Source organism: Haemaphysalis longicornis, unplaced genomic scaffold (genome assembly GCF_048455015.1).
Source record: "Haemaphysalis longicornis isolate Haplotype H1 unplaced genomic scaffold, Haemaphysalis longicornis Haplotype H1 scaffold_10, whole genome shotgun sequence".
Classification (NCBI taxonomy): Eukaryota; Metazoa; Arthropoda; class Arachnida; order Ixodida; family Ixodidae; genus Haemaphysalis; species Haemaphysalis longicornis.
The window spans coordinates 87,071,196-87,143,284 of record NW_027526204.1 but is presented as its reverse complement, the minus strand read 5'-3'; the positions used below and the strand labels follow the sequence as shown (position 1 = coordinate 87,143,284).

The following is a 72,089-nucleotide window of genomic DNA, read 5'->3' as shown; positions in this document are numbered from 1 at the left end:
ACGGTCGTCCGCGCTACGCTTGCTCTCTCGCTCTCTCTCTCTCTCTCTCTCTCTCTCTCTCTCTCGCATTACCCGACGACTGCTCACGCAATTCGAGTAATCGACCCAACGGAAACGCACAATGGAACCCCCTTCAGCGTCGTATCACACCAGGGTCCCCGCGAGGGGAGGTGGGCGTAATTTTTTTTTGTTTCTGTCGTGTTTGGAGCCACTCGAGCCCGACATCTTTCGTTTTAGTGTTTGCTTTTATCTCGCTCTTTTCAGTACCTTCAATAACGTTTTCACGCGTCAGTTAAGATCCGTGAGGCTCAAAAACATAGTTGTGAGGTAGATAAAGTCGCACAGAAAATCGGAGCGCACGCCGTAAAAGGAAAACAGCCCTGCCGGAGGAAGGTTCTGAGATAGGGCGTCGGGCCGTATTACGCTCTGGACGCGCCTAGGACACATCGCCGGGTGGGCTCAGAGTTTCATTCCAGACAAGTGTGGGTGAGGACGCACCGGACCCTAGTCGCGAACGGCGAAGGGCGAGGAAGTACGCCGCAGCGGAAGAGGCTAGGTGAGCAGCTCTAAATGCGGCTCATCGCAAGTGCCGTCCGGAGGAAGCGGCTACGGATGAAGCTGCGGCAGCGGCCCGACGGCAGCGGCAGCGGTTGAACATGAAAGTTCAACAGCATATCAACAGAAGGTCCAACTAGGCTTTCGCCTTCACATTGTTCGTATGTTACAAGTATCCTCCAAATTTTTTAGGTGCGGAGCACCTTAGGACCGCACCATGTCCATCCACATCCGTGCGCATAGCATTTACAATCGCGAAAAAATCACACAGGCACCGGCAGGATTCGAGACAGAGTTACTATCGGTCGTCTTACCCATTGGGCTATGACCGTTAGTTAGTACCCGAGAGTCAAGCGGCTTACTCCCTCGCCTGTAACGGTGCGAAGTACCTTAGGACCTCCTCCCAATGTCCGTCCACGTCCATCCGTGCGCACACCACCAACAAGCGAAAACCAAGCGAAATTCGATTTGAGCCGTGAGTTTCAGTTTCACTTCGAGAATAATCAAGGCGCAACTCACGGCTCAAATCGAATGACGGTCGGGGCGCGAATCGGATGTCACTTGGGGCGCAACTTGGATGTCATTTCGATTCACCGTACTCCGCATCCTCGCCATCATCCACGGAGTGGAGATGCTACCGTTTTTTGCCTCAATTCTTCCTCATCTATCCCTGAGGTTTCCTTTGCAGTGAATAATGCGGACATAAGTGAGCCAAGCCAATTTTGTTAGTTTTGAGCGGTTTGCTTATATTGCAGCGAACCATGCCCTTTCTTATGTTTACATTTGTGTACCTGGCCGCGATCAGCTGTCTTATCTGTTTTCGAAACGAAGCGCGTGGTTACTGCTCTTTCTTCGGTATGCCACACAGGCTATCTCATTGGATAGGAAAAGTGTTTCGCCCTGTCGTCACTAGACTAGAATGTTCGTATTTTATCGCTAGTATTCTGGATCTAATTCGACGGCTCCAGAAATAATCACACGAAAAGATAAATGCTCCTAGGGCAAACGACGCAGCATTCGATTCGCCGACATTCGCCTATGCGCGTCACTTTGTTGACTTCTCCTTTGCCGCTTGTGTATTCGTTGAGTTCTTACCGGAGCACAAGTTTTCTCCAATAAATTTTGCTCCTCTCGTCCCCGGCTAAGTGACGATATATAATTCGTGCTCAAGCATTCCTTCCCCAGCTGTTTAAAATTGAGTTCCAGCCATGCCAGGCATCGCTCAAAAATGGGCGCGGCAGAGTGGAGAGGAGCAAAATTCTAGGCCAAAAACTTCGAAGGAAAGTGGCGAGGAGGCAAGGAGCCGACGAGCAGGCGTGGGGAGTGCGCGTCGCGGCGCTGATGCTCGGGTGGGGAGGCGTGCGTGGGGGATTGGCCGCGCCTAGCGATGACGTAAGCTCTGACGTACAGGTGTTCTCTAGGTTGAGAGAGGCGGCGTGCGCTCGGAAGCATCAGGGTCCGATCTTCCGATAAGATGGGCGCACCTAAGACAAGCCAAGTTAAAGCCAGTGAAGTCTACCAGCTCCGCTCTTTCCCCAGTCTTCGCATCTCAATTGCGATTTTTTTCTTCGGTTGGGTGGTTGGATCGACACCGACCCACCGATACCAAAATTTTCGTATTAAAGTAGCCGAAAGAAGACTACGGTCTTTGAAACAAAACACAATTGTCGTGGGAACCCATAAAAAGGCACTAACTAATATCTTGTCTCAAGATTTCCCTACAGCTCAATATTATAACCGCATGAACCTCAAGCTTTCGTGTTGCAAAACACGACCAGCCCACGACGGAGGACGCTTCGATGCGTCTAAAGCCTCCCACGATCACGGTAAGGCAAGGTACGCAGGCAGGTGTTGCCGAAGGTGAGTTATCACCTCTTCTCACTCCGACGTATACGCTAAAATGTTAATCCGGCGTCGGCGGACACGGAAGACGAAAGGTGCCGACCCCGTAACGAGAACAACTCCCACGCAACAAGACGAGAGCACAAACAAGCAAAAATGCACATCCCTCCGAGCAGCGAAGTCTGCAGACACACAAACACACAAACAACGACAAGAAATGAGAAACAGTATCGTGCCAGGAAAAAAACAAGCTGTCCGCAGGAGTGCGAGGGAAGGAACGAGAAATCGTGGCTCGTTCTTCTCGCGCTTTCAATCCCGTTGCCTCACGCGTCCGCTTCTCGATCAAAGTCGTGACAGGCCGGCCTCTCACCGCGTATGCACGGCTGCTCCGCGGCCTGAATGTATAACGCGCATAAGAGGAAGCCACGCACTCGTACGACATACTCTACATATAAGGCAGCGGCTTCGGCTTCGGCTTCAAACGGTGCGTGCAGGAGTCAGGCTAGCCAGACGGCGCGCGTTGGCGCGAGCGTCACGAGAATCACTGTATATTCCGAATGCCGGTGAACCCCGCCCTCACGGTCAATACACGCAACGTGCCAATCGATGCCCTCGCGTGTGCAAGGTTCTCCTATGCGCGCATGACATTTGCTCGTGTCCGTACAACTGTCGTGCGCGCTTCGTCTGCGACGCCCGGCCGTTGGTTGGTTGCGTCACACCAGAGTTCTGCTTCTACTTGTTTGATATTGTTTTTTGTGCCTGCTTCTGCCTTTTTTTGTTTTTTCGGTGCGGTTTCTCTGCGCTCGCTACTCTGCCGTGGCTAAAGTTCGGTTCAGGGAGAGTCCCTCAAAGCACTGAGGGAGTCTGGTGCAGGTTACTGCAGAAAAGAACGAAGTGTTGCGAGAGGGCTTGGACAAAAGCGTGCGACTTACTCTTTTGTAGGCGCTTCGACGCGAACGATTCGTAAATGCGCAACAAAAGGGGGCAGCGATGTCAAGAGAAGATTGCTAAGGCCGAATACTAAAATGACAAAATGGACGTGAAGGGCACGACGCGGCTGTGTGAGCTGATTGCCTCATGGAACGTCGTGGTGTGACAGACGGTTTCTCAAGGGTTCACACGTGTCTACATGCCTTGGGAACCGTCTTTTTTTTTTCGGGGCTGTTAAGCGAATCGAAGGCCCTTTCGAAATTTGCGTTGCGCTGATACAAAAAAGCATAACTTATTTTTCGAAATCGATTTGAAGCATCGAAGTACATGCTTTTTCTGGCCTTTCTTTCAATTTGTTATTGGCTAATTCGTCACTTTTGGCTATAGCGATGCTAATTTGTGCATTGTGTTAAATAATGTTTCATATGAGTCAATATGCTAATTTTGTGTTCGCGCGCTATCAGGCGCAGATATGTAATAAAAGAAATGTTGTAGTCATCATTTGGTGTTATAACGCAGCGTGCCTAACACTATGTGTACAGTGTTCTTTCGTGTTTTTTCTTTCATTTCAAAAAAAAAGGCTGTTTTATTGCTCTGTTTGTGTATCATGCCATTTTTATGTATCATGCCCATGTATGCCAATTTTATATATCATGCCATCGCGAATTTTATGTATCATGCCAATGAAGGGGGCCTGCGGCCTTGTCAGCTTTTTCCGCAGGTCTCCTGCATCATGCAAATGATGTGAAATAAAGTTCTATTCTTATACTAATTTATACAGTTTAAGCGGTTCTAGACACATTGTTCTCGGTGCCTGTGCAGATTCCTAGAAAGAAGACAAAAACCGGTGAATTCCGTCGACCGTCTAGGGACCATAAGAGGCGAATACTTTTAAGTGAAGAACTGACAGAAATTATAGGGTCTACGTGGACGGAACAAATTCTAGGACCTTAAATGAAAAAAATCAAGTTGCCGCAAAGAGTTTTCTAATGTCCAGTGTATGCAATGACCGGAGTCCCAGAAAAAATTGGGCCCATCTCCCCGCGAGGGGGACTCGAATAAATGCGTGGCATAGGGGGTGGGTGTATTGCGTTAACGTTTAGTGTTTGGGGAGTTGGTGGTAGTGAATGCGTTGTATCAGCAGCTTCTTGACGTAGTTTGAATGAGTCAAGGATATAAGGCGCGTCCGTAGCCTCCCATTCGGTGTCGGCTTTGTGGCGCAGTGGGTAGAGCACCATGTACATTGCGTTCCGCCCGCAGGGTCGAGGGATCGAAACCAGGCGCCGGATAGTATTTTTTTATATAGTGTAGGGGGATGGGTGCGGACTACGACTACGCGGGTGACATCGCGGGTGACAACGCGGGTTACATCGTGAGTTACTGAAATGCTCTGCATTTAAAAGTGCTTTGACTGAAACAGGTAATGGGCGTGGACCATCATTCCACACTTCCCGCTTGTCCAGGCACTTAGAACGTCACTTATATAAGTAACCGGTACACTAAGAGAATACTAGGCAAAAACGTAGGTGTTGGTAATTTCTGTTTTGCCTCTGGAAAGTGTCCCTGGCTAAATGAAGGAGCTTCTCTGGCTCACTCTAATGGCACACGATTCCGCTGTTTGCTTAACTAACCAGGGGTGCTTGACCTGGACATTTTGTAACTTTCGATATCATTTGCCGGCTGATAACAGAAGAGGGAATGTAGCCGTCTCACATGCGAAGGTGACTCATTTGCTGCTCCTTGAAAGCTCTGAGCGACACCACTCGCAAGTGTCCGTTCTTCAACCAGGGGAAGTCATGGCGCGCGTTTTTAAACTGCGTGACCAAACGGCAGCGGTCCTAGAGTTTCGTAGCATGTCCCATAAGCTTGCGAGTCTTCATGTGGCAGGAATTACATGGGATTCAATGTGAACAGCCTAGATCGGCGCAGAAGCAAGCTGTGTTCTGTGTACTCTAGGCCCGCTCTCTCCAGCGAATTCCATTCGAGCAACTTGTGGCTTAACTGGTATACTTTCATGGCCAAGCAGACAGATGTGGACATGATAAAGTTTTAGATTGGCTCGCAAGCCTTCGTGACATCAGTTGGAATGACTATGCCGACAAATTAAGCGACCGATTGTGAGGCTCATAAAAGGGCCCAATCGACCTACGTTCTACTATAGCGTCATGGCGTTGCGAGGTGATTAAGCTTTATCGCTCTCAAGATCGCAATTCACTCAGCAGAATACGGCAGCTTTCTCGGCATCTCGCCGCCATTTTTTCGACGCCCCGTTACAGCGACCTCTTCATAGGGGCATGGGCCGCTCAGACGTCCCCCGAGATGGTCACCTGTGACTTGGAGTTGCCTTCGCCACTGCTTATTGTGCCACCATTGGCACGGCTAACAGCCTCCGCGTAAGACGTAAGCGTCACCGATGAGACAATTTAAAATACCTTTACGAATACGTTTGGTTCACTTTGAAGAAGCAGGAGTTCTTCGCGTCATTCGGGGGGACTCCACAACCGCCAGTTTACGGTGCGTATTATCTACAGACGCTGGCGTTTCACCTCCACATTGCTAAAATAGTGTAAAAGCACTGCTTAACTTTAAAAAGACCCAGACTTGTGTGAACTATTGCAGGAAAATCGCAGGCGCGTAGCGCCTGAAGCATTGCTTACATTTCATTCTTCCCTTTGTTATCGTTACGTCATATATTCTTTTTATTTGCTTATTTTTTCTGTTCTTTTCTATTTTTCACCGCCTTGAGCCCTTCAGCATGTGTCCGGTAGCCAACCTGACGCTCAGCTGGTTATCCTCCCGTCCTATCCTATGCTGTTTATCCACAATTCCTTAGTAACGCGCTTTATCTGCAAATAAAAATCGTTATCTACATTGAATTTTTTTTTCGAACGCAGTTGGTGAGATGGATCTAGGGCCACGCTGTGAGCCTGGTCGGCTATAAAATCACTTCTTTTCACATTTCCAGTGATCACTGGTCCGACGGGACAGAAGAGCCATGGAACTGTAAACCATTAGGTGCGCTGTGGTGAAGGACGGCGGGCTGATTTAACCCGCCTATGGTGCTTCACGGTCGCGCTACATGCGATCACTATAGGCCGTTTCACAATTGTTTCTCGGTCAGCAATGCCGCTCTACCAAACCCGTGACGTTGAAATAGCATCTTGGCGACTTCAAGAACACGAACTGTGAGGCTCCCTTTTACTTGAGACTCGGCACCAAACCCGTCCACTGGAATAAATAGAGGTTGGACGTCATCGAAAGTTCCTAATGTCACAAGCATGTCCATTTCATTAATAACGCAAATAGCAATGTTCACGAACCATGCTTGCTGCTTGTGTACCGAAAGATGGGTAAGAAGGATCTCCTTGTGTGGAGCATTCTTAATGTGCTCGTGTGCTCGACTAGAAGCAGCTCAGAGTTCGCTGCGTGTGGGAGTGACCTCTCTCTCCCGCATATAGTGACTCGTTCGTCGAGGAACGTAAACGAACGACCATTTTCAGAACTTGGTGATGGCTTTTGAATGGTTCGTTAGTTGTTCGTTAGTCAGCGTTCTGTTTGAGTAGACCGTTCAGATCGACGAACCAGAGCAACGTTTTTCCATCGAGGTATAAATTATCAGACGGCTTCGAATTAGTTTTAACCCCCCCGGTGTTAACCAGCGTACACCTACCGGAGTGTAATCGGGATATATTATTTTACCACCACGATGAAAAAATGGCTCACTGCTTATTACTGAGTAGTGTCAACTACAAATATCGAGCGTGTGGGAACCCCGTATTCGGCGATGGTGCATCATCACTTCTATCTCGTCTCTTGCGATATCTCCCGACTCGTGCGGCATTGTCCCCGCTGGAGACTAGTGCAACGAACCAGCGCACCGATTACACGTGTGAAAAAACTATCAATTCATAATTATATTTATCAAAACTGTTTTGCTCTGTACGTTGAAAAAGACTTCGACGATACCCAGAAAAATCTTGCCACAAGGTTGCATCGAACCAAGTTTTCCTTCCAAGAACTCGAGTCGCACCAAGGTTTGTTTTTTTTGTGCGATGCATTTGTTTCAGGCCGTGTTGCTGGTACAGTCCAACCTCGTTACAAAGTAGTAACGGGACAGCAAATTAGTTCGTTATATCCGATATTCGTCATAACAGTACAGGTAAAAATCGGCTATAACAAATCGACAGTCTGGCTCGCGCGAAAATACTTGATACATAAATGCATTTTTTCGGCTTCCAAACAACTATAAACAAGGTAACCCTTACCTTTCTCCTTGTTGCATTTCAAGCTGAATGAGCCGGAACATAAGTACGTAAAACTACAACGAAACACGGTTCACCTGGCAAAACAGGCCTGAGTCTTTATTTATTTGATGAAGGATGTGACCTTCGCCTGGTGGCTACTCACAGCACTGAGCAGGATGGAGTTTTTTACAATGTGCACGAACAAAAGGGCCTTTATACTTCTACAGTTTCGGATGCAGGAGGGTTTTGTCAAGTAGCTGCACAGCCTCCTGGTTAAATATTTCTTCGTTATATCCGATATCGCGCGTGGCTCATGTTTGCAGTTTCGTTATGAAAGAATAAGTGCCAGTGAAATAAAGCGTGACGAACCAAAGATCGTATTTAATTCACTATAGCCGATAATTCGCTATATCAGTGTTTGTTATAACGATGTTCAACTGTATACGGACAAGTTCACGCATGGCAAAATAATAAAAGCACCGGCAGGGTCAAATTGAATCTGGGCAGCTGACGTAAGCAACAGCAACAAAGCACCAACAACTAGACGAAGTGTCCGGTGGTTTGCTTCTTGTGAAAGTTTTTGTTCAAGGTGGGAAGTTGTAGTTGACCCACACTGGCCCGGTTATATTTTCGCCGCACTTGCAAAGAAAGTGGCATTGTTGATGCAAGTATGAGATTAAGAAATAAAAGGGCGTCACGTAACACACCAGAGAAATGCTCGCACTAAAAACGGCAAGCAAGAGGCCGCGTCAATTTAAAAGTTAGTCATGAGCGTATCAGAAATAAATCTATCAGCACGTACACGTCGGTTAGCAAAAATGAAAATAGGGCGGGCTGATTCAACACGCAGAACCAGAAACGAGGATATAAAAATACTTTAAACAGTTGTACAAAAAAAAAGCAAAGGGAGCGAGAGGGCGACCAAGAACCATCCCTGAGGCCAAGCTATAGGTTACACTAATCGGCACACCGAAAGGTCGGTCTGACATTTTATAACCCCCTGCAGGGCTAGAATTAGGACGTTTCATTTAGATGACTAATTATACTTCAGTGGAAAGATTACGTGGCCACTTCTGTGTAACCAGTTAATTAGGGTCCAGAGCGCCTGCAGCAGTAAACGCACCGTATACGCGTACCAAACCTGGGCAATTAGTTCCTGCTGTCAGAAGCAGGACTAGCGCGTACTTAGAGAAGAATAATGGGGAACGCTAGTTGAACAATGATGGTTAAGGGGGCCACCTTAGGGGATTGGAAACCTGGTGAATTTTGTGCAGCTGCCCAGAGGCATCAAGCGCATATGCGCTGCGTTGTTCCTGGACGTTAATGGAGCATCTGACAACGTTGAGCACGATGCCATTCTTAAAGCACTACATGCAGTGGGGCTTGGCGGCAGTGTCTGCCAGTGGGTGCGGAGTTACCTTTCGGGAAGGTCATTCTTTGTAATGACCCAAGATGGCCCTACTTCAGTGTACTGTACCCACTGCGGTGTCCCACAAGGAGGCGTCTTGAGCCCCACGTTTTTTAACCTAACACTCCCCGGCCTGGCAACCTCCTCCCTTACAAGAACGGTTCATTTGTCGATTTGCGCGGATAATATTTGCATTTGGGTACATGAAGTGACACGACTGCACGTGTGCGCACGCCTGCAAAAGGCTGCAGCCTTAACCAATTCCTATCTGACCTAAAAAGGGGTTGGAAGTGTCTACCAGCAAATGCGCAGTGCTTGCGTTTTCACGGAAGCCTATGGAGGTATACACTTTGTAAATTAGTGGCGACAGGGTCTCTTATGTGAAATGTCACAAGTTTATCGGCGTGGTTGTCGAGAGAGACCTTTTTCGGAGCCTCCACGTACGTTGCATGAGAAGAGGCGGTCTGCAGTAACCCATATTCTCCAGTTCACTGGCGGCAAGAGGTGGGGAATGTCCATGAAATCAATGTTGCAGCTGTATAATGCACTATTCTTGCACTACAGCCTGCCTGTACTTTGAGGTACATGCCACACAAATATTGAGGAACTGCAAGGAATAGAAGCGCAGACCCTCGAGATCCGAACTCGCCTTGGCCTACCACGGTGCAGGTCAAAAGCTGCAATCATTGCTGTGGCTAGTGATCACCCTTTATCCACCTACATGACATGACAATCGATACACTCCGGGCGCATTTAAGGCACTTAACCAGGCTGTCGGATCATCACCTTGCGAGTATGCCATCAGAACGCCCCCATGCATCTTTCGAAAAGGTTGTATGTGCCCACATGCCTAGCTTGCCTTCCAACTATATGCCTGCGACGAGGCCGCTGCTCCCACTTTGGTGTACCATGCAGCCACTAGCATGCCTTACTATTCCAGGCTTAACGAAGAAGCGAGATTGTCCAACGCTAGCCCTACAGCAGCTGCTAACTCTCATCTATCTACACGAGCGATACAGTGACCGCACCCATATTTACACCGATAGCTCGCTAACAACTTCTGGTTCTGCCGGCGCTGTTGTTATACCACGATTTCCGATGTCCACAGAATTAAAGATAGCCCATCCCACCACTTCCCCGGCTACAGAACTTACCGCCATCCGTTGCTCACACCATTGAGCAGGCCTCATGCCGAAGATGGGCGATCTTCTGTGGCTCCAAGCCTGCGCTCCAATCGCTCCAGTCGGCCCTGTGCCGTGGACCTGATGAACACCTGGTGACCGAGATAAGACTACTGTATGACCATGCTGCTCAAGCGGGTCATGAGACTGCCTTCCAGTGGCTTTCCAGCCCCTGCGGCATTGTCGGCAATGAATGTGCGGACGCTGCCGCCCGCTTGGCACAGCAGAAAACGGAGACCACATACCATTACCATTATCAAGGACGTACCATTACCATTATCAAGGACGCACACCGCTAGGGCTCTCCGCAGACTTGTCCTGGAGACCACGATAGCCAAATGGACTACCCAAGAGTTCACAGCTCTCGAATTCATGCCCCGGACCCGCATCTTCAGCGTCCCCTTCCATTAGGCTTCCATGGGCTGATGCAACTGTTCTTTGCCGTATCTGGCTGGGAGTCGCCTTCACAAATGCTTACTCCCATTTGATTGGAATGGCAGACAGCGAGGGGTGTGAATTCTGTGACACATCGGAGGCCATACGCCATTCTGTATGCGAGTGTCCGCGTTTTTCATCGCAAGAGGGCAACTCTCCTCAACCTTACGGAAGCTGGATTCTCGGCGACCGTTCTCTGAACAGAAAATCCTGGACCACTGGCCCTCTCCTCATATGCACAAGGTGACAGAAGCGCCCCTGTGCTTCCTAAAAACAACGAACTTGCACAGAAGACTGTAGCACAAAAAGGCTATTCTTTATGAAGTCAGTGAACTGTAGCGTCGATAGTGTCGTAACGCTGGCCGCACCTCTTTACGCTGTCCTTACCTTCCTCTTCTTTTACTGTTTTCATTTTTTTTCTCACTGTTCCCCTTCCCCACGTGTAGGATAGCAAACAAGGCCACAGCCTGGTTGACATTCATGCCTTTCTTTTACCTTTATTCCTTCCTTATTACTGTGCGCCTTCACATAATTTCAAAATGTTTATTAACTGAAGTAATGACAGCCCAGACGTTCGCTGAGGGTGCGTGATCGTGTAGGGAGGGAAGGGGGGATGGGCACTGCAATTGTTTTACCGTCACCATCTTTGGCATTGACCGTTACAGAGCAGACCCTTAATAGTAAGTGCGATGATACGATGCCTAAAAGCACGCTCCTTGAAATTAAAGGGGAAAAAAGATATTTAAGATTGTAATTCATTGCGGGATCTTTAGAATGCGGAAGCATTTCGTCTCTCTCCCTCGGCAACTTGAAGCTGGGCCCAATGCGCACGCCTTTTCCCTGCTTCATCATCATCATCATCATCATCATCATCAGACTATCTACGCCCACTGCAGGGCAAAGGCCTCTCCCATTACTCTCCAATTATCCCGGTCCTGCGCTAACTGCCACCAATTTATACCCGCAATTTGTCCCTGCTTCCGCTTTTCTGATGGAGGCGAAAAGCAAAAACGCCCGTGTGTACGAGATTTCGGCGCACGATAAAGATCCCCAGGTGGTCAAAATTAATCCGGAGCCCTCCACTACGGCGCGCCTCATCGCCTGCGTTGCGTCGGCGCGTTAAACCCCACAATCAGATCAATTTGTCCCTGCTTGAGGAGTCCTGAAAGCGGCGTTTCTCGCACCCTGCTCGCACACCGTGTCAGTAGTGATCTGCGTTCGAACCGTCTCAGTGGTCATGTCTGCTCGCTTTAGCCGTGTCATTGGCTCCGTGGCATTGGAGTATTTGCATTTTGTCGCCGCCATTCCAATTCCTTCCTCTTTTCCCGCCCTCCACAGGCTGCAGGCTGGATTGTGCAACGCGTACAAGCGGTGAGGGAGTCCCAAAACCCGTCAAGGCAGTAGCAGCTGGCGAGCCGCGCTTCGATTTGATGTTTCCCTGGCAAGTTCGGAAGCGTCGCGAAGGCTCTTCCCCTACTCTCGAAGGCAGCTCTCTCCTCGTGCTCTTACTGCTGTTTCGTTTTCTGCTCTTCTGCCGTTATCTCTGTTGACGGGTCGACGTGAAAATTTTGCTTAGGTGCCCAATCTGTTGCTCCATGCCATTAAACGCATGGAACTTTAGATACCACTACGAACGCAAAACACCACAGGAGACGGGAAAGGGGGGGGGGGGGGGAGTTTAGAGGAGTCGGTTTTTTTTCTTCTCCCCAATGCCCGACTGCAGAGCCCCCGAAACAGTCTCTCATATCATTCGGCAATGCCTGCCCCCACAACTCATTCCTTCTCATCTCTTCTGAGGAGCAGTGGGAGGCAGTAGGCAGCTCGGACCCACAAGTACAGCAAGGACTTCCTGAACGAGCAGCTGAGGTCAGCGGCACCCTCCAAGTGCGGGTCACCCCTCGTCGTTATTCCAACTAGTGCTCAAATAAAATTTATTATCATCTCTCTCTCAGAAGTTCTTGCGTGTTCTCCATAGTACATGACTGACACAATGAACATCCACGAATTCGCCCAGTGTACCGGTCTACGTAAAGCTTGCCTCCGAAATGAAAAGGATTTTATTTGTTCCCTTTTTTATGAAACATATCTAGCGTAACCAACCCGTAGACGCTGCAGGGTACCAACGGGACGCCCGGCTTGAAAGTGCCGAAGTTCCGGGTCGCTTCGTAAAAAAGTGGCACAAAATGCATCTCCTCGGATGACAATGGATATTAGAACTGTACGCATGTTTAAGTGTTTGCACACCCCATTTTAATACGCAGAAACTACTTTGCAATATAAATGAAGTCACGACTCCAGTTTACCCAAGCCTGTGTACGCAGAGAAAAGCAATTTGCAGGCTTTTTTTTGTGTGTGTGATTTGGTACATCGTCTCCACTATCGCTTGAACACGCCGGGCAGCTGACGCTCAAAGCCGGTCTGGATAGATTAAAAACCATTTCACTTATTGTTTGCAAAAATATTATCTACGAAAACCTCTTACCGATGGTGGTCGTTAGGACATCTTGAAGATCTCTTTATGATATTTGGAGGTGGCTCTTTTGTTTCTCAACGTACCCTGTCAGTGAAGACCGTTCCATTGTTCAAGTAAATATACTCGGCGCCCATACTTTCCCGCCCCCGCCCCCCTCACTCGCTTTACGGAAGAAAATCGGGATTCGCGCAGTGCACGTCTCAAGTCTTTTTCCGCGAAATTTTTTGTGGATTGTCAGCTCTGTTTTAAGTACATTGGCTCCACTTCAGGCCATATAAAACACACGTACACAAGGCAGCCTCACAACAGCCGTTTACCCAACATTGCGTCACCGACAACTTCCAAGCGGCCATTAAATATCTTACCGCTCTTACTATCGTTGTGAGAACAATAGCACTGAAAATAATATGACAAAAAGGCGCTGTTGGTTTTCATCGCCGCTGTGGAAAGGACGTTTATGCGATGGGGAGGAGGAGTAATGTTCTTTCACGGCTGCTGGATGAAAGGCGCACTGGTTCTTTGCTCGCGAAGAACGCCTTTATGCCTTTATTTTAGCCCTGCAATAGCAGGAAACGACCACCCCTGGAACTGTGGCGCCATCTGACAGAAGAGTGGGTAACTACACTAAGCGAAAAAAGAAAGAGCTTGGGAGAACAACTTTAGAGGGCGCTCCGTTTTTTAGGTTCCTCCTCTCTGTTTTTCCGAGAAGAGGCAGGAAAAGGGTAGAGATTCCTCGAACTACCGGCTTTCCCTCGAGGCATCGATCTATAACAGCCGGCTGACAGGCTCGTTCAACTTGAAGCGAGCAATTAGCAACGTTAAGGGGAAATGGGGGGAATTATTTTTTTGCGAAGGTCCCCGAGGGGGTGTTCGCTAGAGATAATAGGTGCGTCGCGTCGCCACATCCATTACGTACTGCCTCGATACTCATGCAGCTTTTTCCGGGTTTCTCTGGAGCAGGACACTCGCACACCTGCCAGCACGGAATGGATGGTGCATTTAGAGTACGTGCGCGTAACAATTTTTACCGCAAATTTCCCCGAAACTGGTTCATTGTGGCTCCTCGATAAAAAAAGATAATTGTAAGGTATAATTTAAATGCAACAAACTGCAAAAACCTTCCATCAAAAAATAAAAAAAGAAACCTAGAATTCGATTACTTGCCCACTCACGGTTGCGTTCGAACGTTGCCTTCTCCAGTTAATTATTTTCCTCTTTAGGTGAAAAGTAGGTCTGTCGCTTCAGTCGATGTATTTTATATGACGCGATGACGGTTTATGTGGAGAGCTGTTACCTTAGGCGTTTTCATTATTGAAGCATTGATACTATTTTGGAAAGTTCTCGATGGTGTTGAACGCAGCACGTTCGATCATCCTTTCGGCTGCACCAGTTGCTACGTCCAATGCTGCCGTAGACATTTTCAGTATGTAAGCATTGATAATATTCGGGGAAGTTCTGGATGTCGTTGAAGGCACGTTGGACCATCCACCCGCGGCAGCGGTAGTACAACAATAAAATGGCGGTTCTCAGGACAAAGAAAAGGGCCTAAACTAGTGAGGTACGTGTCCCATTTTTAGTGATCATCCTATTTCCAGCAGCATTCCCACGTGGCAACGCGCGGCCAGTTCACAGTGCTCAGAGGTACGGTGTGAAGAATTTCAAGACGACACGCTCGAGTGTGTCGGCGTCGTAGCCGCTGTCGACGTAGACAGCTCCGGCGACCGACTGGACGAAATTGTGCAGAAAACTGCTCCTGTTGCTCGGCAGCGGCCTGTGAAGGGATGACTGTAAGTAGAGAACGCCAAGAAAGCGCTGTAATCATTTGATCAGAGACATATCGGGATGTACTATCTTGATCACAGTTAGGGTGAACACGGGAGCGCGGGTCATTCCGTGCGCGGGAGCCACCTGTCGGCGTTCCGGGCAACTTCGCACACGCATCACATAGCATCGTTGCAATTGCGAACTGCGCATGCGTGCGAAGTTACCCGGAACGCCGACAGGTGGCTCCCGCGCACGGAATGACACGCGCTCCAGTGTTCACCCTAACTGTGATCGAGATAGTAGTGTTTGTCACAATTTTCTATGTACAAGCTTACGTCCCGAGCGAGGCTGGAACGTTTTATGCCGGAACGCTATAGAAAACACATTTATTTCTTATTGCCACAAAATATACACCATTTTCCTTGCTAGAGGTGGGCGCCGCCATTTGCTTTTTCTGAACCAGACGCTAGCGCCGTCTATGAAGCGACCGTCGAAACCTCCGCGCTGGGCTGTTAAGTGCGCCGTTCTTTGCGTGCGTCTGCGCGGTATCCGTGCATTACCGAGTGAACCGTAGTGGTTTGGAGTTAAGTTAGCGGTTGTAGTGCTTGTATGTGTGTGTTCTGTTTTGTTTTCATCATCTGCGGACGGATTTTAGGTCCTAATTTGCTGCCAGAGCGGAAAATTCCGACCCCGGCTGTTGCGAGCAGCAGTAGCAGTGTGGTGGTGGTGGTGGTGGTGCCGGTGGTGCTCCGCAGTTCCGCGATGCAAACGTACCGGTATGGCACCGACTGACATAGAAATCGATATCGGGGAGTAAATACGTGTTTTCAATGCCACCGTGCTTGTTATTTTCACCGATTAGTCATGTTTACGGAAGCGCGGACGTCGAATGCGGAGCGCGCACAGCATATGTGGGTCACGGTGATCCGAGCTCGCGATGGACTTTCAACGAGGCGATTGCTACGCTGTTGACAATGCAATGCAATATAATCTTTCTTAACTAGACTTATGATGGTTACTGACGAAACGAAATTACCCGGGCGGAAAAATAACACGACCGCACAACCAGTCAAATTACTATTCGAAGGTTGAGCAAAAGGGTTGACGTTCGGGCGAGTTAATATTGGTTAATCATGATCGTGATCATGATTGATCTAACTCTGCGCAGCGCATGTGGCCTGTCGCTCGGAGCCCACGTACCTTTGTGAAACCGCTGCTTGCACCACAAATGCTTCACGCGACCAGCAGTAACTGTTTTGTAATTGTAATACTTTAGATTCCGTGGCAACGCAAAAGGATTAGAAGCTTTTCCTTTGACCGCGTTGTGAACAGGTTGAGCTATTTTCCAAATGCAGAGTTCACGCGTATCTCAAGCTGCGTTTCCACATTTGGCTGTCTGCTTATCCTAGCTGCTATCGATCAGCAGTGTGCGATGGAGAAAGTTATCCTTTCATATCGTTTGGCAGTGCAATGCGTTGGCCTGAAAAAAAGTAAACAAAACACCGTGATTTTAAAGGTTAGATTAGATGAAAAGGGAATTGTTTAATGCCAATCGGCTGTAATGACCAAACAATATATGGTATTTTAAATTGACTACAAGAAACCAGAAGTTATTGTAGTGTTGTATTGTATCGGCGCTCGTGAAAGATCCCCAAGTGGTCAAAATTAACCCGCAGCCCTCCACTATGGCGCGCCTCATCACCCATGAAGCGTCGGGGCGTTAAACACCATAATGAATGAATCAATCAACCAACCAATCAATGCTGTATTGTAAAGGATAAAGTTGCTTCTAACATTTCAGGGGGTTCCGTTCCCTGTCGCAGCTTTGCGTGTGATAAATAGATTTTGCTCCGTCTGCTTGCCGTCCAAGTGCACCCAACAAACCCTGGAGTTGGTCGTTGGTACAAAGTCGTTGCGATTTATCAACGGAATCTACCGATATCTCAAGTCGGTGTGCGTTGGGAAGCGATGCCGCAAAAACACGCCGCAACCGCACTGCATTTTCTCCAGGCAGTGTCGTGCACATGCGTGCTGTCAGCGACTGTTTCTCGCTTTCTCTGGTTGTTCAATAACCCACCACCGCTCAGTGCTGACCAAGCGACGTTTGCGCCTTGAACGGCATCGCAATATTGGCTAAAACAGTTGAAAGTTCCGCAAAAACTAAGCACACGGTGCGAAATACCCCTGACCTACGCAGCGGAGCAAACCGCGCCGAGCGATGTTAGCAGCCCAGCGCGCTCAGGCAACTCTGGTCGGCCGCCGGGAGAACTGGTTTGAGAGTATTTTCCTCCTTTCCCGGCTGCTTATGGAAAATGGTGTATTGTCTGCGTTCCCGTCAGAGGGTCCATAGGCGGGATCCCGAAGGCGGGTCACAGGATGCCTATGGTTCTGTTTAAGGGAACATAGCCACCGAGAGATTGGCATCAGCATGGAGCAGCCATGAAGACAGAGAGGCTGGCTGTGGTGGCAAGATTGCGAAAGAAGAAGAGGAACTATCTTTCTGGCCGCACCCACTCACAACTGTGAGCTGCTGTGTTCCCCACCGCGTGACATTTGTGACATCGCGTGACATCTCTAATACAACATTTTCCCCGTAACAATATTTCTGTCACATTTACAGGTAAAGCTTATTCTTTGAGTTATTTGTGGTAGAAAAGGCTTAGGATTGGCCTAGAAAATTTTGACAAAGGGTGCACGGTTAGCTCGCAGCGGAATTTTGTTCATACCACACGTTCCCTCATTAACAGAGATGTATGATGACCCTCTCTTCACGTTAATGATGCAGTGTGCTCGTGAGCTACAGAGACGCGGTAAGCAGACTACGAAGCAGACCGGGGTCATGTCCTTCTCTTACCGTAGAGACGACGTCTTGTCATTGAGGAAGGAGGTCGTGAAATAGCTACTTTCCCCCTAGACGGAAACGCATACGCGCACATATGCAGGCGCAGATGCACAATGCTTCCCGCATTAAGGGGGACTCGCCTGATAACATTCCAAGGGACTTGCTGATTCGTGACCCACGGGCTTATAAGGCATCGTGTGCCGATACGAAAATGTTTGCAAATCCATAGAAACTTTCCTTATGGCCTGATTTGCTTCTTTTAGAAATACATCACTTCTTTAATAAAATAAAATAAACAAGAAACAAGTTTTGGTTTATCCAGTTTTCACTAGATGGCGCTAGCTGTCTAGCAAGCAAGATATTTATTTGTTCATTTCAGTACAGAGGTGACATATCTTTGAAATAAGCAAACTAGTCCGTTGTGAGCACATTTTCGTATTGGTGCACGATTATTTTTAATTGCGTGGGTCGTGAAGACGTAGCTCCCATGGTCGTGAAGACGTAGCTAACAGGGAAGACGTAACTAACAGGGTCGTGAAGACGTAGCTAACAGGTGAGTCCCCCTTAAGGGGACCATAAGTAACTCCCATAGGAATGTTTACAGGTGAGTCCCCCTTAAAGGGACCATAAGTAACTCCCTTAAGATTGTTAACCGGTGAGCCCCCTTCAGGGGACCATAAGTAACTCTCTTAGGAATGTTAACAGGTGAGTCCCCCTTAAGGGGACCATAAGTAACTCCCATAGAAATGTTAACAGGTGAGCCTCCCTTAAGGAGACCATGAATAACTCCGATAGGAACGCTAGCAGGTGAGTCCCCCTTAAGGGGACCATAGTAACTCCCATAGGAATGTTAACAGGTGAGTCCCCCTTAAGGGGACCATAAGTAACTCCCATAGGAATCTTAACAGGTGAGTCCGCCTTAAGGGGACCATAAGTAACTCCCATAGGAATGCTAACAGGTGAGTCCCCCTTAAGGGGACCATAAAGACAAACTACAACCTCGTTTAATTTGAATAGTCGAGCCTTTTGTGACCCACTTCGTCCCATTCGAGCCTCAAAAAACACCTTTTTAACCGAGAAAACGCAAGGAATATTTAGCAAGTCAAATTTCGCGCTAAAATGACAAAATATGGGCGGCAGTGACGTAATATGGGCCAACACTAAGAAAAGAGTTATCAGCGTCTTAACTGCATGTTCGCGTTCAAGTGGTGCGATAAAACAGAACTAGAGGTCATATAATCCGAGTCATGTTTCTTGGCGTTGGCTTGGGTCGGCGTCGGCCAATAGCACAGGCACGGAAACTTGCGTCACCAAAAATGGTGACTCCCTAGTGGCGACTCCCCAACCAAGTGGTGACTCCCCAGCCCATTTTTGGCGTCGCCGAAAATGGGCTGGGGAGTCGCCATTGGTTGATATGTTTCTTTAATGTGCGCGTTATTTCCTTGAAGTCTGCGATAAGCTTGCTGCCGTCATTATGGAGAAAAAGCAGTCTTTTTCACAAACCAAACTTGTATTTTCTCTCCATGGCACCTTTGAACCTTACAAGTACTAGTCCTAGTGATCCACCCCGTTCCTCTAAAGCGGGACTGTAGCATTTTTAGGGGCGAAGCCCCTTAGTGGCGGGGGATGTTGGCGTCTCCTGTCGTCGTCGTCGTAATCGTCGTCTGATGTTGGCACGGTACTAGAACACCGGGAAACTCGTTTACGTCAGAACGTAACGCGTACTAAAATAACACCGGTACACTCGTTTACGCCTCGTGCTAGAGAGATAGAGAGACAGAGAGAAATAACTTTATTGTTTGCCCCAAATGGGGTCAGGGTTGGGGTAGGGTGAAAGTCCCTTCCCTCCCTCTGCAGCCATCGGCCAGGAGCCCCTGCTCTTGGCGGCGGCCTCGGCCATCCGGACAGCCCTGAGACTCGGCTTCCGAGCTGAGCAGTATCGTTTCCCACTGCTTCGGTGAAATTATCATTCTTCATGCTTTATCTGCGGTGATGATAGCAGGCCGAAAGACACACCTCTCTCTTCCATCTTCCAGCACACTGTACCCCGGTAATCACCGGAATCGGTGTGAGAGGAACAGTGAGGTGTACAGTGGGTAGCGTGCTTGTCTGAATCTGTCTTAGTACAGCGGATTCCCGGCGCGTTATGTTTTTGTGCTGTGTTGGGTGCGGGCTGCGTCTTCTGTTCCACAACAAAGTGGGAGAACTGACGCAGGCGGTCGCATGAATGCAAACGCTCGTACAAACAAAGCTCGGGTACCCTTCAAGCAGTGCTGCAAGCGATAAGAACAAGCAGTTCCTGAAAGCGTCACCTGGGATCTGGCCTCGTTGGCGAACGCGGTCATGGACGTCTTCTCGGGCCCTTCGTCTACGAACACGTACTGGTCCAGGTTGTTCAGGGCCGCCACCCGTGCCAGCGTGTCTTGCCGAAGAAGCCGCGTCTTGGCGAGGTGCATTTCCTCGCTGCTCTTGGCTGTGCCGTTCTTCAGGATGTACCTTGAAGGTGGAACATTGGCATCGTAAGGAACAAGCGAAAAGGCTGGCTGGAGCTCGGTTCAACCATCCCTTTACACATTTACCGGTCGCGCTCTACTGTACAAGTTAAGCAGTAACCACATGCAGAGATTTTTGCGAGTGACGCGAGGAGCGATGCGACTGGGATCTGCAATCGCTCGTCCCAATCGCTCGCTAAGGCAGCCACATGAAAGCGATCGCGCGAGCGACGCGACGAGCGATCTCAATATTGCCGCACAGCGCCCAATACGATTATCGAAGTACACACAGCCGCAAGGTTTTTTTATGTGTGCATTTTGTCACAAAAACTGGAAATAAACGTATTTCAGTCAGCAGAGGATCGTACTTTTCTAGGATGCTTTGTGCCGCCGCTCACCTCTTCCCCTCGTTCTCTCCCTAAGCCGGAAGTTGCGCCCCTTACCGCTCTCCCTTTGGCTACAGTGTACTTTGGCTATACTCGGTGACAACTTAAGAACGGCACCGGAAGTTGCCGCTGTGCCTTATCACCGTAGCCGGATGTTTCTCCGCGTGGCGCAAGTAGGGCGTTACTGGGAATATTTTGAACATGGCGAGAGCCGTTCCTGTGATTTTTTAGACTTATTATGCTTATAAACGACTCCAGTGACGACAAACAAACTGCGTGAGACAAGGCAGACGGTATCACGCATTCATAGCAAACCCATTTCAAAACGCGCGCGCACTGACGTCACGGGTCCGGCGTTTTAGCGGAGTGATACACTACATGAGGTGGTGCCGTTCTTTAGTTGTAACCGAGTATAGTCGCTGAGGCAACTTCCGGAAGGTGAGCGACTTGATCTGGCAACCCATAACCGAGCGATTCGATGAGCGATTTGGTCCGCGGCGAAAAGTAGTCCGTCGCTAATCGCGTCGCTCTCCAAATCGCTTATGCATGTGGTTAGCGCTTTACGGTATGGCTGAAAGGATTGAGTGCGTGTCTCACAACGACATGTCGATAGTGTTGGTTCGCAGGTCATCCATCCTATTTTAATTATGATACGCATGAAACCTTCCTCTGTATTCATCCGTCTTGAAATTGTTATTTTACGCGTTTGGAAAAATCCGAAGGTTCGGGCAGAGTTCGGCGGAGGAATATGGCGCTCTTCAGGGGCAGGTAATGTTCACTCTCACAATTTGGCGTACAGATAAAAAAAAATTTGTTAAAGTGGAATAAATTACGTAAAAGAGCCGTTTTAGCGTTTCGAGAACTTGAAACGTTTTAAATACTGCCAGTATACCACGCGATTCTTTTCGACCAGCGATAATCTGCCTGTGCATCCAGCTCTGCTCCCTATAGCCAGGTAGAAAACTCACTATATATCCCTTCTATCCCACCACCACTTTAAAAGTGTTTTCAGCTTTGAGAGAATGTTAGGTATTGTGCACGGCACCAAGCCCGATCATATTAGAGAGTTTTAGCAGTCCGTGTGTCCGGTCGTGTACGTAGTTACCGTGTTGACCGGGACACGTCTTGGCACTTGTGCATTCGTCGCAGTAGGGGGATTAGTTCCGCGGGCCGGCCTTCGCCATGTCCGCGCATTCGTCACGGAGGGGTGCACCTCCTCACCCTTCCTCCTCACCCTTCAGCGCGCGCGCAGGCGGAGTCGGGTCCCGGTAAACTAGGTAACTACGTACACGACGGAACAGACGGACTACTAAAACTCTCTATTATTTTCCGCTTCCGGTATTGTGTGAGATTACCGTCGTGATCGACGTTCCCTTCCTACCAGCGCTGCTGAAAGCACCACTAAATAGTTATTTTCAATTAAAGTAAGAACACTTCAGCACAGCTCTGCACAAAACACGACTGCAGCAGAATGTGCGTACACGTGTAGAACGTCAGGTTTGTGTCTGTACATTTTCTTTGTTCTCGGTTTTGTTATTAAGGCAAATTGCACTGAAACTGTATTATTTTAAGCGAGTAATTTAGGGGGAAGCTGTGGTTCTTGAGGCCCATAAAAATTTTTATACACCCTGCACTATTTGCGCGGCATTGGTGTAGCTCACCGAGATAAATGCGGAGGTCATACTATCATCATCTTCATCATCATCATGAACAGCTTATTTAGGTCCACTGCAATACGAAGGCATCTCCCATTGACTTCCGCCCGCTCGCGTCCTGCGCTGCCCGAGTCCAGACAGGTCCGCGAATTCAATTTGTTCCACCGCACCCGGAAGTTTCATGCTCTTACGTCATATGAAGCGCGGATTTACTCTATGAAAGCGACGTCCGGAAGAAGCACCCGCTCATAACACTTTGCAGGTCCCAACGGCTGCAGTGAAGTGCTTTGAAATTTCGTGCGGCCGAATGCTTTGCTCGCGCGTACTCGGCACGCCTACCTGGAGACTACAAACTCCAGGGCGCACTGGCCGACGTAGTCCAGGGGCCGGTAGGAAACGGTGGAGTTGAGCCGGCGTGCCTTGGACGGGTGCAGCAGGGCCCGTGTGAGTAGATCGGGCTGGCGGAACGAGTACGCCGACAGCTTCTCACTCACCAGCCGCTGGGGGAAACGCAGAGACTGCCTAGCAGGAGCGTCCAGTCCTGTGGGCGTGCGAGAAAAAAAAATTACAAGCAGGGTACAAAATTTGAAATGTTGGTCTGTTATGCAACCTCTGCGGGAAAACCGCGCTTCGGCGTTTTAGTAACGCCCGAGAAAAAAGACGCAAAACCAGGCGTCCATGTCATCGAACGAGGTTCACAAAAAGCGCGAAAGCCCTGCACACTCTGCTTGCTGCACGTGCAGTCTCTGACGAATGGAACGAGAACATTAAAATATGAACCGGAACACACAAATAGCGCGATTCGCTTCCATGAAAGTCAAGATGACGCGTAGCTTAGTTACGAAAACGGAGTTGGGAAATGCCGCTTCCGAAAAATACTAATAGCGTGCCATTATTACAGCTCCCCGAACAGTATTGTTCAATATTGCGTGATCTTGTTCATGTTTTTCGTGTTCGTGTTTCATTTGTTCATGACTGTACATCAGTACTTCGTTGTCATCTTCTTTGCGTGGATCATCCGAACCAGCTGACATTTCCGCGGGAGATTCAAAACACGATTTACAGCAACCTCAACTTGGTTTCAATACAATCGACCACAACGTTAAAGATCCCCAGGGGGTCAAAATTATTCCGTAGCCCTCCACTACGGCGCGCCTCATCGCCTGCGTTGCTTCGGCGCGTTAAACCATACAATCAAAATCTAGATGCCTTCGATCATTGGAGTTTCTTGTTTTTAGAAAAATGGCAGCGTGTGTTAACCCGGAAAAAGGTTTTCAATTAATCTAAGACATCTCTTTTGTAAAACCAGAATCCGTTCACGATTACCTTTTGCCATAGTGCCCCACACTAGATTAGAGTAATATAAGCGAGAATAAACCATTGCATCGTACAGCTATCGTTTGAACCACATTGGCAAGATTGACGAAATTAATTAATTGAAGAATTACTTGTAGTATTATTAATTTATTTTTAATTATTTAGCGATAAATAAAAAATAAATAAATAAATAAATAAATAAATAAATAAATAAATAAATAAATAAATAAATAAATAAATAAACAGGACGATACATAGGCACCCGTAACATTCAGTGAATGCGGTAACTGCCTAACGGGTGCCGCCGTAGTGCAGGCAATAATAATAAAAAAAGATTGTCTCACTATAGCTTGTATCCGGTTTCCAGACTGGTTCGTCGTTCCAAGCCCTGCTTTCAGTACCCTCCTCGTAGCGTGTGTTTGTATTTTGAATCAAATGACTTCCGCTCACAGCTATAATTTAATTCTGCTTTCAGTACCCTCCTCGTAGCGTGTGTTTGTATTTTGAATCAAATGACTTCCGCTCACAGCTATAATTTAATTCAGTCAATTTTCGGAAGCTGAATTTTAAATTCAAATTGTTAGAAGTTCGGGAAAAGGTCATGCTCCATCATACCGTCTCTGACGAAGCTCGGAACCTTCAAACAAGAATTTACGAATCGTTCTCAATAAAGCAGAAAAAGCTGTTTGTACTTGCCTAACGGCTCTTGCAAGGTGGGAATTTCTTTCTGTGAAAAAGGAGGAAATGCAGCGAAATTAATGATTTCCAATAATATATTCATCAATCCTAGAAGAAGCATTCCGCGTGTTAGCGGATATCAAAGTATTTTAACTGCTCTTCAGACGCTGTAAATTCACCGCAAAGCCACATTAGTGAATGTCGTCATAAACTAGACGAAGGCGATTAAGTAAAATACCATCATTTTCAGTTTTAAATCCAGCAAGTTCGCAAATTGCACGTGTGTACGAGATTTCGGCGCACGTTAAAGATCCCCAGGTGGTCAAAATTAATCCGGAGCCCTCCACCACGGAATGCCTCACCGCCTGCGTTGCGTAGGCGCGTTGAACCCTACAAGCAATCAATTTCTCCCTTAGAGATCTTTTGGACCTTTAACCGAAATTACAGAAAATTAACCGTGCATAGCTAAGCCCGTAATTAGCAACGATTAGTGCGAAACACCCTATTGAACAATGGTCATTAGTGCGAAGCGTTGATAAATGAATTGGTTTTGTTAGGCCTTCTATCCAAGTGACCGGGTCTTGATTAGCCAATCTGAGCGGTTTAAAGCAGCCGAGTGCAGTGCTGGCGCGAGTTTCTTTGTTTTGGCTTTGCTGCGTTTGGCGCCGCTCGCGCCAGCGCGAGGAAGTATCTTTTAAATGCAGAGCATTTCAGTAACTCACGATGTCACCCGCGTTGACGTCCGTAGTCCTCACCGCACCCCTCCCTACTATATATATATAAAAAAATACTATCCGGCGCCCGGTCTCGATCCCTCGACCCTGCGGGCGGAACGCAATGTACATGGTGCTCTACCCACTGCGCCACAAAGCCGACACAGAATGGGACGCTACTAACGCGCCTTATATCGTTGACTCATTCAAATTACTGCTGACGAGCGCTCTCTCGTCAGCAGTTGCCACAAGTGCAACAACATTAAAGTAACGCAAACTACTTGACGTCGTGTGCCCCCGGAAATGCTCTGCATTTGATCGTGCCCCTCGCGAGGGGGATGTTTCACTGTGTCTTCTCTCGGTCGCGGGACCCGTGGCGCCATCTGGCGGAGGCGCGGCACAACGCGTAGCACTTTCTTTGAAAAAGTGCCTCGAAAGCGCGGCAAATATGAAATAGGGATGACGTTTCATTGTAACCTCGCATTTGTGGCTATATCATAAGTTCGGTTAGTGCTCCTGGCCTCACAAGTAAGCCAGAGAGATGATTCTGCTTTTGCAAAACTTTCAAATACTCTTTGTGTAGCACCTTCTGAGTACTTGCCCTGAGCTGGGATACAAATTTTTTTGTTAACTTTTGATCGCGTTCTCTAGCCTCTCATTGGCGGCGTTTTTAACATAGAAAGCTTCTTCCTTTGTTGTTGTTCGATTTCGCGCTACTCGCGTGAAGTCGCTGAATAAGACATTTATTATTTTTTGTGATTTTGGGGGGATTGTGATATTTTATTTTTAAAATTCCTCCCGAAGGTCCCCGTCTGACATCCCAAGTGGGCGACTTTACGGTCTTATGAAGTCACGACTCTCTCGACCAATCCTCCTAGTCGTAACAATGGGTTCTCTCTACTGTTTCATTAAAAGAACACTGTGAGGCTTGGTTCCGTGCTTGCGTCTTGCCGTAAATGTGCCCCGGAATATCTGTGCATTAAGCAATACAGACATGTAGAGGAACCTTTCCACCGGTGGTGCTAGTAGTTTGAAAAGGTTTTGCCGTTATATGTGTGTACTTTTATGAGCAATATGAAAGGGAACACAGGAACGCGGGGCAAACAGCCTCGAAACAGACTCGGAGCGATACGCGGATGAAGCTGTGAAAAACAAGGGGGAACAGTTGTTAGCACAGCATCCACCTTTCCACTTCGTTCCCGGCGGCGGCCGCTGCGTATCACCAGAATCCTTCAAGGCATTGAAGGACTCTGGTATCACTCACAGCTGTGTCTGAGGGTGTTTTCTGCGCGTTCCTGTGTTCCCTTTCATATTGCTCATAATAGTACTTTACCTGCAGGCTTGTTCATATGGAAGCCACATGTCTTCGAGGTGTCGTTACGTAAAATGTGTCTGTAAGAGCCTCTTATATTATGGAATCAGGACTTCGTACGGCGTATATGTTGGACGTCATCCGGGACGTGACTAAGAGTGTAGATTGCACGAATGGTTTCTGGTACTCGAAGAAACCCCAGAAGCACAACAAGCGTGGGCGAAAATTTGGTTCCCGACCAGACAAAAAACCCAGTTTACCAGACAAGAATGGTGCGCAATAATATTGATCCTAAGGATAAAAACTAACGCCCGAATAACGCATGCTGTAAGTTAGCATTCAACGATAGCAACGGTACCTTCTGTTTGGACTGTGGCATTGTCCATCCGGGTCTTGTGAAGCCAACTACTTTCAAACTCGTCGATGAGGACCACGTCGGTGACCTTTAGAAGTACAATCAATCAATCAATCAATCAATCAATCAATCAATCAATCAATCAATCAATCAATCAATCAATCAATCAATCAATCAATCAATCAATCAATCAATCAATCAATCAATCAATCAATCAAGAGTGATTTTGCGTACGCCTTCTTGTTACAATATTCTATCACCGTCATAATGATCGCCAACATTATGCACTTATTGCTCACGCCAGGAAGATGGCCTCCCGAATAGAGTTCCGATTCCAGCCCCACCTGTTCGCCCCGAGATCGAACACAGTCGGTCCCTGGCGGCGGCGGGGCGAACCGCTCTTAGTGTGGATGGTGATTTCGCGTCGTCCGCCCGTTCACGTTTCGCGCGGCGTTAAACGCGTTCGGTACACGTTAAACAAAAACTAATATGTGCACTTGTTTGGCAGTAAGCAATGGCGTAGTTGCCTCTGCTTGCGGATTTCATCTATAAGTGCAATAATCAGCGGCCGTTGCAATACAATTCGCTAGGTTTAGTTCCACAAAACATCGTCGCCGTGGTGAGCGTGAAACGTGCTGTAAACATTGTTTCGACGCATTGCATTTTTCTTACTGATGAGTGCAGTCATCTACCGTTTCAGGAACGTCAAAGAGTGCTTTTTGAAGGTGGAGTGGTGTTTATTTAAAGGAAGAAAGTCAAGTACATGAAACGGGTAAGAGACGCAAGATCTGTGCACACCCGTGCATTTGCCACACTCTTGTCAAATTAATTGCGCTGTGTCCTTTAGAAAGAAGAAACAAAAACAACTACACTGCCCACGACCCTTGCGCTATCACCCATTCATTAACGGGGACGTGTTTTACACATGCAAGAGCCTATGTTAGGGGAAATTCTACCCGCATCTTTTCGAAAATAAATAACATTTTTGGATGTCGCTGCTTACACTGTGCGACATTTTTGCTAATTTTTTATGTACTATTTAAAAGTATGTTTCTGTGGATGCGCAAGGGTATTTCGGGGGATTTCTCGGTAAAACTAAGCAGTTGTGACTTTGCGTCCGTCCTGTGGAATTTCGAGTGTAATTTTTATATATCGTATTTTCAAATCACGACATGAATCGCCTCATTCAAAAACGCGTTTCGCTGAGCATAACCGAATGCCTAATATGGTCAGGCCTTAACCTCTGAAGGTAGACCTAAGTTTAAAGAAGAATTAAAAGTCGCGTAATTTAATAAACCTTGTTGCCCACATGTGGGCAGGGTGTGAGCAACGAGGCGCTGAATTTTTTGTATTCTTCCCACAATGCTTGCTTTAAATACTATTTTGTAAAAACGGTAGCCGCGATTCCTGGACGATGTCTGGCCAAAAGGGGGCTATAGTCAGTTTTCAAAATACTGACATTTACTTGTTGAAGTACAGCTTTTTCACCGCTACGGAAGACGACGCCTAAGGTACTTCCAATTGCAAGTAATGCTGATAGCAAACGCTTGGCGTCTCGCGTTACATACGTTCTCTTTTCGCTACGTTTGGAATGTTGGCAGGAACCCAAAGCAGACAAAAGGAGGCAAAACTTTTATCCGTGCCTTTTTTAACAAATCCTCAAGAAATAAATGCCAATGCAAAAGCGACGTTAAATTGACAACAAATCGCAGTTACCGGGAACCCGTTTTTTGATTTCGTAACGAAATATAAACAGGAACGTTCTACCATATCTGTAACAGGGCAACTTCATTTGCCATCTCTATGGTTTTGTGATTGACTGTTGTTTCACTGTCTTCGTAAGCGACATTACCCAAGACTCGAACACATCTCGCTTTTCTGGGCATCTGTTAGATTTTAAAAAGAACGCAATTGGTCAACAGTGCAGCTGTAACAGAAAATTTACGCTCACTCTGAGGTCCAAGAAGCTTGGTTTACACACTGTAACCCTGCTAGTCACTTAGCAAAAATCTAGCTAAACATGAGATGTTGATTGTACTGCGCGAGTTTGCAATTTCACTTGCAATTTCGCAAATTCGCAATTTGACTTGCGTTGAAAGCCTCCAACAAGTGACCAGACACCTTTATTCGCCAAACCTACCTTGAAAGTCGAGAAAATTTCGCTTAACTGAAATTTCGCGTAAACTTTACGCGTTTGAACGTTTACCCGTTTGAACGTTTACATTGATATCTCTGCGCTGGTTAAAATTCATAACTTCTATGTTGCCTTTCGAACGCACAAAAAAAAATATATCGTAAGCTCTTACAAAATGTCGGGGCAGTGAAATGCTAGTTACCGTTTCAGGGCATCCCACAAATTGTATAATGCGTCGTCATATGCTACCAATGAAAACGATTGAAACTGCCGTCGTAACCTGAATTCTAGAGATCTAGGCTTCCTGATTTGCCCCTATTTCCGTTTTTATTGAAAGTTCGAACTCATACACGGGAAAGGTCGAGCTTGCTGCGAGCCATGGCGTACAGGGTCATTGTCATTATTTCGGCTGTTCTGAGATTCCCGATGGGTCGCCACTTTTTCGACGTAGCAACGAAAGCTTATTGCTGCTTCCATGCAATATAATGAACGTTGAAAATCCGAACTACAGCATACAACCTTTTCTGCGCCTTTCATGCGCACATATGGCGCAAAAAATGGAGGAAGCGCGCCGACAGTATGCATTCTCCCGGGCCGCTCAGCGGAGCATCCACACTAGCAGCGCAACGCTGCCCCCACCTACATGTCGATTTCGTTGCGAATACCCCCGCATTCCCTCGTCTCCCCCCTACATGAAGTTATCTCCTATTTCTAGTGCCAATACTCTGCAGCCAACCTGTTGCCCGATTGGTATGCCTGCAGTAAGTCATTCGCCTTCCATTGCCGGCCAAACTCCGTTTGTTTAGCTGGGGTGTTTCTCGTCCGAGTTTGTTTAATAATCAGGGACGCTTGGTTTCTACCGCCAGATCAAATTTAAATTTCGCGCCTTTAACGCGCCGAACCTACACATATATGCCATGAGGCGCGCCATAGTGGACGGCTCTCACGGATTAATTCTGACCACTGGCGACTTTTAACGACTACCGGAATTTCAACGTACGTTTCTCGCTTCTATATATAAAAAAAATAGCCCCCGAATCGGGGATCAAACTCGCGTCCTTGGGCTCAGCAGCCCAACGCCGTAGCCGCTGAATCGCCAGTCAAACTATCGCTCAGTTTTCCGTACTTTTGATATTTTTTAGCGCAGTAAAACAAATTTTGGTGTCGGTATTTCGTCCCGTATAGCGCTGCTCGCTTTGCGACCCTACACAGCCAGAGTATAACAAGACACCCAAAGTTGAAATGCGCGCGTTGGACCAACGCACCCGGCTACATCCGTGTCCACGGCGCTGGCACTGAAGAGGTCCGCGGCGTCGTCAGCCACAATGAGGCCCAGGTCCGATATAGCCAGCGCTTGGCTTTGAAGGGCACGAGCCAGGGCCGCGGTCGTTGTTAGCGTGACGCTCTTACCCGCCATCGAGCCCCGGTTGAGCGACTCCAGGGAACGACCTACCACCAGGGTCCGGTAGGCACGCCGGAAGTAGTCCTCGTACTGCCGCGCCATCGACCCTACGCGGATAAAAGGTGATGATAGTGTAGATTCCCGTATTTACTCGATTCTAAGCACCCCCGATGCACGGAGTGCTTAGATTTGAAAAAAAAAAACTAAATTGACCTCCCCCCCAACAAACACACACACTTTTTTTTTCGCTGTGATATGTCGACGAGGTGGGTATATGGAACGGTGTTCGATTTGGCCAACACTGTTCAAAAGAAAAATAGGCAGAGACAGTGAACGGAAGATGACAGTTGTAACATTAAGGGACAAGAAGAGAGCGGAGTGGGTCAGGGAACAAACGCGTGTTAAGGACATATTAGTAGAAATTAAGCAGAAGAAATGGACGTGGGCAGGGCAGGTAATGCGAAGGCGAGATAACCGTTGTTCATTAAGGGTAACAGAGTGGATCCCTAGAGAAGGGGAGCGTGGCAGAGGGCGGCAGAAAGTTAGAAGGGCAGATGAGATCAAGAAGTTTTCGGAGATAAATTGGTCGCAGTTAGCACAGGACAGGAGTAATTGGAGATTAATGGGAAAGGCCTTTGCCCTGCAGTGGGGCGTAGATAAGCTGGGGATGATGATGATGAGTGAACCTAGAATGAGACTCCATCACCCTCGCTACCACTTGAGCCTGTTTCCTTCCTTGAGCCGCTGCTCTCAGTATCCCACAACAGGTCGTCTTCTGTTCCGTCGAATTTTCTTGCAATTAAGCACTTCGTTAAAATATCGGCGCCGAAATTAACGTGGACCCTTTTCGACGTGTCTGAAATCCACCTTGCGATGGTTAAATAGAAAATGGGGTGCTTGGAGTTGCAAAAGTGCGGTAAATAAGGGTACCATTCTGGACACTTGGCAATCCACACGCAGGTAATAATACACGGGAGAGACCCCTAGCATCCACAAGGCATTGCAGGAAGTGTGGTCAAATTCAAATCATTTTAAGGTGGTTCATGCGCGGTGTTACTTAGTTTTTTTACAGCTGTAGCGGCGCTCACATAACTAACTCCACATTCGGGCATGGCTGCAGAATGGCAACTAATAGGTGAGCAACCACGTTCCCGTGTTTGGCACCATCTCCGATAAATATTACACTAGTTGTCTGACGATTTTGTCAGAACCGGACCGTTGTTTTATTACGAAGCGGAGAGTGCCCGCAGGTACTGCAGCGCCCTGACGGGTGGGGTCAGTAGTTTTAAAGTTTAAAGGGGCACTGAAGTGAATTTGTGAAGCTCCCGTTTTTGATTGCACTGCGTAGACTGGCTCAAATTAACACACTTTTCATCGTTTATGCGGTTGATAAGTCGGTAATTTTTTTATAAAGCCCGCAAGAAGAAAACCTACCATGAGGGGTCTGCGGCGGCCGCACCAACTAAACGCTTTGATGTCGGGAGGAGGTGCACCGTGATTGGACGATGTCCAAGATTAGCAGTCAAACAAGTTTCGGTTTCGGTTCTGTAAAGCAACATGCTTGACATACTACGTTATCGTAGGATGGGCATTCTCGATATCTCAATAATCATCATACCACGCTTCTGCCATGTTGTCGGCTGTAAAGTGCCTAAGATAAGCCTTCCAGGACGCCTTGGAATCGGAGCAATCACAAGCCGAGACCTACGCAGTGGATGAACGCCCTCCGCGTCACCGCAGACGCTCAAATGCCATGCGCTCTTCCCCCATATTTGGAGCTTGCCTCACTCGTGCCTGTATCGTAAATAGTGTGTTCGCACTAGGCCAAGGGTCTGCTTTTTCTTGTACGGTATCTGTCTGACTTTCTTGATACCCAGAAACCTATCAGACCCTCTCACACTACCCATGCCGAGCCCCAGTGAAAGACAAGGTTTACAGCGACGACGATGCCTATGATAAACGGTTTTTCATCATCATCATTATGGTGATGCATTGTGACCTCTGCACTTACGTGCGTTTATCGCACCTCATCTTTAACCAGCCTTTTACTTCAATGCTGGTAATGACAAGTACACGACGACTGAACGGTGAAAAAGAATCTACGCTGGGACAACCGCGCACATGCACGCCTCACGCTGTTGTCCCAGCGCACGTTCCACTTTTAAATCTAATCGCGTGACGAGCCTCATGATTCGCCAAATCCGCGCATTCAGTCGCGCTGATTGGCAGTTCTAGGGCGTTTCAGTGAACCCCCATGCGGCGATTGCTTAGGGCGAACGCCTCTCGATGACCAGCGCCAGGTAACACCCAAACGTATACGATGCAGCAGCGAATGACAGATACGCTTGATTACCTGCGCATTTTACAAAGAGAGGTACAAAAATGTAGCCAACAGCGATCGGTATACGATAGAAAGACGACCGACATTTTTTTTTCTTGATTTTTCGTTAGAAACAAAACAAAAAAGAACAGACCTTTTTTTGGTTTCGCACAGCGGGTGAGCTGTTGGTATGTACAGATTTCGCCCTCAGATACAACTGCTTTTGTTTTTTTTTTGTTGCACAAATCACACAGCGCTACATGCGCACGCCAGGAAACTCTGGCAAGCGTCATCTAGCTGTCAGGCTTCTGGCCCGCATATAGGGGAGTTGAAGGACGCGGTGCCCTCCGCACGTACCGCAACTCCCGGGTGACGGAGAGCGCGCGGGCTCGCCGCTGCACTCTCTGATACACATATTGCAGCAACTGTGTACGTTTGCATATATATATATATATATATATATATATATATATATATATATATATATATATATATATATATATATATATATATATATATATATATATATATATATATATATATATATATATATATATATATATATATATATATATATATATATATATATATGGTGCGATAACCACCCACAAGCACAGGAAAAATTTACTTTGACATAAATACCCCAGAAAGTGGAGGGGAAAAATAGCCCCGCCGGTAGCGTAGTGGTTATCGCACCAGACCGGTATGCTGGAGGTCGTGAGTTGGGATCCCACCTGGCGGGCATTTTTTCTCCACTTTCTTTCCACATTCTGTATCTGTTTCAATGACCTACCATATCCTCCCCTGTGCTTTCCGAGGTTTTCTTGACTGCCAAACTTTATTTCTGTCTTATTTTCTACGAGCCCCTCATTTCCCATTCTCATTCGCTCTCTCTCTCTCTCTCTCTCTCTCTCTCTCTCTCTCTCTATATATATATATATATATATATATATATATATATATATATATATATATATATTTATATATATATATATATATATATATATATATATATAGAGAGAGAGAGAGAGAGAGTTTCATCTTAAGTTGCCAGACCGCCAGACTGCAATGCACCCTTTGCCACCACATTTCCTAACCCCATCCTTTCATCTAGTTGAGGGTCTTCTCTACACGAACTAGTTTTTTATAGTTTCGCAACTGGTCTCCCCAATTATCAGGAAGGCTCCGAGGGGTTGTAATAGCTGCGCGACTGCGTTGCGTCAATGAATTAAGGCATACAACTGCTTGCGGCACTTTTACGGCATTTACGTATATCTTAGTAATTTCAATGGCGGTATAAGAACAACCGAAGACATCGCTCATATAAATGATATCTTAGCGAACGTTAAGGAACCTAAGGAGATATCAATTAAATCATAACTCTGCGTTATAGGGCATGCATTACAAAGGAGAGGTACAGAATGGGCACGTCATTTTTTATCACTTCTTGGCGCCGCCAGACTATCCGCGCAATACTGCGGTACTATCAGTAAGCGAGGTAATGAGAAAATCGTTATCGTCGCGACAGGCGCCGGGTCAAGACGGGAATCACTGATGCGCGGCCGAAGACGTGCGAAGCGCGCTGACACCGCCGCAGGAGCGACGGAATAGGGAAACGGGGAAACCGGGGAATCAGAGGAGGCAAAAAGGGGGAAACACGTAACAAGACAACACACCTCAAACGGGAGAAAATGAACGGGGCCTCCGTTCGCGTCAATTATGCAGGCAGCGGTGTGCGCGGCCTGGCGAGCGCCAATAGATCAGCGTCGCCCATTCGTGCGCCGGCAGAATCGTCGCCCGAGCGGGCCAGACGGCGCGATGATGCAACATTCAGCGAAAAGCCGCGGGCTGCGCGCGCCTCGGTAATAGCGTGCAGTGCCGTGAAAGCTTGCGCCGCCAAATATGAGTGAGTGCTCAAAGGGTTGCAAATAACCGCTAACGGCGAAGCTGTTTTACAAGCCCGCAAGTTCGCCGTTGCAGAAAAAAAAAATAGCAACAAAACAACGAGCGCTTTAAAGCGCGGGCCTCGCGACGACCGCCGAGTACTCAGCTCGCGCAGTGGCGCTAGCAACGACGACAACAACAACAAAATAATAAATAAAAATAAAACTCCAGCACTCTCGGCAAGCGCTACCGCGCATGTAAGACAAAAAAGAACTTCAGTGATTATGCTAAAGTTGGAAAGAGACCCTGCTTGGCAGAGGTCACCGAGGCCGCCGCATTCTCCAGAAGCCATTATGAATAATTGGAGACATGGCTACGAGTGTGGCAATCTTTCCCGAGGTGGCTTGCAGATCTCGCCACCGCTGCCTCGAGTTGATCACGAAGAGCTCGTGGAAGTCTACAATGCTGAGGACGACGACCTCTTCGATGCATATGACGACGATTAGTATACTCGGTTACAACTCAAGAACGGCACCACCTCATGTAGTGTATCACTCCGCCAAAGCGCCGGACCCGTGACGTCAGTGCGCGCGCGTTTTGAAAGGGGTTTGCTATGAATGCGTGATATCGTCTGCCTTGTATCACGCAGTTTGTTTGTCGTCACTGGAGTCGTTTATAAGCATATTAAGCCCAAAAAATCAGGGGAACGGCTCATGCCATGTTCAAAATATTCCCAGCAACGCCCTACTTGCGCCGCGCGGAGAAACATCCGGCTACGGTGATAAGGCACAGGGCAACTTCCGGTGCCGTTCTTAAGTTGTCACCGAGTATAGCACCGTAACTATGCAAACAAACAATGAGACTGGAACCTAACTATGTGTCCAGCAATGCTCACCTACAACAGCTTCGCCATTCAAGTCTTGCGCGTGAGTGCAAGCTTTTCTGAATTTTTTATTTTATTTTGAGGAATGAGGGACTGTATTACGTAAGAGAAGGGGAAGAGAAAAAAAAACAACGCAAATGAAGCGGGATGAAAAGGTAAGAAAAAATTGAAAGAAAGGAAGAGGAAAATTTCATTCCCACGCGATGAAAGGTGCTGATGCAATGGCATAGCTCACAAGCCCAACTTTGCAACCCTTTGGACGGTGGCTGAAAGCCCACTGTATCCGATTGCCGTAATGCACTAAAAGAGGAGGATGTAAGGCAACAAAGAAGAGAAGGTTGCGCGAAGAGCTACTATGACTCTGCGCTGTGCATGTACTATTAAGCACTTTTTGATGGTCGTCCGTTTGCTTTTACTTCCGTAGAGGTTTGATAACGAGCGCATAAAATTATTTCCGAAAACCGGGGTTGGCGTCGCAAGCACAGGGTCAATTTCGTTTAGATTCTCAATGTAGCTTCATCAGCTTTGTTTTATTAGCGGCTTTAGTGCACTTGTCCACATAAGAGCGTTTCGAGTGAGTATTTCACAGGGATAGGCAAACTGATAAAAATCCCGTACTTTGGCTAGAGATATGCCACCACAAGCTGCGCCGTTAGCCTTCTAAACCCCTTTACCCGACCGGCGATCTCGGACAGACGGACGGACGGACGGACGGACGGACGGACGGACGGACAGACAGACAGACACTTTGGCTGATGATCAAGATAGGAACTGTTGTAATTTTCAGCAAAACTTCGCAGAAATTTATGTAAAACCCGTTTCTTGGTGATTATTACCTACGTAAACGCGAATGCTATTGTATCGATGGGAGCGGGTATTGACATCTGGATGCATCCGCCGACAATTGTCAGCATCATTGGTAATGGGGTGGGGCAGTCTTCTAAATTAACCAAGCTTCTGCTTGGTATACGTTACCTTTAAAGGAGCCATGAAGAGAAAATACAACTTCGTGTAATTTGAAAGAACTAGGATTCAGTATCTCACTCAGCTCCATTACAGCCCCAAAAGATGTTTTTTAACGAAAAAAAGAGCAAGAAGTATTTAAAAACTTTCAAATTTTGCGCCACAGTGACGTGTTATGAGCAAGAATGACGTCATACGGGCCAACAATAAAACGTAATTTTCAGTGCGTTAACTGCACGTTAGCGTTCAAGTGATGCGGTCAAATGGAACTAGAGGCCCCATTACAGACGTCCAGTCATGTGTCGTCGCGACAGGTCAGTTAGGCGGCCGCCAATCGCACAAACAAGGTTCCGTGACGTCATAGAGAAGTTGCGGGAAATTGGCTAGGGAGTCGCGACCACTCCACGCGTTTTCTTTAATATTTCCGCTATTTATTCGAAGATTGGGATGATATTGGTATCATTGTTATCGGGACGAAGCAGTCTTTCTAATAAACCCATTTTGTCTTCATGGCTCCTTTAAAGCTGTTTCCTTTTTGTTTGCCTATGTTATGTCACTTCTGCCCACATTACGTCACTGAAGCACGAAGTTTGAACATCGTTCAATAGTTGTCGCATTTTTGTTTTCGGCTAACAAAACCGATCTCGTGGCTGGAATGGAGTTGAGGAAGGTACTAACCGCTTGTTCTCTCAAACTTGTCCGAGTTGTATTTTGTCGTTATGGCCGCTTTGAAGGAGCCATGAAGACAAAATACAAGTTGGGTTTATTAGAAAGACTGCTTCGTCCCGATAACAATGATACCAATATCATCGCAATCTTCGAACAAATAACGGAGATATTAAAGAAAACGTGTGAAGCAGTCGCGACCCCCTAGCCAATTTCCCGCGACTCTTCTATGACGTCACGGAACCTTGCTTGTGCGATTGGCGGCCGCCTAACTCACCTGTCGCGACGACACATGAATGGACGTCTGCAATGGGGCAACTGGAAATTATGTTTCGTTGTTGGCCCGTATGACGTCATTCTTGCTCATAACACGTCACTGTATCGCAAAATTTGAAGGTCTTTAAATAATTCTTGCTTTTTTTTCGTTAAAAAAACATCTTTTGTGGCTGTAATGGAGCGCAGTGAGATACTGAATCCTAGTTTTTTCAGATTAAACGAAGTTGTATTTTCTCTTCATGGCTCCTTTAAGTGCGTCGACTGCGCGGTGGCCTTCAGGTAACACGATCGAGCAGAACTATATAGATGCTCCCCTATATAACCACCCATTGGCATGTTTCTTAGCGTTGGCTAAGGTAGGCGGCCGGCAGACTCACAAGCAAGACTCCGTGACGTCATCGAGACCTCGCCAGAAGGTGAATGCGGTGTCGCCCACACTTCATCAGTTTTCTGCAATATCGTCACTATTAAGTGCGAAGCACTTTGGGGGGGTCGCCTTGTCTTTTTTTTTACTTTATTACCAGCCTTCAACACACATGTACAACACAAAAATAACCAAACGCTGAATATGGTACGACACACCCCGACATACACAAACCTACCAGCCGTGACTCCGGCTAGGCTTTGTCAATTACTCATCACTTTAGAGTAGTTACCGGCTCTAGAAAATCCAACCAATAGGTACTGGCGGCTGGACTCTCAGCCCCTTAACGAACTTCGTGACACTCTCCCGCAGAAACTGGCGGGCCGGTCGGGCATCCACGTCTCCATGGAGCCACGCCATGCGCGCCCGACATATATGCTGTGAAGGCCCAGGAGCATTATTAAATCGTAGGGGACTCCTTCGTTATTTTCTGTGGGTAAATACCGTGTACCATGCGGGTTAAGTGGGAAGTCTTTGTGTAAAGTTCGCTGCATAACATCCCAAAGGTGAACCGCCGTCCAACAGTGTATAAAAACGTGGTCTATGTTATCCGGTTGTTTACAAATTGTACAGTCAGTACACCACGGTGTATTTAACTCATTTTCTTTTAACCATGTTTGCACAGTAAGTGTCCTTGTCGTCGTAGCTCGCTCGCTGGACTCAAGTAGAGCCACACAGCGTTCCGTCGTCACGGCTGTCGTCGCGGCGTCTCACAAAGGCCAAGGTAAATATAAATGGTAGCGAAGCTTCGGGCGAAAAGCGGTTCAGAACTTATTGCCAGCGACATCAGCATGGGGGCTTATGGGAGTGGCGATTGAAGCGCGACTAGGTGAGGAGGGAACAAACACTAGTAACAAAAAACCAAGTTTTGTTCAACAATAAAACAACATTTATATTTTACAAGCGATATTTATTTCTGATTCACATTTATTTAGGCACAATGTGTAAATAATTTATAACAATGCTGTTCATTCTCAAAAACCTTTTTTGTAGCGCCCTCTGAAGAATGGCACATGTCATTGCTCTGTGATGCAGTCCTTTTAGTGTTCGGAAAGGCGCTCCTAAAGTTCGTCTGCTAGGAAACGCCCCTCGCGTGTTTTGGTGGTGCGCATTTGCATTCGTTTTTCCTTGTTAATTTGGTGTGCACTTAATTTTTGCTGTGCGTGGAGTTGCGAGGTGCGTTGTATCGTCGGTGAACACGTTTAGTACCGTGCCCCGCGGGCACGGTGAACTACAGGACGATGCTGCCAACGGTTGGAGCGGAGCGCTTTCCTCGGTACCTCGGAAACGATGTGCTGTACAAGGTTGCAACAGCAACTCCCGTACGCCTGGCGTTTTACTCCACCATTTTCCTCTCATTTCCACAGGTAACGCGAAATTATAGTACTGTTAATACGTTCACGGGGGTTGTGTAAGGGGACGCGGTGGTGCTTCGAAAGAATGAATGAATGAATGACTTTATTTAAGGGAGGAGGCTATAAAGCCCTGTGGGTAGGGAATGGAAAGTAGGATTGGGAAAGACGCCACTAAGTAGGTGTAGTACAACTAAGTAATGTTCAAGCTTCACTGTAGCGGTCACTGTAGCTGTCTCTCGAGGTTCCGTTGGAGCAACACACACACACACTGGCCTTCCCCTGAGGGGAGGGGGTGTCCGGCATAGTTCTTGATGGCACATTACGGTTGGTGGGGCAAGACGGATGCGCACCAGTGTTCATTCGTGACTGGTGAAATTGAACAGGTAGTCGGTCAGCCATTAAACCATCTTATAGAGACCATTTTTTAGGGCAAAGTCTGTGATTTTTTCTAACATATCTGGGTTGACCCTAACATACTCGACATGCTCTAACGCCGACGTCGGAACCGTGGCGCTTGCTAGCAACTGCGTACGGCCGTCTGAGAAGGCTGCACATGACCAAATAAGGTGGAAAAGGTTGGGTTTCTCGTTGCTGCCACAGTGGGGGCACCTTGGTAAGGAGGGACGCCTTGGGTTCGTCCACTTGGATATCACATCAGGGGTATAGGCCGAGTTGGCATAAACTTTGTTCGCGAAGACCTCTCCTGTTCTTGGAAGGGTCTTTAGTGGTGCGAGGAAACCAGGGGGTGAGGCCTCGGCTAGCCGGTGCCGGCTGAGGGCTCTAGCTTGACGAAGTTTTTGTTGCCAGTCTTGTTGAGATGTGCTCGGTGGGTCAGATCGTGCTGGAGTGGTGTCGAGAACCGTGGGAGGATTTAGTAGACACTCCCGGGCAGCGTTGTGCGCCATTCGGTTGCCGTCCGCTCCAGACGTGTGGGCAGGTGTCCAGACTATGCGTATCGTGATTCCTTCATGAGACAGGTCCCGTAAGTAGAGGATGTTCGTGGCCGTAGAGTTAGGCGTGAAGGTCCTATTCAGTTCCCGGAGGGCAACGTGCGAGAAAGTGATGATGCGGAATTTCTTTGTGTGGATGGTTGAACTATGGGTCTGGATGCTTTGAACTGCGCCCAGAATTCCAAAGAGTTCCACTTCATCCGAGAGGCCGTAGGTGTTCGTAATATTGCGAGAACCACCTAGTTGTGGAACCTCGGGGCAAGTCCAAGCAACAGCGGCTGTTATGTCTTGGATAGCGGCATCGGTGAATACATCCACTTCATCGTGGGCTTTGTCATTGACCAGAGTGCGGACGTACTGTTCCCTAGCTGCTCGTTGACGTCGGGGAATGGGTCGTCGTCGGATAGGGCCGATTGCAGGTCTCTCCCAAGGTGGGATGGATTTAGGAAAGATTTCAGGGTCGAAGTTGCTGTTCAAGGTGTCCCATTTAAGAATGGCTCGTCCCTGTGGCATGTATTCGAGGTGCTTCTGGAATCGCAGCTTGACTTCTTCGACTAGATTGGTGATCGGAGGAAGTGGCACTGCTTGTTCCAGCACGTCCATCCTAGTGTGGCGTGGTAGGCCTGTTATGGTACGAATCAGGTGTCTGTTTAATATGGTTAGTTCCCAGAGATGCCGGGGACGAAATTCATATACGGGAAATCCGTAAGACAGCCTGCCGTGCGCAACGGCGCGCGCAAGCTTGAGACAGGCGTCTTGGTGTGAGCCGCCGTATTTATTTGATAGACGGGTAATGAGGTGCAAGGTGGAGCGCCATGTTGTCCGAAGATGACGGATCCATGTAGTGGGGCTATTGCAGCTGCTAATCTGGAGGCCAAGTAATTTGATGGTACCATTTCTTGATTCAAGAATCGAATTGGCGATATTGAGGTGTAGAACTTGGTCAGGGTTGGTCGATCGCTTGCCGTCGACGCTGAGAAATTCGGTCTTGTTGGGGGATAATTGCAGCTGGAATCGGGAGAGGGTGCGCTCCAAGCTAAAAACAGCAGCCTGGAGTTCGGCCTGCATAGATTCTTTTGAGTTATAATCAGCAGCCTCGGTCCACACAACTATATCATCAGCATAGAAGGCGAAACGGGCCGCTGAGTCCACTTCAAGGGTGCGGGCTACACGATTCATGGCCAGATTGAAGAGTAAAGGTCCGAGAATTGAACCTTGGGGAACTCCTCTGTCAAGGTAGTAGGTACTCGGCGTTGCTTCCTTTGGGTTAAGGCGAATGGGTCTGTGCGTTAGGAAGCCGCGAATCCACCTCTGAGCCTTCTGACTGGGGAAGGCAGCGGCTAGTTCTTGCAGGATGCCTTCTTGGCTGACGTTATCGAACGCCTTGTGCATATCAAGGGCCAGGACGTAGTCGGGCAGGCTCTTTCGGGATGTCCGGTTTATGACTCGACGAAGAAGCCAGAGGTAATCATGGGTGCTTATATTGGGGCGAAATCCCGTGAGAGCCGGGTGGAACCATCCTGTGTGTTCCAGGTGGTGTTGAAGCCTGTTGTTTATGAGACGTTCTGTCAACTTGCAAATAACAGGAGTTAATGCGATGGGTCGAAGATTCTCGGGTTTTCGAGAATCTTTGCCAGGTTTTGGGATGGGGTGGATGATACTAATTTTCAAGTGGTCAGGAATTTGCCCAGTATCCCAGGATCGATTGATGAGAGTTAGGAGGGCCGCTTGACCCGATGAGGGAAGATTTCGAAGGTCTTGCCATTTTATTTGGTCGTGGCCCGGTGTAGATTTGGGTTTTCCTTGGGAGATGGCTATATGCAGCTCGCTCTCGGTAAACGGAGAGTCGAGCTCCGCGAGCGGTGCTCGTATATCGATTTCAGGCAGAGGTGAGAGGGTCGAGATGTCAGCCGTGGCATGCGGGAAGAGAGTCTTCACAAGAGTATCTTCCACTTGAGAGTAGTTTGTATGCAGGCACATTTCTTCTAGAATCGGCAGTTTTATTTTCGCCCGTCCACTCAGGCCCCGAAAGAGGCTCCACAGATGTGAGAGACCGCGTTCTTGCCCAAGTCGTTCGCAGAGATTATGCCAGTTTTCAGATTGAAGGATTTTCTGATATTCGTTTATCGCTTTGTAATGGCATTTTAGTCTCATAAGGTCATGGTGACGTTTACCGCGTTCTCTATACCTTTTGGTAAGGCGTTCAGCTGTACGAAGCAGTTTGTGCATGTGGGCGTCCGGATTGTTGACCTCAGCTGTGCTTATTACCGTCTCCGTGGAAAGGATACGCGCTTCATTCACAGAGGCAACAAACTCGGACAGCTCAGGTTGTGCGCTCACGTGGAATTGCGAGCGAAAAAGATCCCAGTTGATGTTTGTGTACGCAGTCTTGGAGCGGAATTTCTTGCTGTTCAAGTGGAGCAGAATAGGAAAGTGATCACTGCCCCATGTACAATCCAGTGTTCGCCATTTTTTAATGACTCCGGGTGTGGTAAGGGTTAGATCCGGTGTGGTGTCTTGCTGCGAGCTGTGGAGACCTATCCGGGTAGGATGGAAAGGTTCATTGCCGAGTCGGAGGGGGCTATACTCCAGTGCTTCTTCTAGGAGTTTCCCGCGTAGATCGGAGTGGGAATAACCCCAGAGAGTACTTTTCGCGTTGAAGTCGCCTCCAATAATGACTGGACCAGAAAAGTTTAGCGAAAATATATGCGATATCCAGTCATAGGAATCCCTGGCCCGGGAGTTGCATTGAGGTCTGTAATATACCGAGACCATAAGCACAGGTTTCCCACTAGGGGGCTGAACGCGGACGATAATTACTTCTCGATTTGTATTGCTTGCTTTATCCCATCGGTGTTGAACTGAATGGCACGACTTGTGCACCAGAACTGCCGCCTGACCAGGGGTGGAGGGAGACTTGGCTTTATCTCTGTAAGTATGCGGGATTTTGGGGTCCATGTAGGTGGTGTAGTGAGGAATTTTGCAAGGGCCTCTAGTCTCCTGTAGCAGTAGGGCTAGAGGTTGGGTGGAGGATACCTGTGATTTCAGTAAGGGGCCATTTTGAGCGAAGCTTCGACAGTTCCATTGAATTATAATACGATTAGGAGGAACTAAAGAGTTCATTTAGGAAGATTGGTTCTTCTTGCGCTTGGATTCACTTGGGGCGACCGTCTCAAGAAACATGCGCATTTGGTCCATGACCTGTTGCATGTCCTGCTTAAGAATGGCGTATTGCCCCTGTAAGTCTGCAATATTGCCGCAGGCTTTCTGCCATTCCTTGCACACCTCAAACTTGATTTGCGCCTCCCGTTGTTTCAACATCTGTTCAGTGACATAGCTCGTGGGTTTGCTGCTTGCTATCTGCGAAGAATCTGCTGTGGGGCGACGAGAGGTGCGCGAGCAGCTTTGGCGCGCCGACTCCGTGCCACGTGATTGGGGTGAAGCAGATTGAAGCCGTGTGCTGGCTTTGCGGAGGGAGGCGAGTTCTTTGCGCATCGCCTGAAGTTCTGAACGAAGTTCTAGAAGGCTCTTCTTGAGTTGAATATTTTCGATCATGACTGGGTGGTTTTCCGGTAAAGTGGCGGTGGGGTTACGACCAATCATCTGCTGGTGTCCTGTGACAGTGGCTGCCCAGGAAACATTGTTATTGTTGGGACGGCTTGTTTGCTTTGTTCCACGATTTGCGTCGGACTCTTTCGGTGAATCGGTCTTTGGAGACTTTTCCTCCTTCTTTGGAAGCCGGCTGGGACAGACTTTGCTTACAGCAAGATGACCAACGGCCTGGCATGGGACACAAAAGGGTGCAGGTTCACATTCGTCTTCTTGTGCATGAGTACGGCCACACTCCGTACACACACTGGGGGATGGGCAGTATTTGGCCATGTGCCCCAAACTGTGGCAGTTGAAACACACTAACCGTTTGGGACGGTACTCGGTGACTCGTACGAGTTCCATATAATATTTTACCACACGGGGGAGAGTAGTAGATTCAAAAGTAACGATCGCTCGGTCTGTTTTTCCTATTTTTTGCACTCGAAGTACTTCAGCCTGCTCGCAACGAATCCAACTGTGGATAGTTTCGTTACTATCGTTTGGATCTATTTGGATGACTCCTCTGATGGTGTTCTTGGATGACGGAACAAGTTCAATGACTACTTCGATGGTTTCTAACTTCCCGTTCTGGCGAAAAGTAAGATGGTCGATTTGGGTGAGTCGGGTTGCGTGGCCTTCATCGTATACAGCAATGTGCGCACTGTTAGCGGCGTCATCGAAGGTAACGGCGGCCATTTCGGCGAGCTCTGCACTTGGCGCTGTTCGGCCAATTACACTGGCTATGGCATGTCGAGGAATATTTCTGATTTTAAGTTTGGCTAATGGTCTCAAATGAAGAATGTGGCGTGACCGACTTACCCTGTCTGTGCGCGTAGGTCTGCGCTTCTTGGAAAGGCGAGCTCGTTGCCAGCCTTCAGCCTCCTCGGTGGCGGCGTCCTCTTCGGTTTCTTCCATGCCGTTGTCTTCGAGCTCTTCTCCTTCATAGGCGTTCACGTCCGATGACTATAGAGTGAAAGAAGTCTGGGGTAGCTGAGGTCCGTTGGAGATCGCCTTCCCGTCCATGGTAGGAGTATGTCCGCCTTCAGTGTGCATAGGAGTGAGGTCCGAGTGAGTAGGAGACTTTCCATCCGCAGCTGCAGCGACAGCCGCACAGGCAGCCGCCACGCCGACAGCTGCGGCCGGCGGTAGGCGAGCACGTCGTGGAGGCCGTTGGGTTAGGCCTAACCGACGGTTCGGGGAAACAGACTTGGCTCTGGGACGCGTGGTGGTTCCGAAGGGCCGAAATTTGGGTTCGGCGGGGTCACAACATGTCCATGAAGAGGGGTAAACACAGGAAGAAGGGCCAACGTCGCTTAAAACGCCAGAACTTGCGAAAAAAAACTGGAGCACGTTTGGAACACGTCCGCTCGGCGCGGCCCCCTAGCGGCGATCCCCGCTTCGAAAGAAAAAAATGGATCTAAAGCTTTGTTATGTCACAGTTATCTCTTGATTACACCTAAGGCTGGCTCGGAGCAAATGGTGTCAATTACGCTAGGACTTCTCAGCGTAGTACCACTCGAATTTAAACGAGTCGATTTAATTGTCTATCTCAGTGTCTTCTTACAACGCTTGTAGTGCTCGTTGCTTCCCGCACTTGTATGCGCAAGCATTATTTCTATCGCAGTACTGTGTTGTGCTGCTCCGTGCTGCGCTGCTGCCAGATCTTTCCTGCTATGTGCTTTTACATACTACCGTCGCTTTCGTTTGCATTGATCCATTTTTCCTCTTTTTACTTATCTGTTGCGACACTTGCCTAATAATGCAACCAGGAAATTGCAGGCGTAAATGCTGAGTGAACGCCTGTAGAAAACCCATGTCTACTTGATAAGACGCCGGGACAGCTGCGGTGTGCTCGCTGCACTTTCGTTAATCGGCATTCCTGCGGCCCGGTTTTCTGCGTCAAGATGCAGTGCCTAGTTCTTTTCTCTTGTTTGGAAGTAGTTCTGCTGTTGACGCTTTCATTGCTCATAATGCTATGTGTTACGGGTAAAGTCAATTTTTCGGCGCGTAAGGAAAATCATAATGCGTGTAGTGCCCACGAACATTTTGTACTTATTGTATACGTGCTGATTTTGTGCAGTGTGGTAAATTTGTTTTATCTTTATCCTTGAATAAAATTCAAATGTCTTGGTTATAGCATGCCTATGCGTTATTTCTTCTCTTAGAACAGAAGTACACAAACTGAGCAAGCATTATATAACCTTGTTCTATACTTAAGACACGCACGCAACCTGCGTATGTGCGACGCAATTAAACCCAGCAGTGGCATTGGTAGAAATTGGTGTCGGGGTAAGGAGTGGGCACGTTTTTGATATGAAAGGGGGGCCGGGGAGAGTGGTCAAGTGTCATTTTGTGCTCTGTATCCCAAGGCAGAAAAAAAAAAATTCTGGTCGGGGGAGGGGGGGGGGGTACGTTTGCCACCCACTGCAATCAAAATAAATAACTGATTGCTTTTATACAGCAGTGAAAGGCATGAATACAGAGTAAAGGTTCAGAGAAGATGCAAGATGTTTTTATAAACACCGAGGCGAATCATACGACAGTATGCTAAAGTACGTTTCTCTAGTCACGAGTATAAGCTGGCGTTGACTTGAAGCACACACGCCAAGGGCTCGCCAACTTGCGTCAGATGGCAATGACATCAGCCCTCAGCGATCAGAGGCCTGCTCTGTTTTGAAGTCAAATTTTCCCGCTAATGCCACCAAAATGACGTCACTTGCTGACCGGATCTTGCGTCACATCCTGGTTATTTTTTGTTCCGCCAGAAGTGTTCCCTCCTCACACAGATGGCGCTAAGCACCATGAGCAGCTTAAGAGCCGCCATTTTCTGAACGTATGGGCTTCTATGGAAGCTTCGCTACCAGTTATATTTACCTTGCAAAGGCTTCGAAAGCCAAGCGGTTTATATAGTCATAGGCGTTCAAAACTCTTGAACCGCTGGCGCTTGTCCTACATCTCCCCGTTCTTTGGCGCAAAGTAAACTGCAGGTACATTTGAGGCAAAATATACGCAATTAACCGGCAACGCCCGCGTTCTTTTAGTCAGGAACGTTCGTTGGGTTGGTTTTTACGATAGTAAGCGAAAAAAAAGTGACAGTGCAACCCCGGCACGTGCGGGGGGAAACGCAAGCCCCCAAAAAAACGAAACTTCCGCTGGCGCTGTTTCAGGCAGGGGGTGCGCGAGCACTGCGGAGGCGGGAAATTTGAAATGCGTTGGGTGGTAGCGTTGGGTGGGCGGATAACGGCGGTGCAGTCCATTGTGGCGAATCACTGCTCTTCACTTCCGACAGCTTTCACAATGAGTGAAACGGCTTTAATTTTTTTGTTCAAAGTTTGCGATAAAATTGGTTTCATTGTTGTTGGGGCAAGGCAGGACGTTTAACGAACCTAACCTGTAATCCGCCTTCATGGCGCAGTTAGTGGAACCTGTACCAGTGCGGCCCACGTAAGGGTAGCACAACGGGTATGTATACTCACCGTCGGTGACCACAATGACGATGCCCCTGGGACCCGGACTCCGCAGCGCCTCACGAACGAGAGCAGCCGTGCGCGTCATCCTCGCCTCGCTGCTGGGCTCATTCAGAAGCTCGACTCCGCCACCGCGGTCGTTGGAGTGGCCCTCAGGCTGGTGTCGGCGTGTTTGGGCGTTGTGCAGGAAACGAAAATGAGTTCCATCAGGATACAGGGGAACGTTCAAGTTATATATAACTGAAGTCGGGCTGCTGTGAAAAAAGAAGAAAAATTGGATGCGAGGGAGAAGGGGGAAAAGGAGGAAAATATGAAGGCAAGGAGGCCAGTCCGCTGAGGGGGTTGGTGTTTAGTTTAATTGTGGATAACAATCAAATGCGCCAGTCGCTCTTGTACACGCACGCACATGCTTCCGACACCGGTACCGCGTCTACCGGTATACGCGCAGGGCTGTGCTTGGCTGAATCACGCTTTTGATTGATTGATTGATTGAATGGCTATGAGGCGCGCTGTAGTGGAGGGCCTCCGGATACATTTTGACCACCCGGGGGTCTATAACATGCGCCGAAATCTGGACACACGGGGGGCGTTTTCCAATGAACGATTGTAGGGTTTAACGCGCCGACGCAACGCAGGCGATGAGGCGCGCCGTCATGGAGGGCTCCGGATTAGTTTTGACCACCTGGGGATCTTTATCGTGCGCCGAAATCTCGAACACACGGGCGTTTTTGCTTTTCGCCTCCATCAGAAAAGTGGCCGTCGCGGCCGGGAATCGAACCCGCGACCTCGTGCCCAGCAGCAGAACGCCATAGCCACTGAGCCAACGCGGCGTTTTTCTTAACGCTCATCGGTATACTAAGGGTAAGAAGAGTTAGAGGTTGCTTAAGGTCTTTAACACACAACGTACCAATTAATAAAAGAGCGTTTGTTTAGAGGTCGCCACTATCACCGCTGTCCCAAGGACGGAGGGATTCACTCACAGCTCTAGAATCATGCAGCTGCCGTTCGCGCACGGTCAGCTGGAGTGCGCACACGCACACTGAATGTGTGCGACGTCATCAGGCTCATCACGGACTGAATACCAAGCACACTCTGACTGTCCAATCACGCGGAGGATTCAGCGTGGAAAAGCCAATCGAATGATGATGATAACGGGAGGACACGTTCGGCAGCTCGACACTAAGGTTTTCGCATTCGTTGCCCTTTAAGGGGCCCTGCAACACTTCCGATAAGCGCTTTCACTCTTTCCAACCCGTTTGGAGGCACTGCGAAGGCTATAGTTATCGCCAGCACGGAGCGGCACTGCGCGGCTTTGCTCGTCGCAGCAGATGGCTCCTTCCGTTACTGCGTTGCTTTTGTGGCTTTATTTTTAAAGTGGCTATCGATTGCGTTCATTGCTGCAACTGAAGGAAAGCCGGCCAATAGCCGCTACACCGCTGCAATGACGTCACTCCAGCAGTCGAAGAACGCCAAGACCCGGAAAGAGAGAAAAATCTTTTGAGCAAGTTTCTAAGTTATCTGATAGGTATAGGGCAGTAATTTCTGGGTGAGGTACTTTGTGACCCTCTATACTGAGTACCGGTTCTGTTTGTTGACTGAACGTTTTTAAAGGGTTAAGGATTTACATAAAAGTTAAAGAAGTGTTTCCGGGTCCTTTTAAAGAGTGCTTAAGTTGGGTGTCCTTAAACTCTTGCATGTGCAATCTAATATGCTACAAATGAAACTATAACAAAAAACTGCCCTGTCTGGTGGTGCTAAGTCGTGTAGGACCCTCGCCTCAATCAGTAAATGCTAGGTTGTGAAGTCATCTGACGTAAACTTCTTATAGCATAAAGTCAGCCCGGTAGCGTTGAGTCAGCCCAGTAGAGCAAATTTTGTTGAATTGTTTCATGCAAGTTCTTAACCTGGGCTCGCATCACTCGGCTTAGTTTAGACAAGCTTTAACGAATGGAAAGCCCTCCTGTTTTTAGGTCGTCACTCCTAACGTCGCCGATTGTCATGTTCATTCCCTAGCGCGGGCCCACGCGTGTCAGCCACCAGTGTTAACTGCAAAGCTGCCCTGCAAATACAAGCTGAAATAAAAACTATGTCTCTAACTATGTTGCTACCCACTTCTTTGCGTTCCCGTAGCTGCACGTTCGCATTTTGTATACAGTCTAATTCACCTATAACAATATCCAAGTGCCAAGGAAATCCCATCGTATTAACCGACAATTGTAATAAGCGGGTTGCGAAATAAAACGACGGAACAGAGCTCAAAACATTTTATTCGAATGCCAGCAAGGTCGTACTACTACTAATTTGCCGAAAAGAAGCCACAGTCGGTCACCTTCGCCGCGTGTGAAGTTAGCGCAAATCTTTTCCACGAGCATCTACTGGTGCTTCACCTAGCTGAGGTAAATGAGGTAAATGTCCTCAGGGACTGTGTCACGCATTGGGCCTCCTACGAAGACACTACCTGAGTAGGCAGCGCAACCGCGTCATTAGAGTCGTCACTGTTGCACTTTTGGTGCACAATATAAGCGGATTCAATCGTTATATTCGATAACGTGGCACTGGAGCATTGTAATAAGCGGTTTATTTTACCATACAAAGAATACAAAGTTGACGGTGCCATAGCTGTTTATCGTTATATCCGATATATTCTTATAAACGCTATCGTTATAAGTCGACTCGACTGTATTGGGTTCAACGGTGATGTTAGCTGCCGGGCTACCGCGCGACAAAAACCACATACTTCAGCCCACGGGTAACTAAACCTATAGCTTTGGGATTATTGCTCAATTATGTATGTCTCTGCTCGACGCGAAGGTAGAGACCTCAGGTAAGAAATAGTACCGCGAGTATGTGGGCGGTGAAGCAGACGGGTGAAACCATCGTCAGAACAGATAGAGAGCTCGTAATGCAGTCGTCGTATTTCCATTAAGCCCGACGACAAGAGACTCGCCGTATGCTTACATTTGTCCAACGCGTCGTGTTTTTCGTCGCTGGTATTTCTGTGGAAGTCGTCGTCACCGCCCACGAGCCGGGTTCCGCGAGCGAAGGGGGTAGGGTTGGCGAGTTTGGAAGAGAGTACGGCATCGATTACGGATTGCAGTCGCCGGAAAGAATACGCGAACCGTCGCACCGCACGATTCCTCTTCATTTCCTATCAGCTGTACTCCGGCTCGGCTCCAGAAATGTTCAAAGGCTCCAGTGTTTTATTTCGGTGTCAGGTTCTAAATGAACTCCGACTGCGGTTCTGAAAGGGCGGCGCCTGGCGCTGCGAGCTCTGGCGTGTCCTAAACTTCTTCCTGGCAGGCTGCAGGAAGGGCCGCTTAATCTCAGTTTTTCGTGTCGGTTTTGTGGTATGTCGGGACGTCGGACCAACAAAGTTGCGGAATGAGCTTTTAATCGAGGCGTCGTTCACGCGAACAAGTCTTGGCCTGATGTCATTAGGCTTGTCCGTAAGAAGACCAGACAGGCAGGGCGGCAGGGGCGCTCGCTCACTCACTCACTCACTCACTCACTCACTCACTCACTCACTCACTCACTCACTCACTCACTCACCCACCCACCCACTCACTCACTCACTCACTCACTCACTCACTCACTCACTCACTCACTCACCCACCCACCCACCCACCCACCCACCCACCCACCCACCCACTCACTCACTCACTCACTCACTCACTCACTCACTCACTCACTCACTCACTCACCCACCCACCCACTCACTCACTCACTCACTCACTCACTCACTCACTCACTCACTCACTCACTCACTCACCCACCCACCCACCCACTCACTCACTCACTCACTCACTCACTCACTCACTCACTCACTCACCCACCCACCCACCCACCCACTCACTCACTCACTCACTCACTCACTCACTCACTCACTCACTCACCCACCCACCCACCCACCCACCCACCCACTCACTCACTCACTCACTCACTCACTCACTCACTCACCCACCCACCCACCCACCCACCCACTCACTCACTCACTCACTCACTCACTCACTCACCCACCCACCCACCCACTCACTCACTCACTCACTCACTCACTCACTCACTCACTCACTCACTCACTCACTCACTCACCCACCCACCCACCCACCCACCCACCCACTCACTCACTCACTCACTCACTCACTCACTCACTCACCCACCCACCCACCCACTTACTCACTCACTCACTCACTCACTCACTCACTCACCCACCCACCCACCCACCCACTCACTCACTCACTCACTCACTCACTCACTCACCCACCCACCCACCCACCCACCCACCCACTCACTCACTCACTCACTCACTCACCCACCCACCCACCCACCCACTCACTCACTCACTCACTCACTCACTCACTCCCTCACTCACTCACTCACTCACTCACTCACTCACTCACTCACTCACTCACTCACTCACTCACTCACTCGCTGGCTCACTCACTCACTCACTCACTCACTCACTCACTCACTCACTCACTCACTCACTCACTCACTCACTCACTCACTCGGTAGTCGACCGGCCAGACTGCCCGAGCGCAGGAAAGCTGATACAGATTGTACGCATGCCCAGGTTGGCTAATAGTGTGACTCTCTACTGAGCCGAGAAATGACGACATCCTAGGCTTATCCGTTCATAAACTCGTGCAGTGGGCTGCAGGATTTCATTCTATATGAGCACTGAAGGACAGACACATCATCACGCATTTGTAGTAGTTTGAAATTGTTTTTTTTTTACATGTTCTGTCGCCGCTTTCCGCTGTGCTAGTCGTAGCCATCGTCGTATGCATTGATATCGTCGTGTTCCTCATGCCATGTATTGCGCGGTAGCGCTTGACGACAGCTGGGGTGCAGCGGCGGAGCGTACGTGCCCGACGCATGCGCGGCGTTCCACGAGTCGCGTCGAGGTTCCGTGGAGCAGGCGTTGTTAGTTGCTAGGCAAACGCAAGGCGCCTCTCGGGGTTTTCGCCAGTTTTTCGTTTTTTGCTAAATTGGCTGCGTGAGCCAGGGACGCTCGGCTGTCGCCGTGAGGTTCGCGCTCATGGGAACGCTGGCCATTTTCTGGCTCTTCGCGATTTTCGACAGTTATTTTTTTTGCTAAAGCCACTGAACGTGCCAGGGACGCTGGGCGGTCACCGCAAGGCGCGCGCTCACGAGCGCTCGGCATTTTCTTGGTACTTTTAACGCGTTGCGCGCCACACATTACGGCCAGCTACAACAGCTCCGCTGTTAAAATGGACGAGAGGACAACAAGAGCGCTAGCCCATCAAGGTCTCCTGTCGTGTTATTTAGTGGGCGTGCCTGGGTGGTTCGTCCTTCCTTCCCTCTTCCAAGTACACTTTGTGCCGTCAAAAATCTGTGTTTCTTGATTTTTTACAAGTAGACACATGCGCTTGAACCGCGGAAGGTATGTAGCAGGATACGAGAGCCTTGCAAAGGCACCGCATCCTGATTAAGGGCTGAGTAGACAATTGGGGAAATGTTGACAACGTCTAAAAGCGGACGAAGCGGAAACAGTGTACAAACCTCGTGTGGATCTTTTGAAGACAAGCGAACCTGCATCGTAGGTGTAGTCACGTAAAAGTGGCTGCTCTGGTGACGGGAGAAAACATTGTTCAAATACGGCACGTGTCTTTTCAAATGTCCATCATGCCGTGTACGTTGACGCCACTGCGTTGCCTATTGGGGCGCCGGAAAAAGTAGGCGTTAAAACTCCGATAGCAGCGGCCGTTCGATACAAAATGGCTAAGCTGCCTCCCACGTCTGGAGCTTTGTGGGAGAAAAACATCCATAAATAAGCAGATGGGCACGCCGCCACACTTACTCATACATTGCTGACGTTCGAACTCAACGCCAACCTGTTATCCGGGTGAAAGGCGCAATGGGGCATTAGGGCACGCCTCAAGGTTCTGTCCTCTCCTCCCTCCTGTTTTTAATTTCGCCCTCCCGGGCCTACCCTGGCAACCCGACGCCATCCCTCGCACACATCATGTTATTTACGGCGACGGCATAGCTAGATCAGAAAACGACCCCAAGGGAAGCATGGAAGACAACCTCCATCGGGACCCCGATGTCTCCTCAGTCGGTCTTCAATGTTCCCCAAGGAAATTCGAACTCATCATCACAATCATACCACTGCTTTTTCCACGGATGCAGTCTGTATCCACTTTGAAGACCATACTATACAGCCCAGCTCTCACTTATTCTTATAGTCACTTATAGTCACTTATACTCTTATAGTCTTATAATCACTTAGTCACTCATAGCCACTTATAGTCTTATAATCACTGATAGTCTTATAGTCACTTTTCATGCTCGCTATAGAGCCGACACACACACGAGGACAAAATTTCATCTAAACTCTTCGAGGCTTTTAACTTGGGTCTCCGACATGCTCCTACACGTTTTTAACCACCCCGGGGCATAAATGAGAATTCATGTTCTGATCCTAGTGGTCTAAGCTCTCCTGATTTGTCGTGTCACGTATTCCCCGCCATGCGTCACGCTCACCAAAAGGGTCACCACTGATCGATTGATACGCCTTCAAGCTAGGACTAATATACCCATTAACCGCTACATGGCCCGTTTTCTACAATAGGGCCTTTTGAAAACGGTATTCAAGCCTATCAAAGGCTACCCATTAAGCCAACGCCCTACCCAAACACTTCAGGATCTAACCTTACTCAAAAGTCTCAAATGTCAGCAATACACTGCGGTTCCTTCCTAATCCTAGGATAAGTCCCATCCGCCCCTTATATAGAAGTATCGACCTCCATCCGGGCCACCGACAAGCCCAGGCCCACGAAAACATTTATGAATGCATACAGACGTCTCCATCCTCGTCACTTTTGCCTCAATCAAAACGTCATCAGCAGGGATTGCTGGAGACTATAGTTAGCCTTCACTTACGCGGAAAATCCAATAATCATGACCGACTTTCAAGCTGCCTTCAGAAGAGCCGGGAGGGTGGCTCCCTGTAGTGTAAACCTGATGTCTCAACTCGGCTGGAAGGCACCCTTGTCTGGATCCCTGTCCACTAATCGGTGGCGGGCAACAACTTTGCTTATCAGCAAGCCTCCACCGTCCCAAAGGGGACCGAATCGCCCAAATCTCCTGCCCCTTTCCAAAACATTACTCAATACAGTCGAACCCCGTTATAGCGAAGTGGTACCGGGATAGCGAATTAGTTCGTTATACCCGATATTTGTTGTAACAGTAGAAGCAAAAATCGCCTCTAACAAATCGAAGATGTGGCTCCCGCAAAAATACTTGATACAGAAAGTAATTTTTAGGCTTCGAACCCACTATAAAAAAAGGTAACCGTTACCTTTTTCCTTGTTGCATTTTAACTCAATGAACCGGAACATTGGTATATGAGATTACAACAGAACAAAGTTCACTACACAAAACAGGCCTGCGTCCTTATTTATTTGATGAAGGATGAGATCTTCGCGTGGTGGCTACTCACAGCACTGAGCCGGATGGAGTTTTCCACAGTGTCCATAAACAAAAGGGCCTTTATGCTTCTGCAGTTTCGGGCGACGCGGTTTTTTTTTTTCATGTAGCTTCTCAGACTCATGGTCAAATAATTCTACGTTATGTCCGATATCTCGCGCGGCATTCACGGCTTTAGTTTCGTCATAAAAGAATGAGTGTCATTGAAATAAAGCGTGACCAACCAAAGTTTTGTATTGAGTTCACTATAGCCGATAATTCGCTATATCAGTTTTCGTTACAACGAGGTTCAACTGTATTAGCGTTCTGAAGAACAACAATTCTCACCACAATGTTGCAATCTCCCCGTCGTCGATATGTTTTCGAAAGACACTCAAGAAGTGTTCATCACATGGAGCGATTTCCGAAGCGAAACGGGCAGCGAAGCTAGGGGCGACGGCGTACTTTTCGCCGCGGAGGGAGTTTCTCGTCACTTGTCTCGGTTCTGGTTCGCCAGGAAACATCGCTCGTCGCTCAGAAGTAGCCTGCGCGACTAGCCAACGGAGGAGCGGGAGCTACAGAAGCAGCGCAACTTCCGCCTAGGCTTGCAAGAGACCGAGAGCAAGCTGCGATCGGCTTTCCGCCATTTGGCTCTCGGCAATACATTTATTTGCAGCCCCCTCCTTCTCTTCCCTTCTCCCACTTCCTCAACTACGGCCATGTGACGTCCCACACCTCAATAAATGTTATTCAATTCAATTTTCCCTTTTTTGTAGCGTAAGCTACACTGGCCGAGGTTGAGCAGTTTCGCGTGGTCCTTGAAGGGCCGTGCTGCGCGAGCGCGAGGAGCATTTTATTGGATTGTATTGGAGTTGGATTGTATTGGATTGTATTATATTGGATTGGATTAGATTGGACTAAATTGGATTGTATTATATTGAATTGGAAATCCAATCCAATTGGAGTACGGGTGTGTAGAGAATTGAGTCTGCACATTCGCCGGTCTGTGCATTCCAGAGGAGTGACATCATAGCCGTGGCAGCACGGCTCTGCGCATGCACGAGGAGCAGTGACTGGACTGGACTGGACTAGACTGGATTGGATTGGATTGCATTTCATTGGATTTGATTGGATTGGAAATCGTTTTAGCAGCAGTAAGCATGATAATGAGCTAATCCTAGACAACCAGGAAACCTAAGAATAACCAGCTGAACCATAGCTCACGCTACGTATATCCTGGCATAGCCGAGCTAAGCCACCGCTATTTTTTTTGTAAGGAACGCGCACAAAGGAATCTTGCTGGCAAATTTATTTTCCCAACACTACTTCCAAAGATGCAGCGTATCGTTTCTCCGTAGTTCGTGTGATCGCGCGTGCCGTCGCTCTTATGTGGTTTGCCTCGGCGAGAGACGGCGACTAGCGACGGCGGGTGACCGTCGCGTCGCTCATCGTATCGCTAGCAGAAATCACTTCGTATGGTAGCCGATTTAAAGTGCTTCGCTAACTTTTTTTATTCTCGCGCTTCTCGTTGGAGCCACTTCGAGCGGTTGTCGAAGCGATGCTCGTCCGTGGGCTCCTCCGAGTCGCTCTGCCGCTGTTCCCTACTGGCGCCTGTGCGGCCACTACTCTTAATTCCCCGGAATTCTCCGCTCAGTCTCCCAGTGGCGGTGTCTTGTTACGGCCAGATAGTCTTTTTTTTTTAACAGCAGAGCTGCTGCTGATGGCCGAGCTATAATCTATCGTCCCTTTCAGACCGGTACCTTTTACAATCACGTCATCGTCCACCAGATCGCACCCACTATCTACCCCCGTCAATGTCAACACTGCGACACCCCACTCACCACATTCCACCTCGTAAACTCCTGTCCCCACTCCCATAACCTACCCCTTTCCCACCCCGGAGCAGTGGGAGACTGAGCTGACCAGCCCGGACCCGGCCCGCCAAAGGGCCTTGGTTTTGGGCCATTGAGTCGGCCGGGTCAAGAGGCATCCTGGACTAGGGACGCTTCACCACCACCCTTTTCCCTTTCCCTTTTGCTGTAATAAACGTTTTCTACTACCAACACTGCTGGCCATAATGTGCTCGGCGTCCTCAGAAAACACCAAGTCACAGTTACTTCGGCCGTTCACGGCGCTCGTGAGCACGCGCTTTACGAGGAAGTCCCGGAGTCGTCCGGGGTTTCACGTGGCGCTCACAAAAAAACCAAGAAAAGAGTTCACGTGCGTCCGCGCCTTAAGGGGGCAGCACAAGACAGCTCGCGCTACAGAAGCCCAGTTCGCGAAGCCCGTTGCCGCCCGTTCTAGCGCGTGCTGGCGCGTTCCATTCTGGAACAAATGGGAAAGCCTGCGGACAAAACGATCCGGGCCCTCCAGTCGTGCACGAGGAAGACGATGATATATATGGATATAACGACGACTACGGCTGCCACAGTGAAAAGGGACGACGGAACACGCAAATAAACGATTTATATTCTAGTGCAATGCGTGGTGGCGTGTGCTTCAGTGCTTGCACAGGAAGAACTCATGAGGGAGCGCTGGGCAGCTCGGACCCAGAGGTACAGATACTTCTGGTCACCCGCGCTGATAACGTCGCCGCCGGCCTCAAACCGACGGCCACACCGCTCCCATAAACCCCCTTAAGCCTCAATAAAGTGATCTCTCTCTCTCTCTCTCTCTCTCTCTCTCTCTCTCTCTCTCTCTCTCTCTCTCTCTCTCTCTCTCTCTCTCTCTCTCTCTCTCTCATCCTGCTTCGCTAAGGTTCAAGCCTTGCGCGGGTTAAAGCAAGCCTCGCCGATTTTTTTTTTTTTTTTCGCAGCGCCCTTCTGTCGTCCCGTTCTCTCACTCTCCTCCACTGAACGGAAATGCTGCGACGAAGTTCCAACACACAAACTCCCCCCAGGCGAACAAATAGCTGTTCCGCAGACTAATACTACCTCTCATCCAGACCGCTTCAATCCCATGCCTCCCACTCGATCTGTTGATTCATGCCATGTTTTCGATCAGACACTCTACCTCACATCACAATAGAGTGCGTACATGATCCTTACTCTTCATCCTTCCCCCTCCCCCCTGAGCCGTGGAAGAGCCTGGTGACCAGCCGATACCAGGACTTCTAGCAACGCGTGGCCTCCAGAGAGAAGGCTACCCGTTAGTCTCTTGGATTCATGAAATAGGGAACCACTCCCACTTCAAACAGTTCTACATGGCGTTTATTACTAATACTTTTGCCACTACTACTCACACATGATGGAAGAAAAAGCGAGTTTAAAATAGAGATTGCTTCTCATGTACACTGGGGTATGAGCCGCGTCACAGTGAACGGCCACGTTGTCCAGATCGACAAAAGAAGTCGCCAGGAACCACCCAAGCGTTCTTCCAAGCCTGGAAAAGCCCAGCCTCCAGAGAACAACCCAAGCTTTCTACTTCTGGGCAGATAAAGTTCTCTGTCTCTCTCTTCTCCCTCCCTCCCTCTCTCTTCCTCTCTCTGTGCCACTTGAGTTAACTTAGTTCACCACCAGGGGTCTTTAGCTTCGGCTGACATCTCGTACTGGCGGATAAATTATTAACGCTTCGTCTTCATGATCGTAAATGCAGCCGATGCTGCCGGGAATCAAGACCGTAGCCGCGCTTAATATAGTGGAACGAGTGTGCCGCTACGCCACCCGTAAGGGTGGTTTACCAAAGAAATAATGGACGGTCGACGCTTGAGCAGGCGTGTTTGTAGAAGGTTTTTTAACAGTGCACAGAACTGTTGGAGTTCACGAGTGAGAAGGAAAGTGTAGATGAACAGCAGAAGAAAATAAGGGTTCGTCAGAAACGGAATCAGCAGAGTTAAGACTTGATGTCTGTGCTGCCATCAGCGACCAGGCGAGTGTACGTAGGGAGAGTCATTAATTATAGGCGTCTTAGATTAAGAGCATCGTCCTCAGCAGGCCCACAAAACGATCTTCTCTTTCCTTCCGAGTTCCCTACTCGAACATTTCTTGTAATCTTTGATTCATTTAGTCCTAATTAATCATCGTCTGTTACCAGTAATTTTGCTTTTCCTCGCTTCGATGACGTTTGCATGTCGGCCCTCACTAAATTTCAAATTTATAGCTCTTTCCTACGATGCAGACCTATGCATAATTGAGTTATTTTTCAAGCAAGCCGTGTCTGAAATGTTTGTAGTTTCTTTGGTGGGCGATACATGGGGAAAATCGGCTTACTGCGGTGCGATAATCTGGCGGCCGCATGAAGAGGTAGTCGGCGTATTATGCGGCTAGCTAATTGGCACGGTTCATTAGCGTTAGTACAGAGCATCTCGGGACACACGATGCAGGAAAAGCCGACGACAGCGGCAGTGCACGAAGCTTATTAATGATAGCCAAAAAAAAAAAGAACGTTGCACAAAAATTAAAGAAATAAGAGGCCATTTCAACACACAAAGAAACAACTACGTGGAGAGGCAGAACATAAAAACAAGGCGCGATTACAACGGTGAAGCGCACAAACTTTAATAAAAGTAAGCACTCAATTATTTACGTCTTCTCTTCCGGGTCTCGATAAGCTGAGTGCAAGAATTATTGTGATATATCGCGATGAGTTTAAGGGGCACAAAAATGAAACAAAGAGGATGGCTATCATGGGTGACACTTCGAGAAATTTTTTCACCTGACCTAAAGCCAGAAATGGATGCTTAGGCGATTGATTTCACATTTTTATAGCGGAAGCACGTTTACTCCAGGTACAAAGCGAGAAGTCACTTCGTTCTGGCGATGCCTCGTAGCGTCAATCTGACCTTCAAGCTCGGTCAAGGTCAAGCCAGTGTCTCATGCAGTTGTGCAGTCAAAGCGTGTTTAATTCGTCGTCACAATGGAAAGAGTGCGGGCATGAGAATAGGGGAAAGAGTATGAGCCATCAGATAATGATACAACTAAGCGCTGGGTGAATCCAAGTTCCCTTTCGCGTTATTAGCGCACACAGCGCGGACTGTGCCGAAACACGCCTGTCTTTGGTCCCGTGGTAAAATTTTTTGTATGTGTTTTGTCTTAGGGTTTGTCAGTGCGCGAATTCACTGCGTGCCACGTCCAACCCAGGCATTTCTTTTTCCGGTGTTCACCGTACCCCGCATCTGCGCTGCGAACTCTTGTAGGTCTCTATAAATAAGCAATCTTACTAGGTAGGTATTGCTGGCATATTAAAGGCCGAACGGAGGGCGCACTGTTTGATAAGCAGCCGTTACGAGACCAAGGTGCTTATCTGCGCTAGTTGGCTTTCCGATGAACGCTGGGTAGGAAACTTGACAAAGCGTATGGGTGTGTGTAAAGCGCCGAAGAACCACCTCGGCCGTGACGAGCGCCGTAGTGGAGGCCTCCTGCTTAACTTAGACCACCTGGGGATCTTTAACGTGCACCGAAATCTTAACACAGAGGTGTTTTCGCTTTTCGCCTCCACCAGAAAAGCAGCCATCCCGGCCACGATTCGAACCCGCGTCCTTGGGCTCAGCAGTGCAACGCATTAGACACTGAACCACCGCGGCGGGTGGTGTGTAACTTTACAATGCCAACAATTATTTTGTTTACAAGTGCTGACCATTTGAAGTCGGAATTGAATTTAACGTTGTTGTCAGGCTGAACAATGCACGCGGAGATTGATTGATTGATTGATTGATTGATTGATTGATTGATTGATTGATTGATTGATCGATCGATCGATTTATTGATTAATTGATTGATAGTGATGGCGCTGCCTTTTTCTCGGGAAGGGGTGGAAGGGGGGGCGGGGGAATCGACGTGTCGGCGGTTTCTCTGACTGCCAGGCCATACTATACAATTTTGGAGGGAACTGCGGTGTTCAGTGCCACCTAAATGTTCGGGCACCTGAGTACGGAGTATATCGGCATATAAGATTTTTCGCAGATATCACAAAAAGTGATCGATGTTGAACTGTGTATATACTGAAACCGCAAGGCTATGAAAGCGGCGCTGTTTCGGCCTCGCCGAGGCAAGCAGCGCTGAACCGAAAACACTGGTGAGGCATGATTACTCAAGTGTATATCTTATCGCCAAGAGGGCCTCCGAAGTTTAACCTGCACCTAAGCGCGTTCAAGCTTGGCATATCCCACATATCAAAGACGCGGCCCGTCGATGCAGACGCATACGTGCAACGCTTCGCCTGGTGGCTCAAACTTGACAAAAAAACAAAACAAAAAAAAAACACTTGAGCACTATTTGGATCCCTAATTCTTTTTTAAGGAACGCAATGTGTCACGGAGGTTCCCCTTTACTTGGAGCTTGGAGGAAAGGGAGTTCTGAATCCAGAATACCCTCCATGCGTCCACACAAGCCGATCGAAGTAAATTATACGGAAGAATGCACACGATGCTTATTTCCAACTTATCAACTAAGCCACAGTTTTAACTAGTTAAACAGGTGGGAAAGGAACCTGTTCTGCTTACCTGTATTCGCTGGGAGTGCACCGTCACCGGGTAGGCCAAAATAAAGGCGCACAACTGCAATGACGAGGCGTAAGCTTGGTATGGTCATTAGGCCCCGTGGTCAGGGTTTGCAGCAGCTTTCCTTGCATCAGTTTACGCGAAACGAACGCTTGCACACAATCAGTTCAGTCTCGACTCCATCACTTTGATCCACATCGTCTAAGCCCCATAAACGCTAAATTAGCCCACTTACTAGTCCTCATGCATATTATGATAACTTAATTAGGTCGCTATGGTAATCTGGCGCTCTCACTTGCAGAGCATCAACGGTTACTTGGTGGATGATGCGCTTTTCTTGTGATATTTCTTATTCGAGATTGCATTGAATTGAAGTTAGTTTTCTGAATACAAAAAAAACGGAGGGAAGGCGAAAGGCGGCTAGCATGACAGAAACCTTCCCTTCGAGCAATTTTGACACGCAGGTACATGTTTATACAAACAAAACAAAACATGGCAATTAATTCACAAAGCAGAACATGTCAAGAAAATGTTTTACAAGGAAATTGATTTGCACACAGACGCACTCTTAACAAAATAAAAAGACACCGCTGTGTATTGAAAATGAAGGCACGTATCCCAACGTCATTTTCATTATTAAATCATACCAGGATAAGCACTGGATAACAATCGCAACGAAAATACCAGTTGTACTTGCGAAGAGAGAAAATAGTTGGCCCATATTGAGTAAATACAAGGCACAGAAACAAATTAGGTACACTGAATATTACTTTCCATTGCTATAGTTTTAAATGTGTGATTATAGATATCTTCTTTCCAAAATCGTTTTGCATCCCTACCATATTTAGAGGAAAAGGAATTTGGTATTCTAAATGTTTTCGGACGTAATTGGTTCTTGTCTTTGGCAGGTTAAGCCGTTGCTGGCGAAATCTATATAAAGATGTGTCAGATACGTTATCAGTGATGTAGAGTTTGTATATATATATATATATATATATATATATATATATATATATATATATTGCAAAAGCCTAAAATAATACACACGATTTGCTTTCAATGGGGAGTGTTTTACATAAAGGGATAAAGGGGAGGTGTTGCCAAATATTCCGCACGACCCGTATAGCACTCAAAAATGTGGAATACCTTATTCTGCAATTTTATCAATCTGCCATAATTCCTATTGGTGGTTATGCCCCATACCAAAATGCAATAGCTTAATCTTGAATAGAAAAGTGAGGAGTACAAAGAAAGTTTCATCCATGTGGGAAATTGGAATCAATGAGGTTAACCTATACAGGCCGCCTACCCACCTGCTGAGATCAACTGCCAAATTATCAATGTGAACGTTCCAAGAGAGATTTTCCTGAAACCAGACACCCAAAAATTTTGTTGCTTTTCTTGTACTTTTACACCTCGAAAAATAACCTCGACGCCATATTTTTTTGGCTTATTGATAGGGGCAAAGTTTATGTATTTGGGTTTATCAGAGTTTAGTTGGCGCTTTTTTCAGGTTAGCCAGGCGGATAACTGATTTAAGTACGTATTGGCCATGTTTTCCAGTTCAAAAAGGCTGCGGGCCGTAAAAAAAATGTCATTATCATCGGCGTACATAATTACTTTAGGTGTATAAGGTATGCTACAAAAGTCGTTCACATAAATTAAGAATAGCAAGGGTCCAAGGATAGAGTCCTGGGGTACGCCTTTTTTCACTTTGATTTTGTCTGACTTGTCACCGCATACACTGGCATACTCACATCAATCAGTGAGGTAACTCTCTATTAACTTCAGTATCAGCCCCCCTACATGTGGCATACACGCGCAACTTCCTATTTAAGATGAAACGAACTACGTCGCCACTCTGCCCACACTGTGATGTGCGAGAAGCCCTCCAGCACCTGCTCTGAGAATGTGCTCGATTCAGTGCTCAAAGAGCGCCTCTCGCAGTGTCTTTGGAACTGTCACTTTCCGTGTGCATTCAGTTGGGGGACGTTTTAGGACCATGGGCTTGTCCCAAACGTGCTTTACGGTTACAAAAGCTCTGATAGAGCACCTGCAACACACAGGTCTAGACCAGTCGCTGTGAATAACTCGCCGTTTCTGTGCGCATCAAGTTCTTGAACATCACCGCCATCATCTTCATCACGTCATCAACTGCCGTAGCAAGTTAGGCATTTTAGCCCGGCCAACATCGCCAGTCTTCATTAAAGATCGTACTTTCTCTCTCCCCCGTACACCATATTTTTGAAATTTCGACAAAAGGACATCACGGCACACAGGGTCGAACACTTTGCATAAGTCCACGAATAATCCTAAAGTATATAATCTGCTGTCAAAATTATGTATTATGTCGTGCTTGAAACTAGGTAAAGCGGCTTCAGTAGATTTTTCTTTTTGAAAACCGAATTGCACATAGCTTATAATATTAAATTGACCAAAGAAATTAAGCGAGAACTAAATAACTTTCACCCAGCCAGTTTTTTTTTACCGGTACTTGAAGTATCACTTTACATCTTGTGAATAAAAAGTGACAGCAGCAACCTTGAAATCACGATGACAGGAATCCCCCTCGTCTAAAGTGAAGGACTCCAGGTATTTCAGTCGAATTTTGACGTTTCATGATGTAGGGATAGGGAATGCGGCTAAACGAACTGATGAGGTTTAATCATTAATTAATCAACTCCATCGGACCACCTCGAACAGTACGAAAGTTAAATGTGATGCGTATGCGTATGGTTGCCAGTTAAACAAAACTAACATTTGTCAAACTACCAGCTATAACATTTACAAGCGCTGAGATTCCGGATCGCATGGTTACATTCGCGCAAGGTTACATTCCAGACCTTTTGCGAAGCAGCGCTGGCGACGGCGAAATATCCGTCTCCAGAGTATTACGCTCACATACACTGCACCCAAAGTACTCACCCAAAAACAGGCGTTCCTTCCCAGGTTAGCCATGCTGCTTCTTCGCGGCGTCCACGAAGCGCGTCTTGTGGGTGAAGTTTCGGAATGGATCCAATTTCATCCGCGCCGCTCTCGACTTGGCGCATGCGCGGTAGAATCGAGATGCTGTCACGTCACCACGATGACAGCGGCGTCTTACGTATCTCCCATCCGCGTGACCAGAATAACGAGACAAAAACGGAAAAAAAAGAAGAGAGGGAAATGAAAAACCAGCGTCTCGTGAATCATCCGCGGCGGCTCAAATGACAGCCACTTTCGGCGCTTTGCTGTAGGGCTTGACAATTTGGCCCCGCTGTGCTTCGTCTACTCTCGCCCGAATCTGCGGGCGGTCGCTGGGCCACCCTTTCTTATCAGCCGTGGCGTAGCGGGGTCAAGTGACGCTACTTAGATAAGGAGGGACTGAGCGAAAGCCTCCCCTTGGCCCTTGTTTTTGAGCCAAGTGCGAGCTGCCTCCTTGCACGCTTCTTGCTATAGCGATGTTGTTTAAAACCTCCGTCCGGACTCCGGGCCGAAGAAATAAGAAGCATGCAAACGTACAGTCGGCAAAACTCCTGTGTATAACAGCGATTTCAATTTCAACTAGTTGGGTCTGAAAACTACCGAAGCATACTCCTTACAAACACGTTGGAGAGAAAAGGGGTGGGTGTAGACTTCTGAACGCCGTGGTGGGTTTCTTCAAATTCCGGTGGGCCGATGCAGGATAAGGCTGAAAGTATGAAAGCCGTGTTAAAGACAAGCGTTTTACCGACTGTATTCCAGGGAAATATCTACAAGAGAATACCCGCCGCGGTGGCTCAGTGGCTACGGCGTTGCGTGGCTGAGCACAAGGTCGCGGGTTCCTTCCCGGCCGCGGTGGCCGCTTTTCTGATGGAAGCGAAAAGCAAAAAAGCCCGTGTGTACGAGATTTAGGCGCACGTTAAAGATCCCTAGGTCGTCAAGATTAATCCGGAGTCCTCCACTACGGCGCGCCTCATCGCCTGCGTTGCGACGGCGCGTTAAACCCTACAATCAATCAAATCAATCAATCAAATCAATTAAACCAATCAATCAAATCAATTAAATCAATCAATCAAATCAATTAAATCAATCAATCTACAAGAGAATGTTTGGGAAACAGACAAACCGCGTAGACTATTTGAAAATGAAAAGCTTCGCCCAATATATCGAGAGCGAAGATCAAACGTTTTGAAGCTACTTCACCTTAGTCCTTACGTAAACGAATGTAAGTAAATGAAGACTGCGCACAGGACATGGCTCGAAGAATAAGACTCAAGTGCAAGAGCAGAAAGGGACTGGGAAATATCTGATTGATTGATTGATTGATTGAAGGGTTTAACGCGCCGACGCAACGCAGGCGATGAGGCGCGCCGTAGTGGAGGGCTCCGGATTAATTTTGACCACATCGGGATCTTTATCGTGCGCCGAAATCTCGTACACACGGGCGTTTCTACTTTTCGCCTCCATAAGAAAAGCGGCCGCCGCGGCCGGGAATCGAACCCGCGACCTCGTGCTCAGCAGCGCAACGCCTTAGCCACTGAGCCACCGCGGCGGGTCTGGGAAATATCTGGTTTATCTCTGCCTGCTTCATTTCAGCTATTTGCGTCACGCATGCGCTGTCGGTAAATCGGGTACACCGACGTTTTTCCACTGTAATTAGGTCCACGTTGGAACGCTGCGTTATATGGTCGCAAGAGTCCGAGTTCGTGTCCGTTTGTATCACAGCTATAGCGGGCTTCCAAACACGGTGCTGCAAGAAGCGGCAGGCATTTAATTCGTCGGATGGATAAAATAAAAAAAAAGTATCGGATGGCAAGGAATGTACCGGTGCATATCAAAAGAGGAACGGCTGGGGGCGATCGCCCTGCGGGAGGCACGAAAGGTTGTCGTTGTTGTTGTTGTTTTAAAGGGAAAGCTTTCTTAGTGGGAGCGATTTTGTCCTGTTAAAAAAAAAAAAACTAATGCATTTCCCCGTAGACCTGTCAGTCGACCGGAAAGATCTAATGAGATCTCTGTACGCACGCGTGCGCGTGCGTGAAACCGGGCTTCCATTGCGTAAAAACGGTAACTGGGAAATCGTGAAAAAGGAACGGCTGTAGATACGACAATACTCGCGTCCATTATGAAGAAGGAGTACAATAGTGTACTATTACGAGCAATATGAAAAAGGAACACGGGAGCGCGTGGCAAACAGCCTCGAAACAGACTCGGAGCGATACGCGGATGGCGCTGTGAAAAACAGAGCGGGAAAGGAGGGCGCTCTTCCAGTAACTATTGGCACCCCACCACGCTGGCATTTCTACAAAGCCGCACCGATAATATGGTATCGTCCGACAGCCGATAAGACGCACGGCGGGAATGGGAACAGTTGTTAGAACAGCGTCCCCCTTTCCACTTTGTTTCCGATGGCGGCCGCTGCTAATCACTCATATCTGTGTTTGAGGGCGTTTTTTACGCTTTCCTGTGTTCCCTTTCATATTGCTTATAATAGTACATTCATCTCATAAACAACGTATCGGCATATATTAGGCCGTTCGTAGATTCGTTTACTTAGTGCGCGAAAAATGGTTGCATGGGTTTATTCTTCGTTTGCGATTTGGGTCTTGTTGGGTATTTGAAGGTTTGACGCACTTTCAGCGATGACGACGCACTTTTGGCGCACTTTGATGTGCGAAAGCGTTCGCGTTTCTCTAACTTTTCTTTGGGAATGGATGGTAAAGTTTTTGTTGTTCATGATGATGGTGACGACGAGAGTTAACCGCGATTGTTAATATCTTGGGCGGGTTGACGACTGCCGTGATTAGATGTTTGGGAGATAGAGAAAGAGAATAACTTTAATGAAGACCAGCGATATTAGCCGAGCCGTCGGGCTGGCTTGCTACGCTAGATGAGAGAAGAAAAACAAAAAGAAAAAAAGAGAAAAAAATGTGAAAACAAAATGATTCAATCACAAAACTCCGTCCGGTTCTGTGCCCCAAAGGAACTCCAAAAGAACTTTGATTGCACGTGCAGCCTGACTGGGACCCGACCACGGACCCAAAACAGCCCTCAGCTCGAGTCCCGCACCAAACCGGCTGCACAAAGATAATATGAGTTTAACCGCATTAGATGTTTGGTAACGACTGTTGTAATTGAACAGCCAGAGTCAAACATGAAAGTGCGCTAGTTGCACGGCTGGGAAGCAATCCTCTCCAGTCCTGTGTCGCAAAAGCTAACAAGGACAAGGCGCTAGCCTTGCCTTTGCTTGTCGTGGACTTCGTCTAATCGTGCACGCGGTGAAGGAACAACTTGGCTATCTGAGCCGATGAGCAAGTGTTAAGCGGGCGAAAGAAGCGCTTTTCTGAGGAACAAGATTGCCATTGAAGGAGGGCACAGCGGAAAAAGAAGAGAAGGTCAAGAGGGGCCAAGTTCGCGGCGTCGGATTTCTGGAACCTTAGCGGCCGTAGATGTCCGGTCGCACGGTGCAGAACACAGTACCAGCGTCCAGAGCAGAGAGTGTAAAGACTGACTTTCTTTCTAACCTGACTTTTTTTTTCTTTTTTTTTTACACGGAGAACGCCTTCACAGTTTAGGTTCTTCCGTTTTGTTTTGTTTGACTCCCTGCGTTTGTTTTTTTTTGTGCCACTTGCTTTCCAAAGTTGTCGGCTAACTGGAAAGTAGCCTCGCGCAGATGATACACACAAGAAATTCGAAAAGCTACAAGGTATCAAATAATAATTTTTTTCCGGCAAATTTAGCTGCTCACATTAAAGGCACGTTGATCTAGTTACTAGTTATTGGTCTAGTTGCTGGTACATTTGGGCTGCAATAAGCATTCAAACCCAATTAGCTGCGAACATATAAGCCGTTTTTGCTCTGCCCAACGTAATTAGTGCTATTTTTTGCTCAACCAGTTTATCTGAGGGCACAACGACGGTGAGCTAGTGCTGTAGATATTCGCTGGACGTCTGTGTTGACCGGTTGACTGGAAGACACGATTCACCTACGACACTCGTGGAGAACAACGGTATTCCAACGCTGGAGTCCCAAAGAAGAAGCAATTGATTAAAACTTCTAGACGATCTTTGGAACGGAAAATTTCGCAGTGACCCCTCTATCCACCCGGCCTACCAGCCAATTCGGCCCTTTTAAATTTACCCCCTTCTTCGCCCGCACAAGCACTTATAATCCTTTGTTTCCCCCGAACAATATCTGACTGGAACAGTCTCCCTGACACTGTGCTTGCTTCGTCAATCAGCCTGCATAAAATTATCAGCTTTTTCACATGTAGAAATTTTGTCTTTGTCATTTTTTGGTGATGTTTCCAAGATAGAATTGTATAAATACATTTGTTGTTGATATACTGTGTATCCATCTTTCCACTTCCACTTGTGCCTAATTCTGGCCTGCAGTATTGTCTAAAAAAGTATGATTTGTGGCTTCGACTCATACAACAGCGCGCCACCGCAACTCACGGTAGTTCTGGTTACACTTGCCGTTCCGGCGCTCCTGACGGGCTTGGTGCATAGGCGGCCACGTGTTTGCAACAGGCGTTGTTTGCTAGTTAACAGTGTCATCATCATCGTCGTCTTCATCATCACCAGCCTATCTACGGCCACTGCAGGGCAAAGGCCTCTCCCATTATTCTCCAATTACCTCGGTTCTGTGCCAACTGTGACCAATTTGTCCCCGCAAACTTCTTGATCTCATCTGCCCATCTAACTTTCTGCCGCCCCCTGCAACGCTTGCCTTCTCTAGGGATCCACTCTGTTGCCCTTAATGACCAGCGGTTATCTTGCCTTCGCATTACATGCCCTGCCCAAGTCCATTTCTTCTTCTTAATTTCTACTAATATGTCATTAACACGCGTTTGTTCCCTGACCCACTCCGCTCTCTTCTTGTCCCCTAATGTTACACCTATCATCTTCTCTTCCATTGCGCGCTGAGTCGACCTCAATTAAAATTGAACCCTCTTAGTGAGCCTCCAAGTTTTTGCTCCGTAGGTGAGTACGGGTAAGCTGCAGCTGTCATACACTTTCTTCTTCAGGGATAGTGGTAGGCTGCCGTTCATTATATGACAGCGTAACAGCGTAAAGGCGATGAATTAGGTGGACTTCTGTGATCTTCTTATTGGTGATCTTGTTACCTAATTTCCAGTGGGTGGGTCCTCACTTTGCTATGCTTAATGTCAATGACAAGGTACCTCGCATGCGCGCTGACGCATGTCTCGCACGTACGGACCGTGGCACTCGACTGTCGCGGCGACACGGGCTACGAAGGCGTCGTTGTCTTTCCTCAGCCAATGCGGTTTGGAGAAAATTTTGTGTACGCTTCACTTTTAATATGTTGGCGTTCCTACGTGTTTTAGTAGTTTTGTGCGTTTTTGTGCGTTGGCATCTTTCCCCTATTTTTGCTCTCTCATTTCCATACAAAGTAGCACGCCCAGCTCGCTGCTGCTATCATTTCTCTGTATAATTGAAGTTTTCTATCTTCCTCTTTCTACCTAATTTCCAGTTTGTTCATTTTTATTATTTTCATTTTTTTTGTTAGTTGTCGGCATATGACAATTGTTCTAGATTTGGCTGTCAATAGCGAAATTGGGAATGTGGTAGTCTTTTGGTTCCATTTGGTTGCTCAGCTTTGTTTTTATATTTTCTGTTTTTTTCTTGACCCGCCGCGGTGACTCAGTGGCTAAGGCGTTGCGCTGCTGAGCACGAGGTCGCGGGTTCGATTCCCGGCCGCGGCAGCCGCTTTTCTGATGGAGGCTAAAAGCAAAACGCCCGTGTTAACGAGATTTCGAAGCGCGTTAAAGATCCCCAGGTGGTCAAAATTAATTCGGAGCCCTCCACTACAGCGCGCCTCATCGCCTGCGTTGCGTCGGTGTGTTAAACCCTGCAATCAATCAATCAATCATGTTGTTTTTCTTACCACGATCTACTCTTATATTTTTTTAACGATTAAGTGTCGTAAATTACGCAATTACTAATTTCTGTGTAAATACGATGGTGATTATTGGGGTTTCATGCGCCCAAGCTACACTTCGGCTATGAGGCGCGCCGTAGTAGAGGGCTCCGGATTAATTTGGCCACCTAGGGACCTTTAACATGCTCCTAAATCTCGTACATATGGGCGTTCTTCCTTTAGTCTCCATTAGAAAGGCAGCTGCCGCAGCCGAGAATCGAACCCGCGTCCTTGTGCTCAGCAGCACAACGCCTTAGCCACTGAGCCACCGCGGGGGTATTTCTGTGCATACCCAGAAAGTCCAAATTTTGGGGGTCTGAGTAAACGGTCGGCTACTGTAGTACCAGACACCACAAGAGCCCCCGTGCAAAACCAGCCCTCGCGTTCGCTGGGCTATTCCTAACATCGCAACTTTTCTCGTATCTCACCCATTGAATGTTACGGCTGTCATAAAGACTAGAGTGCAAGCTGCGTACATGCCGTGAAAAATTAAGTGACTGCTGAATGTTTCGGACATCTTTTCACAAAAGCTTCGTGTCTATATTTTTTTTTTATTTTACAGCCTACTTCCATTCAACATTTATAAGCACGCTCGTTAACATGAAACCACGAGTAACTTACAGTCTAACCGAAAGGTCTGAGTTATTTTTATCCACGGCTGGGTTACAGAAGAGTCGGAAGCTATCAGCATATGATATTGCCGTGAACCATGCGTTGTGTATGTTTACTTGTGTGCTTTGTGTTACCGCCAGGCCGCGCCCGGCTGTGTTATCTGTGTGCCAAGCGAAGAGCGTGTTCCGATCTCTTTATTTTTTATGCAGCACGGGTTATCTTATTTGATAACCCGTACTTGGTTATACTTGGGCCTCTGGATTTCAAATACTTTAAATTGAACTCACCACATTGATTATGTGGCAAGAAATGCCAACTGTAAGTTTTTCTATTTACGAATCGTTTTAAAATTCAACACTCATGACGCCCCAATAACCGCCTATAAAGCTCTTATTCTTCCCTCATTAGATTACGCAGCTCTTTTTTGGGACCCCCTCACTCGAACCAATATTAACAAGCTTGAAAAGATGCAAAAAACGGTGTACGATTTATTTATAACAGCTACGGGCGTAATTCTGTTTCAACCCTGTTATCCAGAGCCAATTTACCACAAATGGCTGAAAGAAACCGTTTAGCCAGGCTAAAATTTCTCTATCAAATAGTAAAAATCCAGTATAAATTAGACATTTCCAACATAATAACATTTTCCTCCGGGTATGCCACAAGGCAAAGACATCAAATGACAATTAGTCCTTTTCGTACACGCAACAATACCTTGAAATATTCCTTCTTTCCGCGTACCATTACTGAATGGAACCAGCTTACTGGCACCCAAGTACAACAGCCTTCACTTACCTTGTTTACATCATCTTTAACTCAGTGCTGAAATTATGCCATTTATTCTTTTTTTCTTATGTACCTATGTATTTGTTGTTTGCCTTTTTTGTTATCTCCTCATCATACCCTCCTGCCAAAATCCCAATGTGGGATTGCAGTATCAATAAATAAATAAATAAATAAATAGGGATTGTGTTTCGCTATGTCGTTGCTGGAGTAGAATAATCTTCTTTTATCTACAGTGTTCTAGATATAATTCGACGGTTCGAGAAACAATCACGCCGAAAGATAAATGCTCACAGGCCAGACGCCACGGCACTCGATTCGCCGACGCTAGTATGTGCACCTCACTTTGTTGACTGCTGTTTCACCGTTTGTGTGTTCGAGTTTAAACGGAGCATAACTTTGTTCCAATAAACTGCACTCCTTCAAGAAATCTGCGTCTTCTTTGGCTACGTGACAATGTGTCAATCGGTTTAAGTGTCATGTTTATGCATGTGTTTGCAGCATTCAGCTTCCCGGCCGTTTGAGCTGAGTTTTTTTATGCTCTTTATTACAAAAACTGAAACCATGGTTTACACAAAGAATCTTTCAACTCACTTTCTCTCCCGTTCAGCAGACTTTATTATTTGCAGGAGGGAGCAGAAATGCACAAAACACATTCGTAACACTTTGGAATAAACCTGAACCGCGACACTCATAAGAGAACAATAAAACAAAGAAAATGTTTTATCTTTCGGCGACGCCTTAGGTGACTGGTTTTTAAACGCCACTTAGCAAACATGACGTCTCTCTTCAACCACATTTTTTTCAGTGCGCATAGACACGATGAGATAAGCTTCTGATGTGCGCAAACCTCTCCATAATACACTTCCGTATTCGCTTCATCGTGCATGCTAAACCATCCCACAGGATAAGGTGCGCGTGCCGCATCTTGTTGGCTACATCGAAGCTTCTGAGTATCATGCAGTTTGTTCGTGCTTGTAATGCAGAAATTAATTTTCTGCCTGCACATCCTGACTACACCAGTTTCAT

At 47.8% G+C, this 72,089-nt stretch overlaps 1 protein-coding gene and 1 pseudogene across 3 annotated transcripts in view; both read right to left on the bottom strand.

The window, feature by feature from the left end:
• Positions 1–14,618: 14,618 nt before the first annotated feature.
• On the bottom strand, positions 14,619–64,022 carry LOC144159931 (uncharacterized; annotated as a pseudogene). The gene is made up of 9 exons (XR_013320359.1): positions 63,690–64,022; positions 60,768–60,821; positions 46,907–47,054; positions 29,982–30,225; positions 26,586–26,670; positions 24,208–24,251; positions 22,547–22,819; positions 19,987–20,170; positions 14,619–14,853 (listed from the first exon to the last, which is right to left on the bottom strand). The product of XR_013320359.1 is annotated as an uncharacterized LOC144159931 (transcript).
• A 7,564-nt stretch (positions 64,023–71,586) lies between these two features.
• LOC144158874 (ribonuclease 3-like) overlaps positions 71,587–72,089 on the bottom strand; it is a 26,876-nt gene continuing 26,373 nt past the window's right edge. For both annotated transcript variants that reach the window (XM_077690050.1, XM_077690049.1), the window contains exon 7: positions 71,587–72,089. This exon is cut by the window's right edge and continues 527 nt beyond it. The gene's annotated coding sequence lies outside the window, so the exon portion shown is untranslated.